We start from the raw sequence: 64,696 nt of genomic DNA on the forward strand, positions 1-64,696 counted from the left end.
TATTTGAGGTTCTGTTTTATGATAAGAATGCATTTGCTTTTTTCCATTAAAAGCTCTTTAGTACTTTATGATCCTTGTTTATATGATGATTAATTCATCTATGCACTCTTTTTATATGAACATATGGCTAAAGCTAGGTATTGGGACACATTACCAGTATATGGGTCTAGGACTCCTATAACTTGCCACTTATCCCATGTCCGGAGCATTGGAACCCATTGTCAGATTGGTCCTAATTAGAAAGCTTGGTCAAAATTTATCCTGTACAGAAGGTCATAGTGCTCTGATACTACTGCATTTAAATACATGGTGAGCGGTTATTCTTAAATTTCATAAGTACTAATGATAATGCCTAAATCAGATGATTAAAAGTCATTTGATTAAATTGATTTATGGTATAACCATAGTTTTAGTTGGAAGTTGGAACCCATTCATTGGTAAGTCCTCATTCTTGAAACAGGGGGCAGGTGGCAAGTTATCACGGCCCCAAGCCTACCCAAAACACTCTTTAAAAAAAATATAGTACATTTATTCGTAGTTCTTATACTTATTTTTTCTCAATTTTGTTCATCTTTCTTCTTGAGAGAGTGAGATCTGATGCGGCTTATGCTGCATGCATTAGAAGATCCTCGTGACTTGCCTTGCACCTATATCTTTTTAAAGAATTGGTCAGTATGTTGCCAGGTATATGGTAACTGGGAATGGGGGCTATTGCTTTATGCAAAAATTGATAGAATAAAGCATGATCCTGTACCTACACCAAGGTACTGACAGTGATCAAATATCAAACATCAACAAGGACAGTTTGAAATTGGGTTTCTTCCCCCCGCCCCAACAGATGCTCCCTTTGTGATCTATTTTGAAGCCTTCATGCATCTTACTGTTTTGTGTTATTGACAGCGGTTAATGCTTAGGATGCTGGAGGACATCTGCTTGAATCAGGAGAATGACTTGTGCTCCAGTAACATGATGGGCCTCTATCAAATTTGGAAGGTCTGTTATTAGTGTATTACAAAGATCATGACCGGTAGCAAAGCTCTCTCTCTCTCTCTAATTCATGACTGTTCTCTTGAGTTAACTTTTTAAATGAAATGGGTGATCCTGTTCATTATATATCTCTTTTTCCCATGGTTTCCCTATGCGACAAAGACCTTGGGAAACTTTTTCTTGCTATCTGAAACCCTTAGTTTTCACCTTTTTTTATTATAATTGAAGTATGATTTTATTACCGAAGGATGAAAACTGTTACAAGCATCCCAAGGAGAGGCACGGGGTGCGACCTCTCCTTACTAAGTAATGATTACATTAAGACACTAGAAAAAACACCTTACAAAGCAGTCCAGTACAGATTTTCCCTGTTAGCCCCTTGTTTGGCAAGACAATCAGCCAAGGCACTCACCGACCTGCCCACCCAATGTAAGGTAATATTCATGTTTCTTGTTAACCATTAGCTTTCTTTAAGAGATCCTTGTACCATCAAACCACTGAATCCGGGTCTGCCAGCCACCCCACAACAATTGTAGTGTCTCTTTCAATTATTAAATTCTCCACACCAAATTGATTCGCAATTTGAATACCTTGTAAAGCTGCTAATACCCTAACTACTTCCATCAAAATTCAACTTACACTTCAAGAAGAGGAACCCACTCTATAGTGACCCTATCCTTCCTAGAAGAGCTAACTACCACTGTTGACCAATTCCTCCGAAGATCTTCAAAGGAAAAGAATTGGAAGGAACCCGTAGTTCTCAACCAATGTATTGACCTTGTTAAGATGCAATCCTTGACATTTAAGGATTCTTTCTTTTTCTTGGAATATTCTTGCATTCCTTCCTTCCCAAATTGTCCAGGGGGCAGGTGCTCTAATACATTTCCACATATTTCTCCCTCTTTACAAAGAAAGACGGATCGAACAGCAGACTTACATTTGTAGGTAAGTTCCACCTGCACCCAAATAAAGCAGAAACCCAATTCCAATTAGCTGCAGCAAAAGAACAGGATAATAGTAAGTGTAAACAATCCTCACAATTAGTTTTGCAAAGAATACACCAGTTAGAAGACAAACCCAAAAATGGCTTTTTTTTCTGCAAAGCTAATGGTGAGGATTGGTTCCGCTTACTATTATCCTTTTTTTTTTTTTTTTCTAATGGTGAAAGTTTTCACCTTTTTCTACCTTTCAACCATCCAATCAAAGTGGAGTTGCAGTCTTAAATCTAGAAAATAAAACATAGTAAAACATGAAATGCTATAAATATTATTATGGTATTCATAGTTCAACCCAAAATTGATCAGTAAAATATTAGTGGTGCTTTGCACATCTCTAATCTATTTTAAACATTTTGTCACCCTTAATGGTGGTTGTTTGATTTGATCATTTATTGACTTGTGATCTAGGACTAACCATTATCAGGTTTCATTGTTGTCAAGTTGATGCCTAGGCAATAAGACATTTTCTTTGGAATCGTCTTGTACCTCATGTTGGTGTTTCCATTATAGAAGATGTAATAATTTCAACTGTAGTGGTGCTATACCATATCATATTGTTATAAAAGAATAATTTTCAACTTGAAGAGTCTCATTTTTTTTCCTTTTCTCTGCAATTAACACACCCATATATTCTCTTCTCTATATCTTTGTTTCATTCAAAATAATGACTCCATCACTTCATATGTCTGTCTTCTTCTGTTCTTTTAATTAGCATAGACAGTCTCTTTATGTGTCCCTCTTGCATTAATAGCACAGAGATCCTTTGCTTAGTTTTGCTTAGACCATATAATGTTTTTTAAAAATCCCCTTTCAGTGTTTCTTGTGTTAGTAGCTTTTAATGTTCTCTAGTTGCTTACACCAACCGGGGAACAAGATAATTCCTAAGAGACTTGAGAAAGAAACTAAAATCACCTATTTTTTCATATAAAAGATAATTGCCTAAACAACTACTAGGTCACAGGTGCTCAGTTGTTGTCCAGTCAATGACAACTATGACGGGTTAATTTAATTTCTTGTTAATAACAAATAGATTGATCAATAAGTACTTCCTGCGATCCATTTGACACCTTTGTTCTCAGTAGAACTTTTTTGAGAAAATTTCCTGCTAGGTGCTTCTTTTTGTCCTAAATATTACATTATCATCCTCAATGGTTGGTGTTTGATTTCATCCCCATAGTGAACAGGCCAGAACCAACCAGTTAGAGCATCAAGGGCTTCCTAGGTTCCTCACAGTTTTGCTTATTTAAATCTTGTAGCTGGATTGAAAGTATGGCCTTTGGTATCTTGACTATTGATTCCATCTATCTCAAGCACAACCAAGGGGAATTTCTTTGTTTTGGAACTACTAATTGATCATACCTGGGCTGGACATTTCTAACCCAAACTTGAGATCCTGCAGTGCAATTGTTACATGTTCGCATGTGGCAAGCCTTGTGTGAAACTCTGCCAGTGTGAAATTCCAATTGTGTGAGAGGTTGAGGAATGTTTGCACCTGCTGGAGAAATTAGAGGAGATGAAGTTATCTTCACAAACAAGGGATGAACTGTGGTGGAAGGAGCATTCAAATGGGAAGTTCTGTCAAATCCTTTTATATGTCAATTGTTAAGGATGACTCATATCAAACTCAGATAGATGGTGTTTGGGGAAATCCAATCCCTCCAAGGATTGAGGCTTTTGCATGGCTTTGGCTATGGACAGTATTTTGACAATAGATCACATGAAGTCCAGAGGCTTTTGCATGGCCAATATGTGCTTTCTCTGCCAAGAACAGGAGGAAACTGTTACACATCTTTTTCTTCATTGTAAGGTTGCTGGCTTCTTGTGGAGCTTCTTCACATTAATGTTTGAAATTCCAAATTTTCAGCCAGGAAATTCTGCAGAATCTTTTTCTACGTGACCAAAGATAAGAGGAAGTAAAAAAGCAAGGATTCTTTGGAGCTGCTTACCTTTCGCTATTTGCTGGAACACTTGGAAAGAGAGAAACAGAAGTCTTTGAAGACAAACACTGGAACATGGAAAAGATTGTGGCAGCTATCAATAACTCTGTCGCAGCTATCAATAACTTTGAGTGACAGATTAGGGGAGACTTTGGAACATCAAATTTGTAATTTGGATAGTTTTTAGGATGTATCTTTTTTTCTTTTTTTATCTTAAAAAAAAATCCAATTGTGTGAGCTTGTCTTACATTGATGGTCCCAAGCCTGGATAAAGGAGGGTTGTCTCAGGTTGGCAGCTGGTATTAAAACTTTTGCGAAATTTTTAGGTCATGGATCCTGATTTGTCTATTTTTAACAACAGATATGGCACTAAACCAAACAGAATGACAAAATGGGATCTATGTAGCCAACCCCATATAGTTGGGTCAGGGCTTAGATGATTTAGCAAGCCTTTGTACTGGGCATCAGGGAATTAGGGACCAGAGCCACAAGTTAGACTATCTAACCATCTTAATGCTCCCATTTAGGTTACAATCTCCTACCAGTGAGCCCTTGATCATATCCAAAATCATATATCACATTTGCACTCTTGTACAAGTTTTATTGACTCCCATAGTGAAGTGATGTACTCTTTCTCTGGTCAGAAATTCCCAAGTTCGTGGGGGCATCTATGCTGACTTTTACCATGCAGATGGTCTTCCCAATTCTTTTTGAGAAAAGTTAATGTGTTATAGGAAACTGAACAAAATATACAAGGCCCTGTTCAAAAAGAAATTGTACAGGGAAACCACTGAGAAGTTGATTACACTGCAGATCTAGATACAAAAAGATTCCTATTATCGAAAAAAGAGTTGAAAGGTATATATCCTTTAGCTGTCTGTGAACTGCTGCCCATTAGTAAATTCTGCCTCATAAGCCTTTTAATATTGTATCTACTGTATTGTGTTTATTCTAAAAAATTCTCCTATTTCACTCTGTCCATAAAGACCAAATCTTGCTTCCGGAATTACTTCCCACAAGACTTTCCCTTTATTGGACAAACCATTCAGCTGCCAGCACCACAGGAGAGATATCAAATCTTTTGGGAAACAGAAACTAACTTCAAACAGCCCCAAAGGTTTCGTCCAAACCATTCTTGCAAGCTTGCAGGTGGTCTCCCCAACTCATTTCTCTTGTTTATTTATTTATGATGGATTTCTAACTTTGAATCTCCTCAAGGAGATTGTTGTGCCAACACTAAATTTCCGGTTAACCATATATCATTTGTTTTACAATGCAAGAGGTTCCATATTAATTTATAATGTCAGAGCTTGCCTAACCCTGCTTACTTTTTGTCGGGGGTTTTTGTGAATTGGAATTGCTTGTTAACCATTCTTAGGAATCCTATTTTTTATGATTATGTATTTCTTATGCTTGTTTGTTAACATGTTGAATTTTTTGCTGGGTAACAGGTCTTGGCTGGCCCTTTTTTAAATAAATAAATAAAGGAACTTCACTCTATTGTGTTTTGGCAGGAGGAGCTTGACTGGGATGAAATGTTGATCAAGCGCTACATAGGGAGAGAGGTATATGACTACAATGTTGATAAAACTCCTATTGCATTTTCAGTATCAGCTCAAGTTTTTAGTAAAGCTGTTAAAATAAAGTGATTCTTCACGATCACCTGAGTGACATAGGCCCCTAAACTTGAAAAGAGGATTTAAAAACTATGTTCTTTTTTAGTTTAAATTAGTCTTATTTACTGTCATAATTTTTTTCATGTTTCCTAGTCAAATTTAATTACCTTTTAAGGGCTAACATACTGCAAACCACCACCATATCTGAGTTGTGTTTGGATTTCTTATGGATCCATTTTATTTTCTTGGGGCTTAACACTCTCAGGCTTTATGGGTTCATCGTCGGTTCCTCTCTCAATATTGGGTGAAGCATTTTGTTTCTAACATTCAGTACACACCCTGCCACTCAGAAGATGACCATGGCAAAAACCGTGACCTGTACATCTTTATGGATAATGAAGTGGAACTCCTTCATACTTGTTTGGCCATTCTGGATGATGATTTTGAGGATGGCCAAGCACAAGTAACGTTTGTGGCTGCTTATGTTTTCTGGATGTCAAAGGTAGTAGAATCTTTGATTTTCTTTTCTTCTTGCATGTTAACTTCTTTCTTATCAAATTAAGCATACATCATATGTTTTTGATCCTGGACCATGCTGTCCACAGGGGTTGGTCAAACTGTATTTGCATCTGGTTTTCAAGGCCACTGTATGCAAGCATGGTTTGATTAATCTGTATGACTACTAGCATTCAGTTACTGATCAAAAAAAGAAAAAAGCTGTATGGCTAGCATTCTTCATTATGTTGCCAAATATGATTCTTACCATCCATTAATATTTATCAGCAAATTCCACACTCTCAAAGAACTGAGCTCGAAGAGAAACTAAAGGGAATTGGAGACCTCAGGGATTTGCTAAATAAGGTAGACCCAGCAAAGGCTCAGCTTTGGAATGGTCTAATGAGTTGATGGAGAAAATTTTCAAGTTTTGGTGCAATCACTTGTTGTAACCATGGTTTAACTATGGGGTTCTAATATTATACTGTATTATATTAAGTCATGATTGATACAGTTATAAGTTACTGTTGGGACTTTATTAGATTAGACTAAATTATTTGAACTTTGGAACATGTTCTGAAAATCTTGCCCTTGGTTGATAAGACGTTAAAATGTTCTAGTATTAACTTGTATTATATCAAGCCTTGATTGATACAGTTATAACTGCTGGAAGCCTGGAACTATATTATATTAGACTAAATTATTGGAACTTTGTAACATGTTATGTTAAAGTCTTTTTCCCTTTCTTGGTTGATAAGACGTTAAAATGTTTTCCCTTTATTTACTTCTCAAAATGTTGATACTTTAGATTATAGATCAATTGGTTCCCATGCTATCTTGCAGCCATTGGCGATGAAGTTCCTAAGGTCCAAATTTCATCTAGTGTGTCCGTGTTGTTGCCAGAGCAGAACCCCTCCGTCCTCCCCCAAAAGCCAAAAATGGAAAAATTAGATCTGGATATTGTACATATGGCCATATAGTGATGGTGTAGTCATCTATATGTATAAATCAGAAAGACGAAAGAGGAGAGGAGAGGGGTTCTCTCATCACAGAACCCATATGTACCTCCTCTCCTTTCGCACACGTGTGCATATTTAAAAATATAGCAAGTCACAATTAAAACTCATGGTTCTTCATTCTCATAAATATTTGTTCTCTAATAAGACCATTCGTAAATCTGTGTGCGCGCGCACGTGTGGGTGGGTGTCCCCTCCCCTCTAAATAATCAAAGTTTATAACATTTACCCTCCCAATTAAATTCCTGTTTTCTCTTAAATCTCTCTTAATTCCTTTTGGCTCTCTCTAATAAAATAGGAGTGTAAATTAGATGGAGTGGGTTAAGTTAAAGGCTAACCTAAATATGAACCCTAGACCTAAACAAATGTAAAAACTCAAATTTGTCCACCTGGGGTGGACCAATCTTCTTACATGAAATTTTAGAGAAATCATTGCTCCTTTCCATGGGTTATCAGGTTTTTCTTTATTTTTATTAGTTTAACATGGATTTGTTTCATGGATTATCAGGTTCAATAATAAAATGCAGTAAAAATCGCTTAACATGAGCTTTTGGTTATCTCCATCAGTTGATTTTTTTTTTTTGTAATTATTTTTTTAAGTTAGGTTATGAATCTCATGCTAAGCACATATTTTTGTTTTACAGGGTTACACAACAGGCGTAGCCCATCTAAACCCTTAACCCCCAACCCTAGTGGTAGTGGGGATTTAATCCTAGGTCCCTGCTACAGCTAACCAGAGAGCTTATCAATTGAACCACCATCAATTGATTCTCATGCTAAGCTGTTGATTTATAAGCTATATAGAAAAGAATAATTTGAACTGAAATTTTATTTTTTACTATTTTTATGTAAAGAACTAAAAATTTATAAAACTTTGGTGAACCACTGCATTTTTCTCTTAAAAAATACATTTTTAAATAGCAGCCTACTTTTTAGAAAGGTAGCCCATTGGCCATTGCCCACCCTCCAAATGCGGTAGTTGTTGGCCATACTTATTGGGGCCTGTTTGGATGCACCAACACATGTTGAAGGTACCATCCCAGCAAAAAGATCAGAAGTACTTGAGAATCTTTTTTTCAGAATTGGTGTGTTCTGTTCAGACAAAAAGACCCTCCACGGCCATGCCCAATAAGTAGTTGTAACTTGTAACTATTTATCAAACTTCTTTAGAAACAAAAAATATCTTAGGAATAAAAAAACAAAATTAATATTGCATTATTGCCAAACAGCGAATTTTCACCCAAAATAGAAGTGGAATGAAAAACAAGGTCAAAGCATCAAATGCTGATAATAATGAGGCTGAAGGAAGCCCATTCATTGTGGCATGAATCGTGGACGAGGACCCATTATTAGATGGATACAAACTCTGCAGCCACATACGTGTAATCTACCAAATTGGGTTAACCCAATCATCTTGTCCATCACGTTCTTCATCAAAGAAAAAGGAAAAGGGGAAAACTGAAAAGCCCAACACCCACTTTCACAACTCAGAAAGGGCAATTTTGTTTCTGGATGATTTGATTGAACTGGTTCCGATTGTTGGGCTAGAATTCGGCAACCTGATCAGGCTAGCCCATCTTCAAGTTTGGTTCTGTTGAGAGAGTCCAAGGCCCAATATAAAATTGGGAGTCAGTTGACTCAGTTCCTAGTTGGGCTTGGCAATGTTGCAGATTAACTGAGCTACCCCGGATTCGTTAGACTTAGGCTATTATTACAACCAAGCGTACGAGGCTTGATTCTTGTTTAGTCGTTTTTAATCCAGCCAATCCAAGAAAAATGGGCTTTGTCAGTAGTGTGGGCCGTGCCCTGCTGATGGATGGGCTGGGTCTTAGTTATGGGCCGTATTTGGGATAGTTGTTTTTTGTTTTTTTAAACCAGTCAGACCAATTCATTTCATGTTATTTATGGGAAAATATATGATGCTGGAAAGGTGTAATATCAGAAAGGCTTTGACCAATCACAACCTCCATGAATTTGATGAAAACCCACCTGATTGATAACTATTTTTATGATATTGGTTGATTGGTTATAACCTTTTCCCGTATCATGTCTTTCTGGCATCATTGAGCCCTTATTTGTTACAGGGAACTCGCATGAGGCATTGCTGTAATTCGGAAGTAATCGCATGTTGGTAAAAATTTGAAAAGCAGAGTGACATTTATAGAAAAATAAAAATTGCAGCACTGAGTTCAGCCCCTCACAACACATCCCAACCGTGTATTAGAAACGCCTCTTCATGACAAATACGGGAGAAACCGATAAACGGGTTAACCAACCGGCAACTGCCATATTTCTTGAGCATTGGCTGAACAAAGCAAATGAAATGTGTCAGACTCTAACTCTTCAAATCTGCATTTATCATTAGATTTTCAACGGCCTTTGACCAGATCCTAGTCGTCCATCACCCAGACCGAGATCCATTCTTTTTCGCCCTTTTTTACTCTATTTTTCTCTCTTAATTCCTGGGACCCACCATGCATGAGAAGGCGGGCACAGATCATGTTGGAATTTGTTGAGACGATTTTTTGTTGGGAGGAGATTCCAACTGTTTGATCAATTCTTTTTTGTTGGTTTTCTGAATGTATTGTCCCAAACCCTCTTAACTTTGAGGTGTAGTAATCTATAAATTCCCCTTAATTTTATGTGACGACATTTGGGCTGCATTAATGCAGTAAAATGCCAATTTTCTTCGATTTTCTTTATTTATTGGGTCTACAAGGATTGCAGGAATGTTGTTGTTGTCTTCTCTGAAACAAAGACCTTCAAATGAATCACAATCGTTAATGGAGTAGTCGTTGCTGTTTTATGCTTGTTGTTTTGAGGTGAGTTTGTTTGAATGGGCAATGTTACTTCTGGCGTTGATTGAAAATTTGCACTTTTTTCCTCCAGATTCACGAACCTGTGAACTTCTTGACCCACCAACCTAAGAACGTGGATGTACATTTGTTTAAGACTAGTTGAGTGGTATGTGCAATTTTGCACATGTAAGAGTAGTGAGGATATAGAGGAGAGGAAAATTGACAGACTAATTAAGAAATGGTATTCTGTTTTCAGGGAGTGCTGAGTGGGAATTTCCTTTATTGCAACTTACATTGATGCTTGTGAGTGCTGAGTGGGAGCCTAAAGAAATTGAATAATGTATTACACCATCTACATGGAGTAACTATTATTCAAGAAAAATTATCAAGATCCAACCAAATGATGATTAAGAGCCACTTTATTGAGAAGCAAGAGCTGCTATCATATGCCCATAATTACTCCTAAAGCCTACAAACCTTGGCTTTTTTTATTGACAAACTTGGAATGCCTTTACATCTTGGTGGGAATATCATCTAACCTAAGAACTGTTAGATTTTAATTTCATTAGATATTAAATTTAATAAGGTTTAATTGATTAATTACATGAAAATACACCTGTACATATGTCTTGAAAATAGTTTTTAAATTTCACACTAAAACCAGTTTTCAACTTGTTTATCTTTTTTAAAGTCTTGTCCCGCATTGAAAAATTATTAAATGTGCTTTAAGTTTTTAAATAGGAACTTGTTTATGCTCCTTAAAATTATAGAGGAGAGTATGGAGGCTTGCTACAATACATGTGTGTGTGTATGTGTGCATGTATGTGGCACAATGAGCCACTTTAGAAGCACACTTTGTTTGCACCCGTGTAATTCGCATAAGGCGGTATTGAGTTTTGGTGTGAGACTAAATCATGACTGTTAACGTTTCAAGAAAATCTAATGGCCACAATTTGGTCAAGTGTAATCAAGGGGCATTATTCAAAAATTAACAATCATTAATTATTAACTAACTTTTAACAGTCCCAAAGTTTGAAATTGTGATTGTACAAAGAGTCTTTCTTGAACCAACACCTTCCTCTTCAAGATGATTCTCTAGAAATTATATAAGGAGCATGAATCAAGCAAATGAATACACAAGTTTTTTGGAAAATCACTGTTGTCTCTCTTAGTCCAGTTTGTTACTGTCTTACAAAAGATTTCTTCAGAGACTTCAACTTTGCTAATTGTAGATTTTCGCCCAAGGTTTTGTTGTATCTTAAGAACGAATTTGCCTATAACTCAACAACAAACTCAATAAAACTGAGTGATGACAAATAACGTTCTAAAGACAATGCTTTTAGACATACATCTAAGCTTCTCCTCCAAACTTTCATGACCCCAATTCCCAACAAGAACCATCTAAAGGTTGATTGTACAGTTTAGTTGTCTTCTTGATATTGCAAAGTTGTTAGATTGTTCCATGTTTTATTATGATGAGCTTTTTGTTTCCAACAGTTTTTTGTTTTGACTGACATAAAAGGAACTAAGGGCCCGTTTAATTCATGGGAATAGAGGTACAGAATCAAAATCTTATTCTCATTCTTAGTGGAATGGCATTACCCCATTTAAAGGATTTAAATTCCCATTCCACCTGATTCCAATTCCAATTTCAATTCTCATATAAAAAACAAACTATGAGAATAAACCATTCCAATTTTTTATTCCAAGGGATTTAAATTCTGATACCAAAATCCTATTCACTATAACCAAAATCCTATCACCAACTAATACCCTACCAGTAAAATGGTCACAATTTTCTTGAGTCACATGGGATTTGACAAGATCCTCGTCCCATTCCATAAATTGATTTACTTTTCAATATACATCATATCAACTTCTTTATTTTTTGGAATTTGAACGACCAACTTTTGAGTTTTGATCAATCAGTAATAGGCATAAAGAATAAAGAACTAAGAGATTCCAACTTCAGTTTCTCTAAAATCTAAAAATTTACCAATAATATTCTTATACATACTTTGACTCTTTAGACTAATAATAGACACTAAAATTACAAATTGACAATTGTAAATTAAAAGGCTACAAAAAAACTAAAATTAACAAAAACACAAGACCACAAAGATCCTGCCAAGCAAATCAATGCTTTATGAATCAGCTTGGATGACCTAGTTGAACTTGAAAACTGCGAGCCAAACACCACACTCGTTCAACAGTTTTGATTAGTTTTGGTGGTTATGCAATTAAATTGTCTGGTTAAAACATGAAAACCATAAATAGTACAACTTTCTAGTTTGATGCCTGGTTCAATTCTCAATTGTTTTGATCAATAATAAAACTTTCATTAATCAAACAGAAGAATTAATTATAAAGAGGGGAGAAATGTTAGATAGTGTATGCCCTTAGTTCCAATCAGAATGATGTACCTTATGACATTTAATGTAAATGAATAAAATGCATATTTGATTCATGTTATTATGGTGTGTTTCTGTGTAATCCCTTTAAACTGGACACATATGAGACTCGTGTTAGTTTAGAATCTTTACAGCCATTGGATAGATCTGGGGATATTTATCCTGCCAAGGCTGACACTAATGTGCCGTCAAGTTGTTTGGGGTGGTTTGTCTCAGTTGGCAGGGTGAGACCTGAGGTACATACAGTGTGGGTTTTCTTGAAACCCTGAACCAGACCAGAATTCCAGTATTGTCCTATACCTTGGAAATAGATGGGCAAAACTAGAATGTTACACCTGACCCCTATACTCGATTATAATACTATACTAGGTGTCGGATTGGGCTGTCTTTGATATGCCAATCAGTGAGATCCTTAGAGGGAGTCAAAACCTGGGTATGTTGGGACAGTCTGAGAATTCATCTGAGTGGGTGATCATAGTGACAGAATCAGCCCCTTTGTTGGACAAAGTGATGATCGGGGATGCACTCTCTCTGATGAAAACCAAAATTGCCGGTAGTCGATTTCACCTGTTGAAATTTGTTTTGAAAAATATATTTATATAGAGATATACATATATATATATATATATATATATATATATATATATATATATATATATATATATATATATATATATATATATATATATGTATATATATTTTGGTTTCAAAACATTTGCAAAAGGTTTTAATTCCCGATATCCATGTGAGTAGAGAGTGCAACACAATACCTTACAACCGAGGGAGATGTCCTCTCTTGTCGGACAATGTTTGATCATTATAGGCTGAGAGGTTAAGTATAAAACCATTGAGGATAATACCTGATGGGCTAATTTGCATCTGCCCACAGTCCTTGGGTTTTTATAAGGTGGCTTGACCCAATGACCATTTAGTGTAAATATTGGCCCCATTAAGAGCCCATGGTGAACTAAGGGGTTCACTGTCTCCTACAGTGAATTTAGTTAGGCCTTATAACAGAGGTTGCTGAATCCATGTGGTTGATGCGCAAATCAATGTTTGGGTCTCACACCATATAAGGATATCTAACTGGGTAGCAGTTTGGAGGATAAGTGAGCACATGGACTTAATGGGCCTAAAGCCCAATTCGAACTGGCTTAATTAGATTAATTAAAGAGGGGCAGTTCCGGGATTTAGATCAACAGATAGAATAAGGGATTGTCCCTATCCACTTAGAGAGTACATATCCAAATAAAGATTTGGATCGGGAAACTCCTAATTGGATTAGGAGGGCTGATCTTTATCTGCAGATAAGATAAGGGATTATCCTTATCTCTTAAAGAGAGTCCAGATCCAAATACAAGATTTGGATTAGGAAACTCTTAATGGGATTAGGAGAATCTCTCTTTAAGGCTATAAATAGAGGAGAAGGGCGAACCCTAGCTCATCCTTCAGTCTTACTGATACAAGAGAGAAGATAGAATATAGTTGGACTGACGCCATCTTCTACTCTTGCCTTTTCCTGCTATTGCCGCCATTACCAGTTCGATCTTCACCTGTAGGAGCGATCAAGAAAGGGTTCTTAATATCACCTTTTGGCAGAAAAGGTGATCTGAAGTCATGCTCACTCGCCCTCCATCAGATTTTTGGTGAAGAATGAGGTTCATGCTGAAGAGTCATCTTACTGATTCTGCTCTATCCTACGCTGTGTCATCTTCAGCGAGAGCAGTCTTTGGTAATCTCCTTGGGCATGAACACTTTCGTTGGGGGTTACTACTACTCCGTATCAGGTATATCCCTCTCCTACCTTTTAGTTTCAGATCTGGTCTGGTTTAGGTTCAAGATTGATCATTGAAAATGTTGTTTTCTAAAATAGGGAATGTGATTCCCACATGGGAGAGAGATTTTAAAATTTCGCCCAACCTACCTGCAGGGTTCGGCCATCTATATGATGAATCTCTCATCCCTACAAGATAAACTCTCTTTTAACTCCCGCAATAAAGGAAAGAGCCCCCAAAGAAAAAGACCAGAATTACAATTGAACCCAAAATATAGATTCCCTAATCACCCATTCCTTGACTAACCCATCAGCAAACGAATTAGTAGATCTCTTCACCCAACTGAATTTTATTTCCATATCTTTAACCAATCATCTGATTTCTTTTTTTTTTTCTTTTTTTTGTAGTTCCATAACCCAACATTGTCTTCTTTCAACCACCCTATCACTACCTCTGAATCCCCTTTAATTACAAGCCTTCTAATGTTCATTTCCTTTGCCCTTTGGGCACTATCTAAGACCGCAGAGATCTCAGCCCGAAGAGAATCACCTACTCCAACTGGGCCTGAGAACAAGGTTGAAACAATCCCATTCTCCAGGTCCAGGTTACTTCTTCCGTGTTTGAATCTATTATGTTTTTGGACAGTTCAACCTATTGCTTCTCTCATCAATTCGCAATTTTCCATTGGTTAATTATCCATAATAATCTATGAATCACATCCTAATAGACATTTTTTTAATAAAAATTACTATATGATCAAAATTTAAGGGTAATAGATGAAACACTTTTGTACACGAGTCACAAAAAAGCTGACTACATGCTTAGAATAGAAATTGAACCATGAACAGAACAGTGGTTATGTTATTTTGTGGTTCAGAAGAACACAACCACAACCATGTGAAAAACGCTTTACATGGTTTAAAAAGCTACAATTTGGTGTGGTTCTAGAACACAACCATCTCTATTTTATGAACCACGAAAAAAAATACTATCTTGTCATAGTTACTCATGAATGGTGCAAGGAGAGGCAATGGTAATAATCATAAGTGATAGTAATGTTTTCAAAACTGGACCGGACCAAAAAAACTGGGAACCAGTCACCTGAGCAATTCTATTTCAACCCAGAACCGCTTTTTGGTCAAAAACCATTGATTTAGTCAATAAACCAATGACCCAGCTGGTCGAATTATGAAATCATCAACCTGAACAATGGTTTTTGGCCATTTTTTATGTTTTTTTTATCAGGCCATCCATATGGTTTAAACAATCGGACCGTTCAACCCAGGAACCAGACCCCTGAACAGTTTCCTGTCCGGTTCAGTTTTAAAAACCTTGAGTGATATCCAGGATGCAAAATTTTCAGAACATGAACCTATTCGTGCTATACTGATATTACATCTCAAGCAGATCTGCTTGCCTGCCTGCTTACATAGATAACATGGTTTTGGTACTTCAAGGGATAAATAAATAGAAAGGTAAATAACAAATTGTATATTAAACAAAGTAAATATGAACCGTATCTATTCCCCTTCCCAACCCAATTGACGGGCCCGCCGCTCCCACAAGGAGGTTATCTTCTTCTCCTTGAGCAATAATGCCTCAGCTCGCTCTCTGGCCCCTTCACATATCTCCGTTGCAGCATTGCATTTCTCAGCCTCCCTCTGGTACTGAGATCCCAATCTTCTAGCTTCCACAAGGGTGATATTCATGTGATGTGTGTGTTCTTCTGCAACTGCTTCTTGAAGCTTCAACTCCTCTGTCAAAAGGTCAATGAACTGCTTCCCCATCTCCTTGTTGAGATCTGGGTCATCTTTCCCACAATCTGTGTGAAATACCATTACATATGTAGAAGTGTCAATATATCATTGCATTAGTGGTAATGAAACTCATAACTAGGCAAAAATATGATTTGGTAAGGCAAGTTACTAAGCACTATCAAAAGATACAGGCTCCAAGCATATGCCCCCACCAAAGTAACTAAGCACCAGCTAGGCATTATGCCTTGCAACATGCCTATGCAAAAACTAATCATACAATGTTGATCACTTCCATCTAAGGTCCTGGGAAGGGTAGACTGTATATAAACAACCTTCAGCGGTTTCTTGTGCAAAGTGACTTCCCTCAGACTCAAAATAAGAAGATTTTTTTTTAACCTCCCTAGTTCAAGGTAACACAGAAATTGAGCATCCTAATTTTTTAGCTCTAAATAACCAAGCAGTGACCCAAAATGGGCACACAATTGTATCATATATATGACAAGGAAAATAATTACTTAGTTGTAATGAATGCCACCTTGGTTGATCACCTAGACAACAGAGCCTAAGATGCATGGGCAATGCTTTAACTACATTGTTAATAAACATCATCATCATCTGATGCCTTATCCCAACTATATGGGGTCGGCTACATGAATCCTGTTTCGCTAATCCATTATATTTAAAGCCATATCTGCTGTTAAATTATTAGTGCTTAAATCATTTCTTACTACTTCCACCCATGTCCTTTTTGGTCTACCCCAAGCTCTTCTAGCCCCTTCAAAATATTACTTGTTAATAAACACACACCAAAATACCCCATAAAATAAGGTCAACAAAAATGAATTAAGTGATCTCCATGATATGGAGGTTCATTTCTTATTGATTTATATTAGACATGGAAAATAGAACCTTCTTTTTTCTTTTCTAGTATCAAGTTAACAGGTCTTAGCACAAGGCAGTGTAATTAAGGCAGATATGAAAAAACCTATGGATTTTGTCCTGGCAAGATGAGTTGATGCCTAGGTGAGAACCACTTATAACCTAAGGGGAAAATGAATAAATTTAAGAGTAATATATATAACCATATATATTATAAATATTATGGAATTTCATATTAATTATTTGCCTAACAGCTAAACTAAGAGATAAGGCAATAGAGAATAAAATTAAAGATAAAGAAAGAAAATAAGTAGCTCAACTTCATTCCTACAGATTGAAGATTAATAAAAGATGATGCAGTACAAAAACAGTATATAGATAGCCTCTAACCTGTGACAGAAAGATTGACGAGTCCTGCAAAGGGATAAAAGACAAAAAATGGAAAATGTTAGTTTCTGAGTTTAAATAACAATGACCAGGGTTTGCAATGAAATTGAACTGAATAAATTTACATCATAGGCAACAAAACAAAGGCATGAAGAAGCTCATAAAGTAAGTAGATAATATGCTCCATGGACATTTCAATGAACATAAGAGCAACTCATAGAAACAAGTTAGGATGGCAATGTGCCCATTAATGTTGAATAATTTCTGTGGACAAAAAATGAAGGCATAAAAAATATCATAGCTAAGTGCCATGACTTTTCCTATCAAGAATGAAATTAACATCAATTTGGAGAATATTATGAAGACCCTTGGTTTAATGTGATTTAGGCAACATTTGACTAAAGCTAAAACCCAGAGATTATGGCCAGTTATCCAGAGGAGGCGGTTAATTGGATATGGGGTCAGGATTAAAAAAGAAGTTGATAATCAATTGGATTTTTAAAAATCAAAGGGCTGCTCTTGTGATAATTAAAATGTTAACGAAATATAGGAGGTTATTTTAGGAATTGTAAATTTTTATGAGATGATTAAGGGAAGCATCTGCATTTTTGAATGAATCCTAAGGTTCCCTATTAAATGAATGTCCTTTTCCAGTTAACACCAAAATGTCTCTCCTTGATCTGAGAAAACCATCAAAAATTATTCAAAGGCCTAAGCTAATGCAATGCAGCCAAATGATTTTAGTAAGCTTTTTTCTCTTAATTCACTTGTTAGTCACTTAATTTCAGCTTCCTACACATACACACACAAACTTAATTTCAACTAAAAAGGCAAAAAAAAAATGCAGTTGTTAAGCAGTGCCAAATTCAGCCTTAAATGGGATAGTATGGCTATCATGTCAAGACTCATTCCAGCTTGTGATTCAGTTGCAGATAAATGTGCAGTCTGCATATGCATGGTGGTTTTCTATGTCATTCATGGGAACTAGCTAGTAGCAATTCCTAGGAGTCCATCAATTTTCTAATTGATGAAACCAAGCTGACTAACTATGAATTCATTGGTTTTTCCTATTCTTTAGGCAATTCCCTTTTTAGCAGTGTTTTAAATGACGTGGGAGGCGTACGCCTGGAGGCGCACCTCTAGGCGAGGCACTCCCAAAACACCGAGGCGTATGCTAGAGGCACTGACACCTTTGAGGCATACGCCTCAGGTGCAAGAGGCATACGCCTCATGCGTTTTTTTCATCAAGTGTGGTAGAGGCATACACCTCATGCACATCTTATATAAAAAGAAAGAAAAAAAAAAGAACAAAGAAAAATAGGGAAAGGAAAGGAAAAGAAAGGGAAGGGAAAGAAAAAGAAAGAGAAGAAAACAAGAGAAAAGGAAAGAAAAGGAAAGGGAAGAGAAGAGAAGAGAAGAGAAGAGAAGAGAAGAAAAGATAAGGGGAAAGAAAGTGGTTTGCCCCCTGCCCCTTCGCTTCAACAAGAATCCCCCTTTCAACTAATGTTATGCATCTTTATTCTTCTTAATATAAAAGATTTTTATTAAAATTAAAGAAAAAATGAGATCCCCCCTTCCTCTTCATCCTCCTCCCCTTCCTCCTCCTAACCCCCCCTCCCCCTCCCTCTTAAGGAGGCTTATGCCTCCTTGTGTTCGGGAGGCTTATACCTCTTACGTTCTGAAATACGTCTCACGCCTCTAGGTAGTAGAATGCCTCGCGTCATGCCTCCACGTTTTAAAACATTGCTTTTTAGAGATCTCCCATCTCATAATTGAAGGGATGAAATGGTGGTTACACACCTACAATTTGCAAATGATATTATCCTGTTTTGTGAAGGGAAAACAGAACTTGTGAACCTAAAAAGGATAGTCCATAAATTTGAAAGGATCTCCAACCTTAAGATAAATTGGGGCAAGAACTGTGTGGCAGGAGTAAATTTAGGGAGTGAAGAGATGATTCGGCTAGCTGGCCTGTTGGGGTGTGAAGTAGGGGATTGGCCATTACAATATTTGGGACTACCAATGGGAGGAAATTCTAATATAGATAATTTCTGGTATCCAGTGATTGAGAGATTTACAAAGAGACTTGCAATTTGGAAGAGAAACTACATTTGTTTGGGAGGTAGGATAACCCTAATAAAGTCAAAAAAAAAAAAATGACAACCTTGATAAATCAATATACTGGATATAGGGTTTCCATGATCCTGAAGTCAACACTTTCTCCACAATCTTTTTTTTCATCTGGCAAGAAATCACTGAAGCTGGGACTTGATTCCATACTTGGAACAGCTGTCATAGGTTGTAGGTGCCTCCATGTCTGGTGGGGTTACACTCTTCTTATCTTCAAAAAAGAAAAATTGTAATAAATTATAGGTTCCTTCATGTCTAGTGGACTTACTCTTCTTATCTTAACCAAAAATCATGATAAATTATTTATTATGTCTACCTCAAGTGCATCAGATGTTTGCTGGTATTCAAAAGCTTTCATTGGGCTAAACCACACAGACTGGTGTTAGTGGTCCTATAAAACATTCATCCAGCAACCTAAAACCATTTTGAGGTCCTATTATCAGTTTCGCCAATACATGATTATCTCCAACCTTGGAACGCAATAAATTTTAAAATGTTTAGATTATATTCTTCTCAAGGAAGTAATTTTGGTTTCACATTTAATCAAATGGTTTGCTAACATGTGTGTCAATTATAAACATCTGCCACATTAATGTCATACTAGCTTAGGGATGGTAACATGGTAACCACATTTACAAGGCATCATTCTGAGATGATATTGATGCTAACTGCTAAGACAACAATATATTCTATTACCACATCGCATGTGTGGTTGCTGATGAGATTAAGTTTTCAAACATCTCCCTCCCTTCTTCATGCCCATATTTTATTGTTTCTGGTCATCTTAGTGGCCTACTCAACTTATCAGTCATGGTCACCCAATATGAGATTTTCCCGTTCTTTAGTTGCATTCAACAAATCTCCTACTTTCCTACACTTTTTGTCAGTGTCATGAACTCATGATCAAAATAGCGAAGATGCAGAAAATCCAAGACTCAAGCTATTAAGTTCCTTAAGGCTCTGTTTGGTTTGTGGGAAGAATTGGGTGGGATTGGAAAAGATGGGATGGGATGGGAAAGTGTAAAAATTTACACTTCCATTGTCCGGTTTTATATATGGGAAAATAATGGTAAAAGCACTGTGACGAGCTACTTCTTCGCTAGATTCATGTAAGGTGAAGAAGAGAGCTCCATGACTGCATTGGCGATCAGAGAGAGAGAGAGAGAGAGAGAGGGAAAATGAGGGAATCAGAAACAATGGATGATCGGAGAAACTAGTCAAAACCAGTGAAACGGTAGGAATGATGGATTATAGCTGCTGTGGAGTGCTCTGTTTCACCAAGAGGAAGACGAACAGTAGTTCACCAGCGGAAAGCAAATAGGATGAACAATGCCGCTGGTCATCATTGGAAAGCAAACAGTGCCGCCGGAGACAGTAGTTCACTGGCAAAAAGCGAAGACGATGAACGGAGAGGTACTAGAGGGCAAATGGTCCTGGTCACCGCCACTGGTATTTCCTGTGTTCGTTGTTGAGAAGACGATGAACAGTGCTTTTTTTTTGTTGAAAAACAAAAGACGAAAGAAGAAGAAAGAGAAGAATAGAGGAGAGAGGGAGGAAGTGGCTGAGAAGGGGTGCCGCCGCCGCTGCTCTGCTTCTAGGTTCAAACGGGGAAGGGAAGGTAGCAGATTGCCGATGGTAACGGGGAAGGCACTGGTTCTCTCCCTCCTCTGTTCGTCGTCGATGGTAACAATGGTTTCTCAAATTTTTCCACCGGGGTCGCACGGTTTTGGTGCAACCCCAAATCCACGATTTTGGGACATCCCACATTTTTCTCATCCCATCCCTCTATTTCCCTCAAAACAAATGAGAGAAAAAGGAATATTTTTGGAATATTCCCTATTCCCTTTTTCTCATCCCCATCCCACAAACCAAACGGAGCCTAAGCAACATCACTTGCAATGAAGGAAAAAAGAGGGGTTTTACAAGGCCTTTTTTTTCTTTTTGTTGGAATGATAGAGAAAACAGGATGTCCTCAAAAAATAAAGACCCAAACCCAAGTACAAGAGTTATCTAAGGTCCATCCTAAACCTAACACCAATCAAGCTCCCATATAGAAAAAGAAATCAATCAAAATCCATGGCTATCCAATGGAAGAGTTGGATCTCAGTAAAATAAGATGTCCAATTCTTTAATAGGTCTACCAGCACAGGATTGAGATGATCTTGGAATCAAATTGAAAAAGATGTTTGTTTAGAGTGCCAAAAATAATAGCCTTGAGAATAATAAGATGTAGCATACTAGCATCCACTATCAGTTCTGACTTTCTCTTAACTAGCCAGCAATCACTTCAGAATCCCCTTCCACCTCAAAGCATGAAGCTTTTTCAAGAGATTGCAAGACCCTCAACTGATGAAGTAGACCATCCTCTTTCGCAAGAAATTTGTTACTTCCATTCATGCTTTAATAGCCTTCACAAACTCGGAGAACAACATGACCTCCTGTTACAACACTTTCATCTCATTTGATGTTATTTCTTTTTTCAACAATTTTTTTGAGTATTTCTTTTTTTCTTTTTATTTTTTTTTTCTTTTCTTTTTTCAACAATTTACATTACATTTTCTAATTCTTTGTGGAAATGGTTTCTTGAAGCACCCTATGTGTCTGCCTACTACTTGACTATATGGACATGACCATGCTTCATCAAGATGGAGAGGATGGACGCATGGAGAAAGAGAATAAAATGCAAATGTCATTACCCAATGATGATCCCAACTACCCAGGGTATTGAGAGGAGTTTCCAAGAATATGAAAGGAAGAAAAGGAAAAGAATGAGATAGCCAACTCTCTCATTTAGGGTTTCCAAAATTACTCTTCTGTAGATCCCCCATTTGGTTGATATGTTGTACCCCTCTCCCTTGGCACATTCATTAATCTGCTCTTTCACTAAAGTGAAGTTCATGTGAAAGTTAGAACCAAGATAGCATCTAATAACTTCTTTTCAAGACACAACACCCATTGAAGTCTCCCATTACTTCAACCATCAAAATCTCAATCTCATTGATGACTCCTAGATATGAGATGGCAAAAGATCTTAACTTCTGCACCATGTCAGAGCCATCACAATGTCAATACTCAGTTACAGTGGTGCAGCAAACAGTTTTATCAATGCAGTGAGGCAATGACCAGTTGTTTTGGCCTCTGAGTCAATGTGATAACTTGATAAATTCAAGATATCGATGCAATCTCATAAATAAATTAACATAAACTATAACCATGCAATAATCAGTTACCAGTCACTCAACCTAGTTGATGCTTAGTCATCTTAGGCAACCACATCATGAGAGTATCAACCAACTAGTTAGTGACACAACTGGTCTGGCCCTCAACTGACTAGTCAGTGACTAGTCAATACTTTGACAACATTGTCCACAAATGTTCAAAAGATGGCACCTACTATTATCTGAAAAATGTGATAGACTATTCCACTGTTCTTTTTCTGATTTCCTCAGTACAACCTAGTCCAGGCGAGCTCCACATCCTTGTTCACAAGGCATGCATAGTGATACAAGGATGATGAAGTGTATTTTCAGCTACCTCTAAAGGGTCCAGATTTTTTGTTTTTTCTTTTTTTAAAAAAGTTAAGTTGTTTTCAATAACCAAAACAGGGGGGAAGGATGTACATGAGAAGATGTACAAAAAAGGGCCATGGAAACACACACCACACACACACAAGCCCAAGCTAAAAGATAGGCATTGTATTTACACTATACAGATAGCCCCTCCCCAACCCAGATTTAGCTAAGCCATCAGCAACCTGATTTAGCTCCCTTGGAATCCATCTGAAACCACAGTTAATAAGAGATGAGATCTCTAGGAGAATGTGAGAGAGATTCCAAGGGCCTATACCCAGATTCTTGACCCAACTTATAGCAATCCTGAATGTCCTGCCACTACTAGAGATCTAAATTGAAGTTTAGCAATCCTAAGCCCCTCCAAGAGGGCACGCATCTCATCTTCAGCAGCATTTGAAACTGAAGTAGGACCACTGTAAACCCAAAGGTCCCCATCTAATCTGTGGATAATGCCCCCAAGCGGCTGCAGTAGGATCAACTTGACTTCTTCTAAAGCATCCATCAAATTGCAGAAGTCACTATCTGGTCTAGGGAAGAGGGGTGGACAGTGGACTGGAAAAAGGAATAACAGGAGAGGACACATGTGCACAAATTTATCCATTGGCAAAGATAGCACATTGTGAAAATCATATGTCCCTACTATTATTAACACCAATCAGCAACGATACAAGAGAACCTATATGAGGGCTTCTTTGGGATGTCATATAGTTCATGTGATTATCAACATTTTTTTTTCTAATTTGTATTACTAACCTAAGATGCTAAAATGCTTGGAAGTGGCAATGAAGATATGGATGCAAGAATTGGGATTCCCCCTACATTTCTCTCAAGGAAATGGATAAGGACTAATGGCATCCATTTAATATGCTCATTCCATGCTTTTATTTTTAAATTTTCAAGTTCAGTTATCACTTCTTAATAATTATATCATGCCAAATAGAATATTAGAAAAATTATCTGTATCATGTTTTGTTAAGATATATTTCTATATATTTTAGAAGTGCTCATGCTATGGTCAAAAAGCATCATGTCATCTGATCAAGCAGGTGAAGTAAGCATGTGGAGACATTTGGTTATCATACTTACCAACAATACCTCATTCACTATCACACTTTAGTTCTACATTTTGAGGTCCCAAAAGCCTAGAAGAAGGAACACGTTGCATTAGGTTGGCAGGCTGCTGAAAATTTTAGCCAAACCCTTCTTTATCAATCCTGGTTCTGTTTTGAACGCATGCTAAGGCTTTTTTTTTTTTTGAGCAAAGGCATTATTACCTTGAGAATTCTTGACCTTGGGCAATGTGGAATTGCAGAATACAATTAGTGTTTCCAACCCAAATAGCTTGGTTAAGGATTTGACAATGATGATGGTCATGATGGCATGCATCACTAACAATGTCCATTGTTATTGACCATGAGAAAACAAATAGACAGAAAACATACTGGTCTATAACAGCCAATAAGTGGGCCTAATCTCATCTGAGTGGCATTTAAGGACATAATTGACTAGATCCTGTACTGTAAAGTTTCGGTAGAGAATATTTTAGACTGCCCTTTCTTTGGGTTTCCCATGGAGTGGAAGGCCCTTGTCTAAAGCAATTACATTCACTTACCTCGCTGTACCAACTATAGGAACTAGCATCCATTAAACCTCTGACATGTAGCAGAACAAAACCTTCTAAGAATTACTCTGGTAAAGGTCCATTCAGTCCTACTCATTAAAACCTAAAAGATTCGTTACTATTACAACTTCCCATATCTTTAAAGCCTAACTTGAAGATCGGATCATTTAAGTGGCAACATGTTCGTACAGAAAAATAAAGCAAAACAAACAGAAATCAAAAAAAAAAAAAAAAGAATTCGAATATCCTCCAAATCTTACTCTGCCGCTAATATAGCCATTTCTAAACTGGATTTCTTTCATGAAAAATACAGCAAAACCAGAGATCCAATACCAAAATCAACAAAACTAGAAAACAAAAGCTGAATTGGGCGCCCCTTCGATTTCAACCAATCATCACATAACCTCACAAAATGAATGATAAACAAAGACCCAGAACCAAAAAATAATAATAATAAAAAAAAAAAAACAACAGAGCCAACAAACCAAATCTAAAGCAAAAAGAAAGCTTACCAGGAGCTATTTTGATGAGAGAAAGCGGAGGAGGACAATCACAGGTGCAAGGACTGCAAGAAGGTCCATTTTTGCCCAAATGAAGACCCTTCTTAAACTTCCAATACAAAGCCGGCCCAGATACAAAAAGAGCCGAAGCTACTGCAAACACCACCAAACAGAACCTCAAACATGGCCCCGACCGACGAGGACCGCCCGACATCTCTCTCTCAGTCACAGTCCCTCCCTTCTTCAGATCTGATAACTGATGTAAACCACCTTTTATGAGCTCTAACACACTTTCCCACTCTGGTTAAAAGTAGAACTTTTACAAATTTTACTTGCTTGTAAATGTAAACCGCGGTAATTCTCTGCAGAGCCTATCAGCCCATGTCGGCATGTCTATGTGAGCGACAAAACAAGCAGCTGTGTTGATTGTTGAAATCAATGTTGTTTATTTCTGAGGTCAAGATCTGCAACATGGATACGGTAGATGATATGGATTAAATTTTCTAAAGAACACAAAAATATATCTGGTTTTTTTATTTAAGGTTCTAGTTTGGAATCCCAATTGAGGACTCAAACCCCACTTGATACAAATTCAAGATCTAATTGGCTTTTTTCTGGTTAAATTACAAACACCCCCTGTGCTATTGGGTAGGTGACAATTATCCCCATACAAAGGCAATAAAACTCCTGAACTTTCACTTTTGCGACAAATATTTTCCTCCGTCACATAACTTCTTTTCATCAAAATTAACGAAGCTACGATTATTGACAAAATCAGAGACGTTTTTAAAAAATTGCAAAAACAGTGAACCGTACAAATATCTTATTAATTTTCTCTATATTGCCCCTTATTAAAATCCCACCCATCAGAATTGGGTGGCACATCTCACCATGTATTTAGAATATTTTCCGTGAATAAACATAACTATAGGAGATGTTCCTAATGCATGGTGGGATATGCCTGTGAGGCTCTCTATGTGAGGAGCAGATTTCTTTCATTCTTTCATTATTACGTGTCTATCTCTCTTTCCTTATATTTCCCTCTTCTCAATTTGTTAGGGCATTTTTTTATTTCTCTCATTTTTTTTTTGTTTTTTTCTTGTATATTGAAATAAAGTTGGAGGCTTCCATCTTTGCAAAAAACATGGATCGAGCTCTTTACAATGGGGGAGAAAGGATTTGTGTAGTTGACCACAAATATCTAGAAATGTGGTTGGCTTGAGTCTAAAGTTGGTTTATTTCAAAGAAAAAATGAGCTTGATTTCTATTAGATTTGTCAATTATTTAAGTAAAATCTCTCACAAAGTTCCCTCTACACTTGCTAGAGAGTAAAAAACCTAAGAGTTCATGGCTATCTCACAACTTTGTGTGTTGTTGTAGCCATGGAGATTGCTAAAATGGTGAAAGATGTTTTGCCTCATAAGTTGGTGAAGATGTTGGGGAAGATGATTGCAACTATAATTGATGACTCAAAATTGCAAATATTATTTTATCACCTATGTAATAGACTATCCAGTATAGTGGAGACTAGATCATCCAAGGTTTTGAGAATCACACAAAACCTTATGGTATATTGGGTTCTAAGTGCATTTGATGGTATAATTACAACTAGATCATCTAAGGGATAAATGTTTGCAACTATAAATGATGTTCCAAAATTGCAAGCAATTATCCAGTCTTTTTAATATCATATGGTTTTCAAGTCTGTAGTACACTATCTGGAATTCCCCATACCGGATGGTCTACATGTGCACCTATGAGAATCATATACAACCATGTGGCATGTTTGGTTTTAAAGAAATTTGAATGTGTTAAGTCACTTGTGTAATTGATGATTATAACTACAATTGATGGCTCAAAATTGTAAGCAACCATCTGGCCTGTTTAATGTCGGATGGTTTCTATAAGTCTGTAAAATGCCATTCGGCCTCCACTATACTGGATGGTCTTTACACTTGTAAGAATCATATAAAACCTTGTGATCTATTGGGTTTAAGATGAATTTGAGAATGTAAATACTATTTTGTCACCTGATAGATAGATATTTGCAATCACAATTGATTATTCAAAACTGCAAGCAACCATCCAGTCTTTATAATACTGGATGGTTTCTAAGCTTGTAAAACACCATCTGGTCTATTTGTTGTCGGATGATGCCTAAATCTATTAAACACCATCTGATCTATTATATACCAGATTGTCTAGGCACTTATGAGAATCATATAAAACTTTGTGGTCTATTGGGTTTTAGATGCATTCGAGGATGTAAATACTATGAGATCACCTGGTTGGTCAATGTTTGCTATTATCTAATAATTGAACATTTTAAAAGAGTGATCTAGGCTTCCCTATCGACTTCCTTGTCTCTAGGTTTCCTCGTCTTAGATGCAATGACTTGATACGTTCTGTTTATTTAATTATTTGTTAATTTATTAGTAAAAACAAATCCATTAGTATGATAAAAATCTTTTATCATTCAATTTAATACTACTACAAGTATCTATAGGACTTTTCTTTGAGAAAAATTTAGGCTTACAAATGTATAGTCTTGGCTAAAATTGGACTAATTTTGGACAAAAGAATGGATTCTTTATTTTTCTTTTGATTTTGAGGAATAGTAGTGAAGGCGTTTGGCAAGCCTGATTCAGCCTACACTCTCTAAATCATTCCCTACCCCGACGTCCCTCTCGAAATTTACTTCAATGGCGGAGGTTTCATCCTCTTTAACACTACAACCCTATCGTCCATCACTGATGTGCTCGCGTGACCTCTAGTTCGATGGCTTGGGGAAAGTGTAGTAGTGGAATTGGTTGCTAGCTTGGTGAAATGGAGCCATGGAGTTGGGTGATTTAATAGTATTTATAGCCTTAAATTTATCTAAAAACCAATATATAAACCGGTTATACATGATTCTCAATTATGTATTGATCATTCGATATTTAATAGATATTGATGGTTCTTAATAGACTGTCACACCATCCAAGCATTTTTATTAACAATCTATTATACAAGCATTAGAATTGCAAATATCATTAATATAGAAAATAAAGAAAAGATCTAAATACATTTCTCATTAGTATTACAAATTGTCGAGGGGTCAGACTTCTAACCCATTCGCTGATACATTAGAGTTTGCATATTCTTAACAACTTGCACTAACACTACAAATTCTAATTTAATAGAAAATTCAACTTGAACATATTGTATGAAAGGCAACATTTCCTGTTAAGCATCCATTGAGCTACATTTCTTGCTCAGCATCCACATCTACTTTAAAAATTCAATTCGGGGTCAATTGGCTTTGGTTGCTTTTCTTTCTTAACCGGATGAGAAATAGTAGGATTAGCAACACGACTATGAACGTTTCTCTTCTTATGTATTAAATGTACTCGAATGTCTGATGGAGGCTTTGTTTATTATGGACGCACTTGCTAATGAAGCATTAATAATTAGTGCTTTATGAACATCTTGCCTACACTCATATTGTAAATTAACAACATGGAGTAGTGTATAAGAAGAACGCACTTCAATGTCTCTTCTTGAAACAAAATACAACAAATCTTAACTAATCCATATTACTATATAAGATATTAAATTAAACTAACTGTTTTTTTTCTATTACCATGTCATGCAATTAAGCTCCTAAAGATACCATGTATGTCTCATCCATTAAATCCAAGTAAGCCTCAATAGATAAAGTGGCAAGTAAGAATATGAAGTTTCACATGAAATGGAGTTATATGAATAGTGTAGTGGTTTGGTTATAAAGCTAACCAAAACTTCCATGGTTGAGCTCCAGCTCAGAATCCAAAATGAGATCATAACCATGGAAAGTAATTATAAGGACTGTATCTATACATGTATATAAATCAGTAAACATCAATTTGATGATCTTTTTTTTCTTTTCTTTTCTTTTTTCCCACAAGAGGATCCTCCCCAAAACTAGAAATGGTTGCAACCTACTGTAGCAGCCCAATACGGGAGTTCTTCAGGCTCAGTTTCTTTCGAGGAAAAACAGAAATGATTGCAAGAATTTCTTAAATCTGAAGGAAATGCTTTCAACTTCTCTTAAAACCGATTTTGAGGTGATGTTATCGGGTCTTAGATACTGATTTCCCTAAGGCCCTTGCCTCTCTACCTCTATTCTCAGCCAATAAGAAATTGCAAACAATGGTTCTCCAACATTCTAGAACCTTAAACAACCCAGAAAGACTAAAGAAGACTTACCTTTCATATGTACCTTAACGGGAGTTTTCTAGCAGGTAGGGATTAAACAATACAAAGTTTAGTGGATTCTTGAGCTAGGGAGTGTTTCTAGTTGCAACAACCTCCACTTGAAGGTGGAGGAGACGAGTTTAGAATTTGATGTTCAGAGCACCTCTGAATTTTGGGTGAACAAGAGGCAGTATATGGTCCGGGAGAAAACTATCTTCTCTCTCTCTTTCTTTCTAAGAGCCTCTTTTGGGTTTCCTTCCGCTCCCTTTCTCTCTCTCTCTCTTTTTTTTTTTATTGAGCTCAAATTAGATCAATATTTATAGAGAATGGAAAGGGGTCAAGTCTGAATTCGCTCAGCTAGAATGCCTGAGATTCCATAGAGATTTTTCCCACAAATAGGCAAAGATTCTTTAAAGAAATAGGTATCTAGTTAAGCTTTCCTATTTGGTGAAACAATTTCCTCAATTTGGGGGTGGTTTTCATAGGTTTTGTGCGTCCAATGGGAGATTGGGGTGTGCCAGACGTTGCAGTCTCGTATTTGAGGTTGTCACTGTCAATGGCAGAAAATGTAAATTTGAAGAACTTTTAAATGTGATTTTGTCTTTTCTTAGCTTTAAGTGGGGATCTGTTTGGCATTTTGAGTTTTTTATGCCCCTTAGGCATTGTTTCATTAGTCCAGATGTTTAATGAGTCAAGAATGGGTTTGACATCAGCCATCATCACCCTTTTAAGGCTTCGAATTGGGCCAAATGACATGGCAATTTAATTTGGTGCGTCAAAATAGCTTCTTTCTAGTTTAATGGTCAAACTAATGAGTTTGGTCATGAAATTTGGTGTCCTGGGGTTTCTTTTGGTCTTTGAACACAGTGGTGAGGTTTGACTGGACAAATAGGTTAGGGATGATTGAGATCTATGGTTGACAAGTTTGGGTCAATGAGAGTTGCCAAAATAGAATATTTGTTTGATGAAGGGTTAAATGGGGAAATTTTTGGATGAATTTTGGTGGGTTGGCACTTTTTAATGTCCTGAATCTAATGAAAGTGATGAATCTTTTTATAAGAGGTGTAGATTCATTGTTTTAGTTCAAATCATGGTCTTAGCTTATGGTTTTCCAATCAACGAGAGGGCCCAGAATGGAATCTTATTTTTTCAACAATCAAACGGAGGTGTTTGGTCATGAAATTTGAGGTGCTAGGGTTTTTTTGGGTCTTTGAACACAGTGGTAAGGTCTGATTTGTCATATGAAGTTGGGATGATGGATGGTAAGCTCTAATTAAAGAGATTTGTTGAAATAGGATATTGGCTTGATGGGAGCTCAAACGGGTGAATTTTGAACTACAATTTGGTGGGTAGGTATGGATTGAGGGGAAAAGTCAAGTGGATGGTTTTGATCTGAGAAAGATATGGTCAATATTAGTAATCATTCAGAGCCATCGAAATGGGATCTTAATGTTTTTGCGGTTGATCATCGTAGATTTGTGGTGGGGTTCACGAGTTGATTGTTTCCCAATGATCTCGAGGTGTTGGATATGTTGGATTTGATTTTGGGTAATTGGAGTTTGAATATCGCATGAATCTAGGTCGTTAGAAAGGAAGTTGGCGTGATGAACGGTGAATCTTTGTAATTTAGTCATAAAAATTGATGTATAACTAAGTTGTAATTTCTCAAGTCTGAGGGTGATGTTGAATCAAGGTTCTTGTTTGTCCTGTGGATTGTGCTAAAAGAGGGTATTTCGAGTTCTAGAAAGTCTCAAATTGATCTGGTTGTATTTCTAAGTTTTTTTTGTCTAAAAGAGAGTACAAAGAGGTAGGATGAAGGGACTGAACAAAAATTGAGTGCTAACACCCACATAATAAAAAGAACCCCGCACTACCTCTCGTCGGCTTACTTATTCACCTAACTTCCCCCTGCCCCCAAATGCTTCTTATTATTCCCGCATTCGCCCTTTCTAGCTTAGATTCTTAAAAAATCACCACCTCTTAATTCCATCTTTTCAACAAGTCACTTATCACCAATCTCCTTCTCCCGGATCCAACCCCCTCAGATTCCATGACAAGATTTTTAGTTCCATAAATACAAACACATAAACCCCCCCTTTCCATCTTCCCCCTTTTTCCTTTAACCTTTTCCCCCTCCCCTTGTTGTTCCCTCTCACTATCTCCCTGTTTTTCTTAAAAGGGCCTCCCTTTTTTTTATTTTGCAATTGATTTTCCTTTCTAAAGAAAGAATCTTTTCCCTATTTTTTCCAAGTACTTAATAGTTTAATTCCCATTATTGAAACCCCCAAAAATATTTTCCCAACCCCAATAATTTTGAGTTCACCCACGAAGAAGTCGAGCCTGTCTCCTTTTCATTCCTTTCCCCTCTCACCCTTCTCTCCTCTCCCACCACCGCCTCCTTCCCCAACTTCTTTTGTCCTTCCAGATTCATATTGAAATTACATACTTGAGAATCAAAATTTGCAACCGAAAGCTATGACGGGAATGCGTTAGTCTCTCTATCTTCAACAATCGCCAACGAGGTTATCTCCATTGGTTCAGACATTTCTAGATTCAAATCTTTTTTATCCACCATCGACCCAATCTAGTTGCCTTCCTATTGCGGGATTTCCAGAGAAGGGATTGCACCGCCGGCTGGCCGTTGATTTGGGCTTCTCTATGAACTTCCCTTCAGCCTTGCTTCCACCACTTCTAAACTCTAGGTCAAAACTCTCCCCTCTGTGTTTGAAAACTGGATCAGTGTGATTATCTAGTTCGGGCCTTGCAATGCTGAGGTTTTCCTTCCATGAGTTCCTAGAAGAAGCTAGGTTTGCATCAAGTCAACCGTCTTGACTTGGTCTGCTATCCCCACTAGACAGAGCCCCAAATTTTTCTCGACTTTCCTCCCTAATCCTAGGCCCCATGTTTAATAGTGGATCCCCCTCATTTTGACCAAAGTTGATTGGCCCCCACTTTAGTTCTTTTAAGCATTCCAAAATTGTTTCTTTCAAAGGGCTGCCTAAGGAGTTTGAAATTTGAATCTCATTTTCGAACTTCCCATTAGTCGTTTGATCACAAGTACGAACGGTTGAAGATTGGTGCCCCTTTAGGTTTGCCTGCCTCCTAATCCTCGGTACGGCTGAGCCCTTCTTTGATACGGGTTTCTGAATTTCAACTTCCCCTCTCACCATCTTCCTTCTCTCCGGCGATTTCCCCGTCAACTCAACTTCATCATTTCTGCCTCCTCCCTCGGCCTCCTTGGTACCTGAATTTACTTACCTCTCTTTCTCCGAAACCCTATTTCTTCTCTCCAGATTCTCCACCTCCATAAGAGGTCATCTTTCTTGCCAGATCGAGAAGAGAGAGTCACCCGCTTTTATCTTTACCTTCTCTAGAATCTCACTACCCGTTTTCACCTTGATTCGAACCCATTCACAGGTTTTCAGTTCCTCCACCAAGTCATCCATCCCAAATATCCTCCACAGATATTCCCTATCCCCTCAATAACGCTCGGACACCATAACTACAGCAGCAAACCTGCCTTGATCCACATAAACTTTTGTTGATGAAGTTCTCCATATTTCTCCACTCTTTCACAGTTCGCCACTTACGACCACCAGTCAATCACTAGTCGAGATTGGCCAAATCTCCAGGGGCCATTACGCACTACCCAATTTGCCTCAACTGCAGACGTGAAGATAAACAGGTACCAGTCAGTCCCCTATTAGACTTTTAATCCTCACCCCTGTGAAATCCCCCTAGTTCGTAAGCGCCCAAAGTTCTATGATCTATGATAAACTATTCATGCATAGTGTCAATAAAAAAACAAAAAAAAAAGAATCCTATGCAAGGTGACAATATGTCCGTCTTAGTTAATATCTCTAAGACTAAACTTAATAAGAATGAGATTAAGGAGTCATTTGATAATGTTGCAGTTCTTTGATAAGACTGATTAGAATATTGAAGTCCTCCTAGATGCTTTAATAGATCTTTGCAAATTTTTGGTTGGCTTTTCTTGATTTATTGGAGAAGGGAGTGGATAAATTTTGAAACATTCATGTTAATGAAATAAAAGAAGAATTTAAAGAAATTTGTTTCCTGTCTATAAAATGATTCTTATTATTTTAGCTAGTTTTATTTAGAGAAATTTGAGGTATTTTTGAGTCAGTTAGGGTTTAAGAGAAAATGATGAGGAAAAGAAAAGAAAGCCCAGGTAGGTATTTTAGTAATTTAACTCATTCTGTCACCTAACTTAATGGCCAATGGGTATTTGTCTCAAATTGAAAATTTAGTGGGATCTTTCTCACAATGAAAATTGAGGGGGTATTTGCCATTGACTCCATAGTACAAGAAATTCTTTGTAATTTACCCATTTAGACAACTAATTGAATCATAAATTTTTAAAATACCCCTAAAGTTTGGTAATTGCAATCACCTCCCCTAAATTTTTTGACATCGGTTGCAAGTAAACCCCCTTTGAGGCACAAAAATGTCCAAAGCATGCATGCAGTTACTTTTGATTTATTTTCTCTGTTAGAATCCTTCCAATCTCTTCCCAACTTGATTTATTTTCTAAATTTGTCTTCCACATCAACCACTCAAAAGTAAAACTACAACTTTAAACTCTCAATTTTTTGTTGTTCATAAAATTTTTATTGTTTTTACCATAGAAACCAACCTTAATACTAATTACAAAGGAGGTGATTGTAATTACTAAACTTTAAAAATGGTTCACCCTCAAGCTATTTTCACTATCTGGGGGTTTTGACAAGGAGACCCTATGTCTCCTAGCTTGTTTATTATAATTGAAGAAGTGCTCAACGAGGTTTGAAATTTACATATGATAATAGTCATGTGCCTTACTTCTCCATGCCCAGAAGCTGTGTTCCTATTTCTCATAGCCTATCTGCTGAGATATAGTGATTGATGCTTATCCCTATTTATGAAAAGGCTTCAGGCCAGATTATTAACAAGAAGAAATCTTCTTTTATAGTTACAGTAACATGACTACTTCAGGGTAAGTATGATCAAACAAGTTAAGCGTTTCACCCAAAAACAGCTTTTTTTTCACTTACTTGGGAGTCCGCATTGGTAAAAGGTGTATGTGGATTAAAGACTGAGACTTTGGTTTAAAAAGATTCAAAATAAAATTAAAGGTTGGAAAGCTAAAAAGGCTATTAAATGGGGAAAGATCGTTCTTGTAAAACATGTACTTCAACTGAATTCATGTATCTTTGCTGCTATCTGAGCCCCCATCCGATTTGCAATTTTTGCATATGGCACATATCTGTCAGGCTGCTGCTACCTTGTATAAGTAAGGCTGCAAACAGGTCAGATGAAATCGGAGTGGGATCAGGGATCTGCTCACAACAAAACTAGTACCAACATGATCTTTATACACACATCTCCCCAGCCCCGATGGAATCTAGCCAATTTAGTCCCATCTGAATGCCAAATTTAGGGGTTTCACGGTTTCAGTCTCAGATCAGATTTAATTCCCATCAGATTTTCAGATTTAGTCCAAGTCAACTATACCATCATTTAAGACCTAGAAAAATATGAATAAATTAAGCCTAATCTGAGTTATTCATATAGAGTAATTTTTTCAATAGCTGTATAGAGTAAATTTGTACAAATGTCTGTATGCATGCACCTTTAAATTGAATTTCGTGGCCCGTGTTAATAATAAATTAATAAATTCCATGTCATTGTCACAAATGCTATTATTAACTTATTGTCCTCATATCCCACTACACTAGTTTAAGCCTCCAATTTTTGTCATTTAGGCTTAGTTTGGAAATAGTACAATATATATATATATATATACACACAAATGCATGCAAAATAATACAAAATTCAATGTTTTGCACTCTACATATTTGTATTTGTACTCCTTCCAAACTGAGCCTTAGTAGTAAGAGTTGGGATTGGAGTACATCCCATTTCCTCTTTTAAAGAAGTGGCACTCCCAGTCCCAGCAAACAGAACTGAAGTAAGGAGATAAAGAGTTGGCACATCCCATTTCCTAGCACCAGACAGGCTTATACCATAACTCTAATATTTTTTATATATCCCCATGACATGGATTATGCAAAATAATCCACAGATCAGCTAGCATTTGGAAGATTATGAATTCAACGAACCAGATCAACCAGGGTTTTCCTTCTTGGGAACCTCTGTGGCAATCTCAAACACATGGCATCCTCAATCTCAATAGGTAAATGTGTAGCTACGAAGACAATCCCACCCCTTTTCCGATGCTCTGCAATTATGTACTCCAACAGTCTCACCCCTTCAACGTCCAATGCAACTGATGGCTCATCCAGCAACCAAATCGGCCTGTCTATAGCCAGTAACCTCGCAAGTTGAAGCCTTTTTCGCTGCCCCATGGAGAGCATCCTTGCCTTCTCGTTAGCCAATCGGCCCAACCCCATTAGCTCTAAAGCACCCATAGCTTTCCCGCACTTGCCTTCCAAGACTTCAAACCACTGAACGTTGTCCAGCACTGTAAGCCTGTCTTTGATGGCATCTTTGAGGGATAGCCAGTTAAGCTGGAGCTTGTACTGGTGGAAGACACCTGATTGGGTAACATCATGGCCATTCCAAAGGATCTCTCCTGCTGACGGTCGAGAGAACCCTGCTAACATGCGCAGGAAGGTTGACTTGCCTGATCCATTGGTGCCTGTGAGAACAAGTGCACCTCCATCGTGGATGGAGACATTGATGTTGCGGAGGATGGTTTGGGCATTTCGCATGCAGGAGACATTGTTAAGAAGGATTCGTGGGAGTGGAGGCCTGCGAAGAGACATTCCTCCTTTTCCCTCAAAAGTGAACTTTAGAGATCCTTCAGGTTATTGAGAAAATAGTCCTGCGAAAATACAGAAATATGTAAATCAATATTAAAAACAATATTTCATTTTTTGACAAATGAGTTTAAATTTTATTAAATCTGAAGAAGCTGGCAATTTGGAGAGAAATCTACAAATATTGTTGATATATTACAAATTTTATGAGTAATCACCCCAATACCTTTGCCACATCATACAACAAATGAGTAAGCTGAATGGCACATTTTTAAGTTTGAAATTAGTTCAGCAATACTCCTTCAACTCCTAAACTAAACTTGCTGCATTGAATTTCTAACTGCTTAGCTAATTTTAACTTCATCAAAACCAAAATAAACTAAAGTTGTAAGTTTGTAATAAACGAAATAAATATTTCTAGGGACCAACTTAATAAATATTTCTAGGAACCATCAAAACATTAAACCTAAGTTACATGCAAATTCGTCCTCATCATCATCATCCAAGCCTTATCCCAACTATATGGAATCAGCTACATGAATTTACAAAACAGGATCCATGATCATGAGAGTTTGGCAAAAATTTTAGTGCTGACTACCAACCCGACGCAACCCTCCTTTATTTGGGCTTAGGATTGGCAGAGTAAAACAAACCCTCCTTTATTTGGGCTTAGGATTGGCAGAGTAAAACAAGCTCACACTGGCAGAGCTTACTTGCAAATTCTTGCTAAGCCAAAAACAAAATTGCTAATCAAAAAATCAAACTCATAATGATGGATGCCGTAATGGAAATCTTGGCCACTCTGGAATTAGTGGAATATTTAGAAACAACACTGCAAGGTACAGATAATAGATTCAGAACCTATAAGAGATGATGATGACATTACGGTAGAGATGTCCTCGCTTCAGGGAAAAAAATCAGTCTTACTCTTATCTATTTTCATTAGGAAATTGAAGGAGAGACCTAGGTGGTGGTTGGATAGCAAAGTTGTATTGCTACATGAACATGAAGTTAGGGAGCCCAGATCCTTAACCCAAACGATGATTACCTGGTTCAGATGGATTAGATGATCTGTCAATGATTTAGCAGATTCACTTGCATAAGCAGAGGCAAATCAAGATGCATTGTACCAAGGCTCTACCTTTGCTGCATAGTTTGTATAAGTGAAAAACTGAGAATAGATGGGCCCATTGGCTCAGTCTTTACTCCTGAAAAAGGAGCATCTTGTACAACTGCCACTACCGACCCTAAGAGAGTGGGTTATGTATTGGAGGGTGTGAAGATAATATCTTGATGTACATTATTAGTATAGCCCTTGTTGTACAGTATAGTATTCTTATTATTTTATTTGTTCTTTTTATCTTTCAGCCCTATAAGGGCATTCTTGTAACTGTACATATCTTTCATATATTTTAATATAAAAGAGGCTCTTTGGGGTGGAGGTACTATTCTTGACACCCCTAAATCTGTTTCTCTTGTTCTTAGTTCGGTTCACATGGTATCAAAGCAGGTTGCTCCTTGATTCATTTCTCTTTGATCCATTTCTTTTTTCTTGATCTGTTGAGAACTTTTATCGCTGCCAACTGGTTCTGGACTTATTGATCTTTCCATGAACCATTTTTCTGTATTCTGTGCATCTAGCAAGAGAGATTTCATTGGATCTCTCTCATTTGACATCCTTTTGCAGTAAGATTTGAAAGGAATTGTCGCCTAGCCCTCCTCAGCATATTCTGAAATTTTTATTGAGATCCATTGAGAACTTTTATCTCTTCTGGGCGGCTGCGTCCAGACTTTCCTTTTCTGGACTGTGTATCCAGTTTTCTTCTTTTGCTGGATCTTGGACAATCTCTGGTGACAGTAAGGGGTTTCTTTTCTTAGTTTTTTGACTCTCTTGGATTCGATTACTGCTTATCTGGCTTGCTTTGATCAGTTTTTTTATTTCAGTCTAGTTCTTTCAAACTATTGTCGAACCCTATTTTTGCTGTTTTTTTGTTGTAATGGCTTCAGACAGAGGGGATATTATTCCTATGAAGATGAATGGACAGAATTATGAGATGTGGAAGTTCCATTTTGATTTTTATGTTGAAGAGAAAGGTTTGGAAGGACACCTGAATGGGATCCTAGGATTTGCCCGCCCTAAGTAGGACATAGGCCAAGAAGAGATGGAACACTCAAGACACTCCGCAATAACCTCAATCTCCCCATCCTCCAAGTTTATACCCACTATGCAACTCTTTTCCAAATTTACTTTCAGATTAGAAATCCTTTCAAATCCTTAGATTAGCTCCTTTAGGTTTGCTACCTTCTCACTAAAACTCCTTCACAAAAGATCATTAGGTCATCTGCAAACTGAAGGTGGTTGACTGGGATTTGGGGTCTCCCTATTCTCCAACCCCTAACGATATATTCTCTATCGGCCTTAGTAATGATCCTACTAATCACATCGGCTACTAAGGTAAAAAGGAAGGGTGAGAGTGGATCCCCTTGCTTGACATGCCTGCAAGATAGAAAAAAGTCCTTCACCACATCATTTACCAAAATATAGTGACAGGAAATGATATACCCAAATATCCAGCTACACCACTTGTCCCCAAATCCATAGTTTCTCATCACCTCTAACAAAAACACTCAGTCCACCAAGTCATAGGCCTTTTCAAGATCCAATTTACAAATAAAACCTTTTTGCATAGACCTTTTCATTTCCTCCACACACTCATTCGCAATTAGGAACCAATCTGTTATTTGCTGCCCTTGAATGAAAGCCCCCTAAGTTTCACTAATGATAGAAGGGAGAATTTACAAATAAAACCTTTTTGCCTAAACCTTTTCATTTCCTCCACACACTCATTTGCAATTAGGATCCAATCTGTTATTTGCTGCCCTTGAATGAAGGCCCCCTAAGTTTCACTAACGATAGAAGGGAGAACTGTTTTGATCCTCAAAGATAGCACTTTAGCAAGAATTTTATAGATGCTTGTCACAAGACTAATAGGCCTATAATCTTTTGGATGGTTGGCATCAATCTTCTTAGGCATCAATCTTCTTAGGTATCAATGTATAGCTATCATGTGCTAAGAGAGAGCCTAAGTGCAGCCCAAATAGCAGCCCTTAGGAGGCTTTCAAGAGAGCTCTAGAAAGTTCAAGAAAGGGGTGTAATACACCCCATTTTAGAGGCTTCAAGAAGGGGCAAGAGCCCCCTTGAAAAACTATATAAGGAGGCCTCTAGGAGGGGGGAGAGGTGTTCAATTGCTTGAGAGGAAGGCTCTCCCACTCTTAGAGGTTCGGCCACCTTGAGAGAAGAGAAGAGAAGAAAGCTAGGCGCAAGGAAGAAGAAGAAGAAGGGATGAAGGAAGTTCAAGACAAGCAAGCTAGAAGAGAAGGTGAGTTCGAATTGAGGGTTTGTGATTCAAAAATCTTTTGTAATAAATCAATTGTAGTTTCATTCTCTTTTGATTCGAATTCAGTTTCTTTGTTAAATTTTCTTTCTTCTTTCTCCTTTTTTTCCATTCTTCCTTGATGTATTTCAGCTTGTAAAATTTCAGTTCAGCAATCTAATTCTTTTTTATTCATTCAAATGGTCATGAATTGTACTTGAAGTTTCTTGAATAAGGGTGTTATTGTAGATTAATTTGGTCAACTAACATTCAAAACTCATATCTGAATTCTCAAATCTGAGATTGCAAGATCTGAATTGCTTGAAAGAGAATTCAGATCTGCAATTTTCAGATTGGCCGAATTAATCTACAGCTTGGAATTCCTAGAGTGCTTGAGAGAGACTCTAGGAATTCAGATCTACTATTCAAGAACTGAATTGAGTGCAAGGTTAGAGATAACTTGCACAATTCAGTTGATGATCAATTCAGATTTGAATTGATGCCTTAGAAGTGTTTGAAAAAATGCATGCATGGGGATTAGATTCTTGCTAGAGATAGAAGAACCGTCACTCGTGCATAAGATGAACATGCGCTTGAGAGAGGCTGTTCATGACCTTGGGGTTTCACCAAACCAAGGCTCAATCATGATTTATTCGAATGATCCAAATTGATAAATTGCTGAATTCTGAGATTGACATTTACTGCTTACTCTTCTAACCTGATTTGAAGGCAATTGGGCCAATGATTTAGATAGATTTTAATTTAGGATTTTTTAGCTTTCATTAAAGTTTTGATTTATTTGTTGATCAGATAAGAAGTACTCAATTTAGTATTGGTAATTGTTTCCTAAATCCTCGTGGGAACGATACTTCACTCATTACTTTATTACTTGAACGGCTAGTGCACTTGCTAGTGTCACAATGAGCCACACATCAATCCTAGTTGGTAATCACCTCCTCTTCTATCTCTAGCTTGGTCACAAAATTCATTCTTCATCTCCCATTGGCCAAGTCATGGAAAAATCTAGTGTTCCCATCACCTTAATCGACTTGTGTCTAGATTTTTGTCTCCAACTGATTTCTTCCTTTAGTAACACCTCTTCGAAATCCTTTTTCAATTGTCTCCTTAACATTCTGTCATCCTCAGCCAAACCATTTTGGGATTCCTTTACATCCAAGCTTTCTATCCGAGAGATTAGGCTCATTTTTTGCTCCTCAATTCTGCCAAATTGATCTCTATTCCACTCTTTTATTTTGGCTCTCAACCTCTTTCACTTCTAATGAAACTTGGCCCCCTTCCATCTTACCCCCCTCACCTCCTCACCCCACCATTCCTTCACTTTTTTCACAAAATCTAGATGGGTAAGCCACATATTTTCAAATCTAAAAGGTTTGGGTCCAATAGGAAAAGACTCTGCATCTATCTGGATAGGATAGTGATCAGAGGTGGCCCTAGGTAATGCTCTAGCAACCAAGTTTTCCCAACTATTCTCCCAGGCTAAGTTAAATAAAAATTTGTCCGACTTCGAACACAAAGGGGTTTCCTGAAGGTTGGACCAATAATAATTGGTTTGCAACAGAGTTATTTCCTTCAACTCACAATCTTCAACAAAACAATTAAATTTCCTCATGCTTGTTGTGATTACCTATTGGGGATTACTGGTTTCTTCAGAGAATCTAATGATATTAAAATCCCCCCCAGGTACCAAGGGTCATCCCATAACCCCTTGATTGCATATAATTCCTCCCACATCTCATTTCTCTCTCTATAGGAGTTAGGGCCATAAACATTGGTTAGAACCCATACACACCCATCCTCTACATTCTTAAGTTTAATGGAAACGAAGAGTTTGCCTATCAATTCTTCCACTACTTCCACCACATCCTCCCTCCATAGTGTTACAATCCCCCCCACGGCTCCCCAAAAAGGAGACGAAGTCCAACCTACACCTCTAGACCTCTAGAAACTCTCAACCCATCTCCCATCTAATTCCATCAATTTGGATTCTTGTAACAGCACGATGTCGGATTTTCCCTTCGAAGTAGATCTTTGATCACCCTTCTCTTTCTTGCACTCCCTAGACCTTCACATTCCAGCTAATAATTTTCATCGAGACAAAAATAGCAAAACACCCATGAAGAAGCCTTTGTTTCCTTATTTTAGGCCCTTCCTCTTATCCCCTCTACCACTAAATTCTAAATCTCCCTCAATGTCTAAGATTAGCCTTTCCACTTCAGATCTTTTTTTCTTCTTTATTCCTTTCCCCCGGTCCCCCCCCCCTTCCTGATACAATAAGCATCCTCTTCCTTCTCTCCATCCTTTCCAGCCAATGTCTAAAATAGATCTTTACCATGCCCGCACTCATTTTGGCTACAACAGCTCTCTATGACTCCTCCCTTTTTTTAGTTCCTCCAGCCCTGTACAAATCAAATTCCAAATTCTATCTGCCTCCCCCTTACTACTTCCTTCCACCACTCTCTCTCCTCCTTCCACTATCACCCTCTCTCTTCCATCAAATCCTCATGGATGGAAAGTTGGAATTTCTGTTACAGGCATAGCACACAAGTCAGTGCCAAAAAAAGAAACGACACCCATACCTGGTAGGACAGGGGTAGGACTAGGATCACTAGATTTGAGTTGCTGACAGGCGAAGTAGAAATAGTGATAGTATCACTTTCGGAAGACCTACCCACTTGGAATTCCTTTCTTTGTGTTTCCGACACAGAATTATCCACACCCACCCTCACAGCAGATTGATGTCCCTCTCCACCAACATCCTGCAATTCATTAGACTCGGGGTCAGCTCCCTCGACAGAGGGGAGAGGAGCTTGCGCAACTTTAGGACCAATTTCTTCACCATTTCTAGTCTTCCCGCAACCTACATCTTCAAACTCTTCCTCTATAAACAACACTCTGTGTGCAAACTTTCAAGTATATTATTGTTGCTTTTCAGAGACACTTCCCAAACTTACAATTTCATCACTATCAAAATCGTCATTGCATCTTGTTCACTCGACCAGTCTTCGAACTCTATTCTGTTAATATCGCTATGTTTCAAACATCTTGGGTTGCACCTATCAAGTGAGAGACGGTTCGCCGTTGTGAGCATCGGAAAACGGCTCACTAGGATTGGAGTCACCACCCATCAAATTAGAAAATGGAGGTGATGGGACCTCTAGGAATCACACCAAAATTCATTTCGGTTTGATAGTGCCTCTAGAGCCCGAGGCACCAACTAAACCAGTCTGGGTAAGACTCAATGGGAGAAGGAAAGGGGTTAGGCACCTCTCTCCCGGGTCCAATAGGTGGGTCCCACGTGGTATTATAAACAAATAAACAAACATAACAACTATAGAGAAAGAAAATGATAAGTCAACACAAAGAAAAAGCTCCCTATTTTTTTATTTATGTATATTTTTTATTTATTATTTTTATCATTTTTTATCTTTTTAATTCTCTCCCTTTTTATTATTGTTTATTATCCCCTACCATCTAGATATGGTCAGGTGCTCGGGTCTATCAAACAAGCCATCCCATTTCATCTTTGCCCGATCTGCTTACTATTTTATTTATTTTATTGAATGTTCTTTTGTTTTATTTTATTTTATTTATTCATTATTTTTTATGATTGGCTTAACTTGACCTTCTTAGGACAAACCCCCTGTACATCGATGGCTTACTTTGACATATTTCATATTCTCTTTACTTCAATTCTCTTTTTTTTGTTATTTTTTATTTTCCCTGATTTTGGGCTATCACAACCAACTCCACACTGAGGGTTTCCACCAAGAGACTGAATAACCAATAGGTCCAGGATTCCCCATCAAAATCAAAATTTAGCGGGGTTAGACCAGCAGGTTCCTTCAATTTAGATGCACTTACTCAAAATCATAAAAAACCAATCTACGCACCAGCACAATAAAAATTTGCATTAAGATCTACTTTAAACATAGCAAGTATTGCAAATTATTAAAAGGAAACAATTAGGCAAAAATAAATGTAATGGGATCTAAAACTCAAAGACTTCCTCAATTTAACTAGACTTAATATTCAAAGGATTTAACATTTAAAAATAAAAATAAAAACAAAACAAGATGAGATCAACAACCAAAAAAGTATGGAAGTGATTGGCTTCCTTTCTAAATCACTACTGACATCAGCATTCTAGGTCTATATGCAGAGACCCCACCACTGACTTTATCATAAATCACAGGGATCTCGTTATCAACCTCGTTGTCGGTCAAGATTTACAGAGGACAGCTCGACTGAGCTTCCGAATAGCTAATAATCAGATGGAAAAGATTTTAAAAAGAGAGAAAGAGAGAGAGAGAGAGGAAGAAGAAATTGTAGGTGAGAGAAGGACATACTTGAGTCATATATTGGCCTGAGAATGGTTGATGTTGCAAATGATAATTCGGCCGATGACCACGACAAACAAAAATACAGGGGATACAGATGGTGTTCTAACAAAAGTGAGAATCCGGAGATTGAAGGGATAGTAACGGAAATGAAGGAGATGTAAGATGAGAGGGTTCAATTGTCGTTGGTTACATTCAAACACAGTGCTACAACGATTTGTAGCAACGGGAGCTATGCCCAGGGCGACCAGGGCTACATAGAGGGAATGACAGAGAAATAAAGAGAGAAGAGAAGAGGAAAAAGGACTGAATAGCATAGACTAGAAGGAGAGGTCAAAGGAGAAGGAGGTCGAAGAAGGGGTTGTCGCTGTTGGTTCGTCGTCTCTACCGAGAGCTCCAAGATGATCAATAGTGTTTTTTCTCCCCTCTTTCGAAAAAGGAAAGGATAGTTTACATTAGTGCGCGGTGGTAATTCTATAAATTTTTTAAAGTTTGGGGCATCTTTGTAATTTCACAGAAACCAGGTATTTTGGTTCAACCAGGTGTAAGGGGGTCAAACCGGGTTTCACAGGTAAAATGGCTAAGATTTTAGCGCCAAACTCTGAGGAGTTGAGATGGGCACTAAGAAGGGTTTTGCATGTATGGCCAATGAGATTAGCCAAAATGGAATTTTCTCGATAAGTGGGTAAATTGGGGAATTTTTGGCTGAAATTTGACAAGGTGAGGTTTTTGAACATTCTGAGTTGATTTGTAGGATTAGATTCGTCCAAATGGGCCCAGATTGGGCCAATCTAGAAAGAGACTAATTCAGCTATTTTGGAGCCTCAAAATTAGGCGAATTTGGAATTCGATCAATCCAAAGCCTTGGAACAAAGGCAATTTTGGGTGAGATTTCATATGTTAGGGTTTTTGGGTAGTTTGAGGTGATTCATAAGGTTAGATTGGGCCAACCGAGCCCAAATCGGGCGGATTTGGAATTCAGTCAATCTAGAGCCTTAAAACAAAATCTTTGTGTGATGGAAGGGAAAACGAGGGTGTTTTGGGCTGAAATTTTACAGGTGGGTATTTGGAGGTGTCCGAGATCTGATGGTGATGTCAATTAGTCTTGGGGATCAAGATTGTAGGAATTTGGGTCAATAGGATGTTTCAAACAGAATCTTGGTTTGATGGAAGGGCGAATGGGGGAATCTGGAGTTGAAAATTTATGGGCAAGTGTTTTGATGTATCCAAAGTTTGGTGTAATTTGATCGTCTCAGATGTGTAAAGATCAAGGGAATCTGGGTCTTGAGGTGTTGATAGGGATTGACAGGGCTTGGGGCTAAAAGTTGTGATTTTTGGTTGTTTTGGAAGAATCAGAAGGGTCTGATTAAGCATTTGGGGTGAGTTGGAGGTTCAAGCAATGGACTGAGCAAAAATCGGGTGTTGTCAGTCGTGTTGGAGGGGACCCACTATAAAGAACTTCGAGACTGAGAACCTTGAGACCTTGCATCTGATGCGTTCGATTGATAGGAGGGATTCGATGTAGAAGAAGATAGACACTTATTATCGTCCATCAACTCATCCCTCCCCCCAATCACATGAGTACTTAAAGGGTCCCTTGGCCCATTTATCCTAGATTGAGCCTTGGGCTCGAACCTTTTAAATTGAGCACACAAATTAGTAGACTTTGCTTGGGCTGCCTTTTCTAGCCCACCAAGAATGGGATCCACTCAAATAGGCCCACCTCCTAAATCTTTTCCTCCCATGTGACTTTTTAAGAGGTCATGCCCCCTGTTTTAAAAGTCAAACCAGCTACCCTCCCTTTTGAACTAGTCTGAGGTTGTTGGTTCAACCCCTCCCCCCCCCCACCCCTTTTACCCACCTGAAAATTTGTCTTTTCCCTTGAAGCCACCTATGCATATGATCTGCCAATTGTCAAAGGGTTTCCTTTCCCCCTATGTGTTTGACCTTCCATCTGCCCTAAATCTTTTTGGCTTCCCAGAATCTATTGGCCCTTTTTAGTGAAAATTCCTTCCCATTTGAACTAACCAATCTCATAAATCCACGTAGAGCTTCTTCTTCCTCCTTTTCACCTCCTTCCATGTGAGCCTCCTTCCACAGCCCTGCTTCAATGGAGGATGCTAGCCACACAGATAAGAAACTCCCCCTATTCGTACCTCTACCTTTTGTGGAACATCTTCTGGCTTTACACCACTTAGCAAAGTTGTTGCTGAATAAAGATCACCCCAGAATGCTCCTTCTAAGCGTCCTCCACACAATAATGCTATAGATTCTGCTACTTGTTTCCACAGATGAAATGGCAAGCCATTTACATGCACCACCACACCATCTTCGACAAAGAAGTCCTTGGAGTTAGATGTTGGACTCCATTTGAAGACTATGAATGATCCAAACTCAACCTGAACATTGAGAGTTGATATTTCCACTTCATTCTCTAATGGATCTAAGAGGGCTTTACAATTATCGAAGGGGGTTACTATGAAGACTCTTTTCAGCTTTAGACTAGTTGTTAGTAAATCAGCTACCCTCCTCCAATCATTAACTTGTTCCTTGGTTTGTATCATAAATTTACTGGCCCAATCTTTTCTCCCTAGACCACCCACCATTTTGCATTGGCTTTTTGTGTTTGCCTATGCCTTCTCCCTTGTGAAAGCTTCTTTTTCATTTGATACTCTTTGAGCAACCTGTTAACTTCCCCATCCTTGGCTCTATTTTCCTACTGGTAGATACACCAATTGCCTTCGTCCCTTGCCAAAATATTCAGCCAAAGCTATGAAGGAGCCTTTTCTATTCCTCTTACATTCAACTACATATCTTCTCCCTTCTAATGTACCAAGTTCCCGCTAGTTTATCTGCTTGCCTCTTGAGCAGGCTCCAGCTATGAAATCTCTTAGTACTCGTTAACTTCTAATCCTTCCAGCAATATTTTACCCTTTTTTACTTCCCTTACCTTCAAACTTACCTTCCCCTTGATTTTCATCTCTCTGATCATAATATTTTTTGCCTCTACCTTCAAGGATCTCCTCTACAGATCTGCTTGCACGAACTCCATTTCTACACCCAACCAACCATTCCTCCAGTCACTTAGTTTCCTTCTAAACATAGGGCACCAAACTACTGAATCTCCTAAAAAGAGACCTTTGTATATCTTCCCCTAACTGTTGTGTTTTTGTGCAAGTCTAATGGGGAGAACTATTACCACTTACTATTCTCCTGCCCCTTTGCTGCAGATATCTGGGAAAGGTTTTTCTTCTTTGTTTGGGCGCAGGTGGGGAATTTGCAAACCGAGGTGGAAAATTCTGCTACTTACTTGATTCTTCCCCTTTGCTTAGGCCAAGTGAAAGTAGAAGGGCTGATTACATCCAATTTCTTTGCTAAGATATAAGAACTTGTTCAAACCACCTGAGTTTCAATCCGAATATTCTTTAAAAAGGTACTAAGGATGTGTTTGGTTCGAGGAAATAGAAGCCTGGAATCAGAATTGGAATGGCCCATTCCGATTCTTGCCATTTGGTTAAGCAGAATGGGAATCCCATTCCTGTCCATTTATTTTATTTTATTTTTTGACATAAAAACCCTTGTTCAGTTCCAACCCTTTGTTCTAAAATTTGAAGACTCTATAATCAATTCCTTCGACTTCCATATTAGTTATCGCCATCACCGACCCCATCCCCGACAAAGCCGCTACCGACCAACTCCATCTACGGTGAGGTAAGACCGCCGCCGACCAAACTGCGTCCTCTCCTCCTTCCAAACCAGCAATCACCGTTCTTTGGGTTAACAAAGCAATCTAGAGCTAGTGCTACTCTTCTTCTTCTACTACTTGTAACTATAATAGCATCTATCCCAGACGCCGAAAGCTTGTTGTGAGATTTTGTCGCGCAAGACGTTCACAATCTCGACGAAGAGTTCGGGTCTCAAGCTAATCAACTAGTTTGGGTCAACCACCTTGAACATTGATTTCAATAGGTGTGGGCGTAGGCTTGAGATTGGTAGCTCCCACATTGCAAGACACGAGTCAAGCGATCTACGAATCCGCCCTCTCTATTCATGAGACTCTTGAGGCCAGACTACGAGATTTGAAGATGGTAAAGGAAGCTAAGTGCTTCATCATTGGCTGTTGTGAACTCGAGTCCATCCTCCACCAATGTAGAGATGTCACTCTTAACTATTGTGAGCATCAGGGCTCACTTACCACTTGGGCTAGAAATAGAGTCGCCACCCATCATTTATGAAATTGGAGGTGATGGGTCCTCCGAGAGTGATTTTCAAAATGCTTTGTTTTAATAGTGACTCCAAAACCCAAGGCACCAGTCCAACCAGTCCGGGTAAGACTCATATGGGAGAGGGAAGGGGTTAGGCACCCCTCTCCCGGGTCCTATAAGTGGGGCCCACATGTAGTTCCAAATAGGGATTGTACCTTATCAACATTTTTTATTGTTTTTATTTTTTACATTTTTTTATTTTCATTTTTTAATAGTTTTTTATTTCTTTACAAAACCGTATTTATTTATTTGTTTATTGTATGGATTTATTATATATTTTTTATCTTAGATTTTTATTTTCATTTTTTGCCTTTTTTTATATTTTTTTTGTAGTTGATTCTTCTTCTTCTTTTCCTATCTCTTGAGCTAGCCACCTAGCTTTTAGGGTCCAAACTCATTATTAGGGATTCTTATTTTCTCCTCCTTTTTTTGTGTAATCATATTTTTTATCCTTTTTTTATTCTTTTGTTTCAACCTCTACAAACGGCACTCTACTCACGGTTTAACATCATAGACGAGGGATTACATCGATCCCTTCACATCTTACTAATTTTTCTCTGTTTTGTTCATTTGAATTTCCTGCACAAATGTATATCCTGTTTATTGAAATGAATTAGAGTTAATGGAAATCTCACACCTACCGTCATTTCACTTTCTGATTGACATACCACACAACCCAGCCATTGTAATCCTAGAGATTGAACTATAACACATTTCCAATTTGGACCATTATTTTAGCTAAGTGAAGACAATAAAAAGAACACGCCAAACTAAAGATTAGCAAGAAAGCATGGCAAAATTCTCATAGCAGATTTGGTAAACGGTATTGGACAAACAGTTAAGAGAAATAGTACGCCCCAAATTAATCAAACAACTAAACAGAAAAAGCAGGTCCTCGGTTGATCTCAAACAGGGTACATGCGATAGAAATGAACAATAAGAGAATGGAAACAACGCTTTAACCAAGCAAAACAAACGATGTTAACAAATGGGGCGAAAATACGCAAAAACTCTTCTCATCACCGTCGGCAAGGATTTCACATAGATCGGCTCAGTGAAACTTCATTGCCGTCTCTAATGGCGGATAATCGAATGCTGTTCAGCAGGAAGTGAGAAGAATTCAATAAAATAAGATAACAAATAGGAAAGGTGAAATCACAGAGGGTGCGGAGACATACCTGAATCGAGATTTCGGCCTGAGAAACGATGCTGTAAGGGACTTTTGATCTGCTTCGATACTGGATTGTTAACACTTGAATGGTGAGGATTTACTTGGATTACGATCGGGATAGCAACTGGTGTGAAGACGACCTTCAATCCCAAAGTTCAGCAACCAATTTACATCAGATTTTCAGATCGGCGCGACGGTATCTTACACAGTTCGAACAACGGAGTTTACAGATGGAAGGAGTTCGACGGATGATTAGGACCGGAAGAGGTTGGGTTTCTGCTAGAATCGAGTGGGGAATGAAAGGGGAGTTGCGTCGCTGCTGCTTACTGGATAGAAGACAATGAACAGTGAGGATTTCGGGAGTATTGGAAGAAGAAGAAGAAGAAGAAGAAGAAGACGAAAGGAGAGAGAGAGTGGTCGAAAGTGGGAGATCGGCTCGGGGTTCGCCGCCGCTGTCGAGAGGAGAGGGGAGGTGAATAGTGTCTCCTTGGAGTTCTTCTCACCGGTCAAGACGAATGAAGAGTTTAGCTTGAATTTATAGGGGATGTAGGGTCATTTTCGTAATTTCGAGTAATTCGGGAACATTTTGGTAATTTTTTACAAATGAGTCAAACCGGGTCCAGGGGTTGAACTGGGTTCTGGTCCAATGGTGAGTGGTTTCGGGTCAAAAGGCAAAAGGTTGAATGGGTCTAAATGCAAAGAGGGGTCTCGTATCTATGGACTAGTGAGATTGGTGGAAATGGAATCTTTTTGGATGAAAGGGTAAATGAGGGTTTTTTGGCTGAAATTTTACATGGTGGGATTTTCGAACATTCTAAATTGATTAGCAGGGTTGGATTGGCCCAATTGGGCCCGGATTGGGAAGATCGGGAAATGACTCAATTCAATTAATCTGAAGTCTCAAAACGAAATCTGGGTACGATGGAGGGGTAAACAATGGTGATTTGGGCTAAAATTTTATAGGTGGATGTTTGGGGGTGCCCGGGATCTAATGATGAGGTCTGATCAGTGTTAGAGGGTCAAGATCGTAGAAATTTAGGTCAACAGGATATTTTGGAATGGAATCTTGGTTTGATGGAATGGCAAATGGGGGAATCTGGGGTTAAGACTTTATGGGCATGTGTTTTAATGGGTCCTAGGTCTGATAGTTGTGTCTGATCTAATGGTCGAGATATAAGTGGGGTCAATCGGGGCCATCGGTTAGGTATCGGGTAGGTTTAACGATGGATCTGAGGTTTTTCAAGGTGAAAATCGGGTTTTTTGGGTTTTTAGATGTTTCGGATGGATCATAATGATCTAATCGGACATTTAGGGTAAATTGGAGATTCAAGCATGAACTGAACAAAAATCGGGTGCTAACAGCTCTTGACACCAAGAATTGAACTACCCTTACAACTTCCATGCATCTCTTGTTTATATTGCTTTCGGACACCATCGACTTAAGCTTCTAAAGACATCTCATTTGCAACTGTGGCAAAAGCATCGAGTATCTTGGCAATCTTGGCCTTATCAACGAGTGGCTTCGATGTCATAACCATTCAATCCCTTGGAAAGACGTTGAGGGTGCACCATGCTTGGATCAATCGTAAGAGGGTGTGATTTGGAGTTAAGTCACATCTGACAAGACCTGTTCAAAATGTTCCTATCAACAGCAGAGACCCATACTGGGAAGCCATTAGAAAGCAAGCAACAGTTATCAAACGCTAGGAACCCATTTTGGCAAGTTTTTGTTGGTGATTGCAGCACTCAACCATGTTTAAAAATCAGACCGATGTTCAATATGGATGCCACGTGTTAACAGAACATTTCGGAGTCATTAACAACGAAATTGTTGAATGTTGTCATGTTTGGCGTTCACTCAAACCAGCTTAAATCTTTCCCTAAAACTATCAAGAATTACGGGTGGATTATTTCTTCTTCTTCCTCTAGTTTGGGATTGGTCACTTCTTTACTATTACCATTGAGGTTATTTTAAGTTGATCTCCGGTTCCGACTTATAATTGAACCAAATAGCAACAATCTCCTAACTAAACCAAACAGACACTGTGAATAGGTGATTCCGATTCCGATTCTGGTTCCAGTCCTGTCTGCAAACCAAACAGACCCTAAGTCTTCTTCTTCAGGTATGCTCCGATTTAAACTTGGACTTTCTTCGGGCTTGCCCACCACAAAATAGTTGAAGAGGGGAGTGGTCTGAAATTGGCCTTGGCAAAGCCAGTTGTTTCAAGTTTTGAAATATGCCTTCCCGCCTCGAGGGAAACCAAAAATCTATCAAGCTTTATTAGGACAGGATTATCTTGGTTGTTTGTCCACGTAAATTAAGCCCCCGGTAAAGGATGGTCTTTCGATTCATATTGATTTACAGAGTTTTCAAATCACCTCTTGTCTCTAACTCCATTTCTGTCTTCTAAAAATCTAGCAGCATTGAAGCCTCCCCCTACAATCCAAGGAATTGTAGAAGACCCCATTGCTTATAATAAGTCCTCCCAAAGCATTTCCCTTTCTTCGTTTAAAATTGGACCATAAACATTAGTAAATAAACCCTTCACTGTCCCCTCCCACTCTAATTCAAATGAAATAAAGAAATCGCCAACATGGGAGTCAATTAACTTGCATTTCGATCTATCCCACATGGTAATTAGGCCTCCTACGCTTCGTCTAGACAGCTTGCTGATCCATTTAACTTCCCCTTTCCCCCTAAATACTTATGATTGTTTCAACTTGCATCACTTCCAATTTGGACTCTTGAAATAAAACTACATCCAACCTCCATCTCTTCAACAAGTCATACACCATCATCATTCTTCTTCCCAACCCTAAACCCCTCACATTCCAAGACAAAATTTTTAATTCCATAAAGAAAGACAAGACCCCCCCCCTTTGCCCTAGCCTTCCACTTTTCTCTCCCCCTTTTTCCCCATCCCCTCGCCTGATTGGCTAACCCTCCCCTCCCCCACCTTCTCATTCCAAGTTTCCAACCCCAAAAAGTCTCAGCATTTCCTTGTTTTTCTTTATAAAACTCCCCCCTTTTTTTAACGTTTAATTTTTCTTTTTCCACCGACAACCTCTTCTCTATCCCCTCTAAGTAGCTAATTGTCTCCTCCTACAAGCCCTATATCGATACCCCCAAAAACTTCCCCAACCCCAATAATTTTGAAGTCACCCAAGCCGAAGTAGAGCCGACCTTCTTCATTCCCCCATTTTTCTCACCCCTCCCCCCCACAGAAAAAAAAAAAAAAAAAAAAAAAAAAACTCCTTTCCCCTTTATTGTCCACCCTCCCAAACCAAAAAGGAATGACATACCTGAAAATTGGAGGTTTCAACCGATGACTAGAGCTATTTTGTTTTCAAAACATCTCATCACAGCATTATTGATTGCTTGCAAGTTATAAGAGCAAACAACTTTCCAATTTTCCTTTTCTCCATTCCTTTTTTTTTTTTGGTAACATTTATGTTTGGTTAGATTTACAACTTGGTCAATAGGGGGTTATTCAACAGTTTTGCACCTAAGAAGGGCAATCTTTCTAAACCCTACATCTAGTAGCAACTTCTAATCCTAAGTGAACCCACAACCTACTTTTGAAGTTGGAATTTCATTGAGGGTCCATGATATCACTATGTTTGAGTCCCCCTTCTATCTCCAAGTTCTTAAGGTCTGCTTGCTCGACAAGTTTTAACCCCTGTAGCAGAGCTAATAGGCACCCCTAGCAAGGAAACTCAATGCCTCGTTCACATGGATTAGGAGAACTGCAAAAGGGAAGGCTGATGTAGTTTTGTAACACTTCGTTGTGTAATGTATGCTTTCCACTTGTTGTAATTCTGTAACTGATTCTCTTAATTGAATAAAATTCTCTTTTTTTATTGATAAAAAAATAAAACTCATTAAGGGAAGCCAAACCCTAACCATGAAAATTTTCAAACATCCTAGCTTTTAATTCTTCTTAATTCATGCATGCACAAGAAGGAAGTAAATAAGATAGATCAAAAGGTCATGATTCACTTCAATAATCAAAGCACTTAGAATGGGGAGAAATATGGCTAAGTAACTTAACACATGTCATCTTCATTTGCAGTCACCTCAACTTGGCAAATCCAAAATCAAGATAGTATGAATGAAAACTAAGCTAGAAATTGAACCCAAAATCTGTCATCTCAATTTAATGCTTAGCTAAATTACAATCATATTTGGAAATTGAGTGAAGCATACAATTAGAAAGATGAATTCAAATCAAATATAACTGGATGCAGCCATCCCTAGTCCATGTTCACACACTAGTGGCTGTCATTCAAGAGCATAAGTTTTAGGCCATGACTAGAGACTAAATCTTCCAAACAGACATTAAAGAGAGTGAGCTAACCTCAAGGTTGAACTCTAAGATCAGAATTTAAATTTTGATTATTTTGAAAACTGCCCTGCAACTCATTCCAAAGCCTAACACTTTTGACCTTAGCTTCAAGACTAGGAATCCGAATTTAAAACAAAATTTTGAGTAGGGCATTCAAATTTAGAGAGAAATCTAAGACTTGTTCTACACCATCAAAATTTTACATTGGCTGAAAATTTTGCAACTCTTCAAGGACTCCTCTTACATTGTGTTATAGGTACTTCCTCCTCCACTTCTCATATAGTGCAAGAGAGCTGGTCCCCTTCTCTACAATAAGGTTCAAAGTATTGAAAACGCTAAGTGTATTGAAAAGACAAATTTAAGAGATGTATCGGGATAAACCTTGGATACGCATAGATACGGACGAAAATTCTCCCAATGTGATGTACTCCATTTAGTTGAGGGGCAACCTATTATTCTTCCTTATGTTGGGGTGTAGGTTGGGTTAGTCTGTTTGGGCCAACTTGGCTCTATCCGACTTGTCTCCACATGGCGCTAAGATGTCAGTAAACGGTTTGGATTGGACATGTGTACTGTCATAATTGGTTAGACAAATCACCATTCATCATATATCATTCAGACTTGGGTCCAAACACCATATAGCCTCAAAACAAAACGGTTTAGGTCCATGACACCCTTAAGAAACTATTTGAAACAATAGGGGGAATGTGGTTTGATGATTAAAAGGGAAAATTAATCAAATTACCCTAAAAAAATTCACATCTCCAAGACACATTACTACTAACTCAATCCAAGCACTCTCTTGCATTACTATTTTTCCATGTGAATTGATTATCATTCATCTCCATTTCAATAAGGTTATAGTAGTCTTTTAAATCATTAAAAGCACAAGTTTGACAAAAAAATACAATTCTCCAAACAAATTTGTTAGAGATGTTTCCAAGGGCACTAAAATCTCCCACTAGACACCAAGCCCCATTGGTGTTGTTAACAATATTTTTAATCTAATTCCACATGACCTGTTGTTTAGATTTATTTGGTGGGGCGTAAACAAATGTGTTAAACCAAATTTTTTTTGTCTCATGATTGATGAAAATATAATGAATTAGTCTTTGATTAGAAAAAATCACATTGATAGAACATTGACTAGAATCCTAAAGTATCCATAAACCACCAAAAAAATCCCACATAATCAATAACATGGTAGCAATAAAAAGAAAAATATCGAACAATTTTCTTAGATCTAAGCAAGTTTACCCTTGTTTCCATTAAAAAGAAACTTGGTTTGTGGATTCTCACAATCTCATTCACATGGCATCGAAGTCAAATCCTTCCCACACCCCTAACATTCAAACTTATCACTTTCATTGCTCATCATTTGTTAACTAGACCCATATTGTCCATGGCTTTGATCCTTCCATCTATCTTGCATTAATATTAATTGATACATTGCCATTCATGAAATTACTATTATGGTCATCCCAATCTTCTTTTCCTTCCTATCCATCATAATCTTCCTTCATAGCTTCATCACCCTCACCTTCTTCTTCTCCATAATCTTCATCACCATCTCAATGATCCTCACCATTTATCTTAATATTATATTATTATTATCTTTCTCAATAGATATGTGATTTTCACCCTTGGTCTTAGTTGGATCAGAACCCCCATTATTCTTATCATTCTTGGATCCATTCTCATAGACAATGGATTTATACTCTTTACAAACCCAATGTTGAGTATTGTTGGCAGGACATTGAAGCAATATTGTGACATGGGCTTGGATTAAGAAATAGGGTCAAACTAGTTTAATGCACACAAAATTGTCTCTGAGACCCCACTTGAGGGCAATTAGTGGACTTAGACCAATTATTTATTATATTGGAATTGCCTCCAAAAGTTTTTTAGCCATTAGGATGGAACTACTTGCCAAGTTTCTTCTTTCCATTGACCTTGACCCATCCTCCATTCCCCTTCCCTTTGATGTTTAGTGAACAATAGAAGTACTTATGCCCTTTCTATCCACAAGAAGTGCATATATCATGAACATTCTAATAGAATACCTTAATGGTATCTCATTGATTGTCAAATGCAAGAGGAATCTCTAGAATGAAAGACTTTGATCAGTTGACTTCTACACAAACTCATGGGAACAAGGTGCAAGACATCCTTTTGGGTGTCATTGTCAAGTTTCACAACCAACCCCATGTATCTAAGAATGACTTCAGTATCCTTGCAAGACTAAAATTCTAGGGCTAGGCCAAACAGTCCGACCCAAATATCTACCTCTTCAAGCTTGGCGTTCAAGGGATTGAATCCATCTTTTCATTGGACAAACACCAGATACTTGCCTTAGACAATCCAAGGCCCTTTCATAAGTACATTTTTGTAGTATGTCTGAAAGGTGAATGGTATTAATAAGAAGCCCCTACCAATTGTTTGTATGTTTATTTTACTCTCAAAATTCCATTCGTAAACCTTATCAATAACCACCTTCAGGGATCCATCTTCCTTGAGAAATTTAGCAAACAAGAATAGAAACTATTCATTCTCTAAAGATTTTTGCCTTTCATGTTGTTGATATTGATAGCCCAAGCAACTTTAGTTCCAAGATCCCCCCAACAATTGCCAACTCGCTAATATTAGTTTGATCAATATCCCTCTAAAACTCTAAAGAGAGAGCGTTTGGCTCTAATATCTTTCACCATGCCCTGGCCTTCACACAAATTGCTATTCAAAATATTATGCCACCCGTTGCACTTTGATGGATCCAAGGTCTCAATACCTTTCATCCAATTCTCTTTTATGTTTATCTCCGCCACTGCCACTTGTGTGGCTTTATAACTATCAACACACAATTTTTGCTTGAACCTTCACCCTACCTCTTCGTACCCTTTTTTTAGACCCCAAAACTTGAAATTACAACTAAATCAAATACAGAGTTTACAAAGCAAAAAATTCCCTCTTTTGACACAATCCATAGGACAAATGAAAACATCAAGGTTAACATCGACATTCAATCAAATATGGCCTATAGACTTAGAAAACTATAAATTAGTCACGCATCCACGATTCATCATGCCAACTTCCTTTCTAATAGCCCTAATCCAACACATCCATTGCCTCAAGATCATTATGATATAATCAACTAAAGAATTCCACCGCAAATCTACAATGATCAACCTCAAAAGCACAAAAATTCCATTCTAATGGCCCTACACAACTAAAACCTAGATTAACCATTTCTCTTTTAGATCAGAACCAGCCACTTGACTCTTTACCTTAATCTGTGCATACCCACCAAATTCCATCACAAAATTCCCCCGTTTGGCCTGCCATTAAGCCTAGATCCTATTTCAGTAAATCTCATTGATTAGAACTTATCATCCATCATCCCAGTTTCATTTGACCAATCAAACCTCATCACTGTGATAAAAAAACCCAAAAAAACTCTAGCACGTCAAATTTCACTACCAAACTCCATTTGACCATTAAAAAATTGAGATTCCATTCTAAATCATCTCGTTTATTGATAAATCATTTACTCAAACCAAATATGCCAATCTACACCTTTTATTAAATATCAATCACCTCCATTAGATTCAAGACATTTAAAAGTGCCTACCCGTCAAATTTTATCCCAAAATTCCCTCATTTGATACACCATCAAGCCTATATTTTATTTTAACCCAAAATTCCCCAATTTGTTAGTCATAGATGTCCAGCATCCCAACCTTATTAGACCAATCAGACCTCACCATTGTGTTCAGAGACAAAAAAAAATCCATCATGCCAAATTTCACATCTCAATTCACTTGTCTGACCATTAAACTAAGAAGATGTCATTTCAACGCACAAGATTAAATCGCCACATCACTTGTCCTAACCTGAAACCTTAAAAGAGTGATGGCTAGTCTCAAACTCATTCTTGAGCTGTTTAAACACCTAGACCAATGAAATTGAATTTAGTAAAGCCAAAAATCCTAAAACCCAAATATACTCCCACTTAAAAACTAAGAAAATACAAAACTACTTTTAAAAATTCATCAAATTTACATTTCTACCACTAGCATACTCAAATACAAGACTGCCATGACAAGCACGCCCCAAACTCCCACTAAACACACAAAACTCGTAAAAACCACCCCTAAATCGAAGAAATTCTTTAATCAAAGAAAAAAAGTTTGACTGAACACTGCTTTTTTTGAAAAATCCTTGCCTATTCTTTTGTAAAAGCTTTCTTGAAGCCCAAGTCCTCTAGTTGGACGAATTTTAGAACTCTCTCCCTCCATTTCTCTATAAATATTGATCAAACTTAGGCTCAAGGAGGGAGAAATCTAGAAAGAAAGGGAGAATAAGAGAAAAAAATAAAAGAAAGAGCATTTTCCCAACCTCAGTGATGCCTCAATTCTACCTGAAATCCTGAAGTCTTTGAAGATCAATCCTTAAATCTACTTCCCCTATTCTCTAGACTTAATATTTAAAACCTAAAACACTCACCTCAACTCAACAACTCATTCAAGATTCATTTTAACTTTTTCTAGTTGCTAAAAAACTCTTCCCAATGTTGCACACAAGAGATAAGTCTCTCATTCCACCGTTTTTCTAAGTTTGAATTCATAGTATTTGCTTTTAGCTTTGTCTTGGGTTTTTTGAAATTCCAAAATCATGGGAAACTTGCATTCTCAATTTCCTCCAAGTTGAGAAAAAGAGGTAGATAGGCGAGGGTCATAGGGAATCGGTACCTAAGACCCGATAACATCACCTCAAATCAATTATAGGTGAAGATGTGAGCATTTTTGCTTGATTTTAGAAGCTCTGAGCAACCCCTTTCATTGTTGTTTTCTGTTAGAAAACTGAGCCTGAACAATTCCTGTATTGAGTTGCTATAGCGGTTTGGAGAGAGGGGTGCCTAATATCTTCCCTCTCCCTATCCTTTTGGATTTAGAATCTCTTGGTTGCGTGCCTTTTCCTGTGGAGAAAGAAGTCACTGTCAAAGACATAAATCAAATTTTCAAGTATGAAAAACGGTGGCCCATTTCCTCTGAAAATGAGTGGCAATTCAATTTCTTTGAGCCAGCCATGAGCTTCTCAGAGCTCACAATAATGACTACATCATTGATCTTATTTAAAAGACACACCTTGTAGATTCTCTCTTTAATAAGGGAAACAAGAAAATTATTGAGTCTATAAGCATCCTCATTAATGTGGTTCTGGAGGAATGGTTCACGTGACTAGTGATGGCAAGGTCATTAATGCCATTCTCACCAATGGCCTTTGGTCTCCCATAAAAGAAATTTTTGAATCATTCACAATTAACTTAGCTATGGAAGATTTGGATGATAGTTAATCTAGATCAATATCAACATTTAGAGTTTATAACATGAAGTTATCCACACACATTAGGCCTTTCTTTTCATCCACATGCTCACTCAAATAAGAAAAACCAATAGGTTGGAATTGTTATGAGGTGATAAGTTCTAATAGATCATGATTTTTGAATATCTCATATAAGAGACAAGACTAGCAAATGTTTTGGGTTTCATATCCCTTTCCTCTTGAGGACGACACAAATTGTGACAAAAAATGAGTTGTTGATAACATTTGAGCATTGATAACTAGGCCTTGGAGGCCAATATAGAGCCTATCATGAATCTAGTAGTCCGTTGGAAATCAGTATCAATGGTCTCAAGCATTACTCTAATGTGATGGTTGTTGGCAATGGTGAAGCAATTCTTCCCTACCAATTGAGAGGCCATATGGGACCTTTGACATCTGTTGGGTTTATCAAAAGACAAGGTATTGCAATTTTCTTTCTCAACAAGTTTGCTAGCCATTGGAGAATACTTGGTGGACCTACTAGTGTTGGTATTGAGAGTTTGTCAAATATGGATGAACATTCGCTAGTTTGCTCTAAACCCCAGGTTGTTTCCATATAGAAGAGTTTATAATTTCATGTTGTTAGGAATGGAAATTTTCCCTATAAAACCACCACCCTAAATGGTGTGTGTCTTCCCCAATCTTAAATAGGGACGGGGCAGTGACTAGGAATGGCAACAAAACGGGGTGGTATAGGGGTTTTCAAGCCCCATCCCAACCTTGAACTCAAATCATATAAAACTTGGTCTATGATGCATATTTTACTACTTTTTGAGGCACAAGACTGACTTTCACTTACCCAATTCCCTTATACTTTACCTATTCATGAGCCAGGTTTGGGCCAAGCTTTGTCTCTTTACTAACATTATACATTCAAGCTTAAGCTCGAACCTAAATCTTGGCCTATAAATTGGGTGTTTTTTTTTATTCAATAAAAATTTATTTACTTATACTAAATGACCTTAGAAACCATAAAGCTAAAAGATCTAATTATGGCTCAATAAAATATAAGAAAAAGACATGAAAATATATTATATATATTTTATTGTATAAAGTATTATTGGGCTTGGGTTTGAGCTCAGGTTGAGCTTTTTTGAGAAAGCCTGAGCCCAGCCTAAATAAATCAAGACAGAGCTTGCAAGCCTCAAATAATGTCCAAGCCTAACAAAGAATAAGCCAGACTGAGCTAGCTAGCAAGGCTACCCGACCCATGAAAAGGTCTACCAACACCTAATTGTAGGACTGTGAATGTTAAAGCCACCTCATTGGACTTTTTTTTTCTCTTTTTCTTTAAAATGCAGGAGATATGGTTTCAATATCCACATGAAAAAGTGATTATACCTACAACTAGATAAAGCCAAATATTTCACGGTCATATGGCTTGCGTGGCATTTTGTTGTATCTTCTTGTTCATATATCATAGTTTGAAAATGCAATGCTAACTTAAGAGGCCATTACTAGAGCTGAATGTTTAATGTATAAAATGCTCCACTTATCAATAACTTATTAAATATATGGGTATCAACAAAAGATAAAATTTTTGGGGATAAAATAATCAACTCAAAATTCATGCATCATTTGTTCAACAAATACATAGGTTGCAAGTTATTGAAATGAGGAATATGATACATTGAGAATCTTTTTCACATTTCACTTTTAATGCCTACTAAAATTGGATATATGTAGAGTGCAAATCAAGATATACACAGGATTAGAGACCAATAAATAATTCAATATGGCATCTTCCTGTACCTTGGTTCAACAATTAATAACAAGGAGAGTGGGGTAGAGAGGATGTTGATTAGAGTAATAATAGAGAAAAATGGGCTAAACGAAAGAGTTAAGAGGAAACGAACAACCATTTTTCTCTTAAAGTGAAAAGATTCCTCTTAAGAGATAAGAGTTAAGAGGAAATGAACATGCCCTATGAACAAACAATATGTCCAAAAAAGTGAGTGCATAAAAAATGTATATGCTTATAGATGAGTAGTACAACTAGAAATGATAGGGTCAAGAATAGTCCTGTTCATGGGTCGGGTAGCCCAATGGCTCGACTTTCTCCCAGTCAGGCTTGGACATATTCTAAAGCCCATGGGCTTAACTTTGGGCCCAAAACACCAAGCCCGTTTGTTTTTTGAGAAAGCTTGTGATTTGTCAAAAAAGTCAGGTCTAACTATTTTATATAATATTATATATACATAAATATAATTTTTTCATGACCATTCAAAATTAAAATTAGTGTTTGTTGTGATCTCCTAGATTCTTACTCGGTTGGGTTCTTAGACTTTTACTTTCAGTTCTCAACAGTCAGCTCTCAGGCTAGCAACAACAACCCTTATCTTTAGCATTGTCTCCTCCTCTAACCCTTCTCCTTGTTCAACCTCAATGTGCCCCTTTTCTCTGTTTAGTGGCAGCGACAACAACACCATCACCACTTCGCACTCACCAATCACTAGTTAGGCAGTTATTGCCTAGACAAAGTAGAGAACAAAGCACCACCTCTCCAAGCCTAACCAAGCCTTCTCTCAATGTGTGTATTTTGTAAGACAATAAGTCAATAATTGTGTTTTCCCTCTTTTCCCACAGTTACCATCACTGCATAAGTCTATGATTGTAGTATGATTAGTGGTTTTTCAATAGAGTTTGACTAAAAGGAGGGTGTTATAAACTCATATCTCCACACCCCTAATTGTGTTTTGATTTCTAGTCAAAGCTTAGGGTTTAGAGATTTTGTTTTTGGAGATGGACTATCTATTTTTTACTTGATTTTATCTATATGTTTATGATTATTATTTTTTCTTTATTGATTGGATATGTGGGTCATTTGCAAGTTTGTTTCTTAAAGCCTTAAAACCTAGCCCAATTGGTATTCAATGCATATTTTTTTAGTCATCTTTAACTTGTTTTCAATGATATTTATTTGGATTCCAGGCCAGACTTAATGCTCGAGTCCGGGCTTCGGGCTTCTATGAGGGTTGGGCTCAGGCCCAAGTTGTAGGCTCGATGGTTGGGCTGGGCTTGGACTCGAGCTTGAAGAAATCCTATTAATGAAGAGTGAAAGCCTGACCCTTTAATAGGTTTAGTCATGAATGAAGTTATGAATACAATATGTGATAAAATGAAAACACATAATATTATATGAATTGATTTACTTGTATGCATACATGAGTTGGGAGAAATAATATGTTACAACTTATAAGTTAAGGGGGCTTAAAGAACTAAGGGTTTGTTTAGTTCATACATGAATGGGAGTAGGAATTGGAATCAACTGGAATGGGGTTTTATTCTGGCGGGAATTGTCATTCCCTCGAATGGAAGAATGCCATTATATCAGGAGTGGAAATTAAATTCCATCTTGCAAACCAAACGAGGCTTAAGAGAAGTTAAAAAGGGACTTGGGTGGAAGTTGAAAGAAATAATTTAAATACCTATAATTTGATGATGGATGTGGCAATGAACAACATGGAATGGTGAATTAGGATTCATATAACCGACCCTACCTAAGATAAGTCATAGATGATGATAATTTAGAAACAAAACACATCTATATATCTTATATATATCTATATTAAAGGGATAGGGGTGGCCTCCCCTTTCGCCAAATGGCAGCCCTTTAAAATATACTAAAAATTCTCAATGAAGAATTTAATATATATATATATATTGCCATCGGTTTTGGGTATGGTTCAACCGTCCGGTTTGAATGAATGGCCCGTTCTGACAACAGAAAACAAAAATTACAAGCAAAAAATTACGAAACCGTTATGGCCACAGACTTTCGAGTCGACGGTTCGACTGTCTGTTTCGAACGGACGACCTGTTCTAACAATAAAAATACAGGGAAAATTGAATGTGTGAGGTCCATTAAGCAGTATCATACGTGTTATGTCATTTGAGTGTGTGACTCATATGATTCGAAAATGGAACCGTTCTAGCTATCATTTTTTGGGTTGACGATTCGATTGTCCAGTTCGAACGGGCAGATGACTCATTAAAAAAAAAGACCAAAAACCATTGAACGGGTCAAATTGATTGACGGTTTGATCTTTCAGGTCAATGGGTCATTGATCGATTCAATGGTTTTTGGCCAGGGATCGGGATTGGGGTAAAACAGAACTGATTGCCTATACGGTTTGTAATTAAAAAAATAAAAAAAGCGGTAGTTCGACTGGCCAGTTTGATGGATGACCCATTTTGACAACAAAAGCTACAGACAAAAAATTGAGTGTGTAAGGTCCATTAAGCAGTATCATACGTGTTATGTCATTTGAGTCTGTGACTCATACGACATGAAAATGGAACTATTTTGGCCACAAATTTTTGGATTGATGATTTGACCATTTGATTCGATTGGATGACCCATTTTGACAACAAAAATAAAAAAAATAAAATAAAAGCGGCCAGAAACTATTGAATGGGTCAACGGGTCGACCGCCTTAGTCAATGGGTCATTGACCGAATCAACAGTTTTTGGCTAAGGATCAGGATTGGGATAAAACGGAACTGGTTGCTTGGATGGTTCCCAATTAAAAAAATAAAAAAAGGTAAAAAAACATTGAACGGGTCAATAGGTTGACATTTCGACCACCCGGGTCAATGGGTCGTTGATCGATTCAACAATTTTTGGCCAAGGACTGAGATTAGGGTAAAACGGAACCGATTGCCTATACAATTTGAAAACCTTGGCTTTTTGTGCTTTTGGATTTTCACTATTTAAATATTTCTTCTACTGTTGACTTTATTTGAGTGTGTGCAGTATGTTCTTTTTTTTTCAATTTTTTTGCTTTTTTTTGTGTTTGGTCATCTTCTTCAAGATCCTTCAAAATGGTGTAGGGTTTACCACCATTTTATTTCTTATTCTTTGTTTTTTTTTTCTTTGGTTTTTCTTATGCAATGTTTTTTTTTTTAATTTTATTTTCTTACACGACAATATGCTTTGTCTCTTTCTTTGATTTCATGTATGTTTAACTCCATTTCAAAGCAGAATTTTGAACTCAATTTTCTGATATTTTTTCATTGGGTTTTCCAGTTTGGTGGATTTACAGTTTTTATTTTTTGTTTTGTTTTGTTTTGTTTTGTTTAAGGTCACTTTGGATTTATCTTTCAAGGTTTTGGAATCCTTTGCAATGTCCACCCTTCCCATGGCTATTACTACAAAGTTATTTCGTCTAATTATTGGCATATAGAAAAAATGACTTCGAAATGGAACCGTTTTGGCCACTGGTTTCTAGGTTAATGATTCGACCATCCAGTTCGAACGGATGGTCAGTTCTGACAACAAAAATTAAAAAATTAAAAAATAATTAAAAAAAATAAAAATGGCAAAAAATGTTGAACGGGTTGACTGATCGGGTCAACGGGTTGTTGAATGATTCAATGATTTTTGTCCAGGGATTGGGTTTGGGGTAAAACGGAACTGGTTGCCTTGACGGTTCTCGAGTCGAATGGTCCTACTGTCTGGGGCAAATGGGAATTATTGATGTAAAACAAAGGACAACTATGAAGTATAACTTAGAACTATCATTGTATGATCATATTAATTATTTTATATGACATGCTTTATTAAAACAATATTTAAAAAATGAACACATGATGATCTCTTTTTATTTTTTATATAAATTAAAAAAATTGAATACTTATAATTGCAAGTTTCTTATTAAAAAATCATTATCTTTTTTAATATAGCAAATAACAATGTTATAATTCCTGCTAGTATATACAAGTAATAACTTCTTTTCTACATTTTTATTTTAAAAATCAAATTATTTTCAAATTAAATTGTTTTGATTTATTTTTGAAGTTGAAGCTCACAAAAAGAAAAAATAATTCAGAGTTGCTCGGAAGAACATCCCCCGAGTTGGCGGGAATCGTAAGCTTCCAGCATGAAAGAGTTCACGTGACATTGTGGGCAGTACCTCAAAGACGGC

The 64,696-nt window shown here is 37.5% G+C and overlaps 3 protein-coding genes across 9 annotated transcripts in view; 1 reads left to right on the forward strand and 2 right to left on the reverse strand.

Annotated features, from left to right (window-relative positions):
• Nucleotides 1-6,750, forward strand: part of LOC148862010 (Protein prenylyltransferase superfamily protein) — an 18,402-nt gene extending 11,652 nt beyond the window's left edge. For 3 of the 5 annotated variants that reach the window (XM_088986683.1, XM_088986684.1, XM_088986682.1), the window contains exons 8-11: nt 901-993; nt 5,437-5,487; nt 5,804-6,040; nt 6,322-6,750. In XM_088986683.1, the coding sequence (XP_088842809.1) occupies nt 901-993; nt 5,437-5,487; nt 5,804-6,040; nt 6,322-6,444 (504 nt within the window). In that variant the 3' untranslated portion in view covers nt 6,445-6,750. The remainder of the gene's footprint in view (nt 1-900; nt 994-5,436; nt 5,488-5,803; nt 6,041-6,321) is intronic. The other 2 variants (XM_088986685.1, XM_088986686.1) reach the window with 1 other exon arrangement.
• An 8,639-nt stretch (nt 6,751-15,389) lies between these two features.
• On the reverse strand, nt 15,390-25,586 carry NKS1 (ubiquitin-associated protein (DUF1068)). The gene is made up of 3 exons (XM_088983445.1): nt 24,892-25,586; nt 17,060-17,083; nt 15,390-15,855 (listed from the first exon to the last, which is right to left on the reverse strand). The coding sequence occupies exons 1-3, from the start codon at nt 25,091-25,093 to the stop codon at nt 15,554-15,556; spliced, it is 528 nt and encodes a 175-aa protein (XP_088839571.1). The 5' UTR covers nt 25,094-25,586; the 3' UTR covers nt 15,390-15,553.
• A 9,141-nt stretch (nt 25,587-34,727) lies between these two features.
• ABCI1 (non-intrinsic ABC protein 10) lies at nt 34,728-49,552 on the reverse strand. 3 transcript variants are annotated; one of them, XM_088941172.1, is made up of 3 exons: nt 49,052-49,552; nt 48,897-48,968; nt 34,728-35,941 (listed from the first exon to the last, which is right to left on the reverse strand). In XM_088941172.1, exon 3 carries the CDS (start codon nt 35,880-35,882, stop codon nt 35,208-35,210), a length of 675 nt encoding a protein of 224 aa, XP_088797298.1. In that variant the 5' UTR covers nt 35,883-35,941; nt 48,897-48,968; nt 49,052-49,552; the 3' UTR covers nt 34,728-35,207. The 3 variants fall into 3 exon arrangements, with proteins under 3 accessions (XP_088797298.1, XP_088797300.1, XP_088797299.1); XM_088941174.1 differs by having other exon boundaries at nt 48,877-48,968; XM_088941173.1 differs by lacking the exon at nt 48,897-48,968.
• Between the last annotated feature and the right edge of the window lie 15,144 nt (nt 49,553-64,696).

This window comes from Nelumbo lutea, chromosome 4 (assembly GCF_056320005.1).
Source record: "Nelumbo lutea isolate HS-2025 chromosome 4, American lotus-T2T, whole genome shotgun sequence".
NCBI classification, from domain to species: domain Eukaryota; kingdom Viridiplantae; phylum Streptophyta; class Magnoliopsida; order Proteales; family Nelumbonaceae; genus Nelumbo; species Nelumbo lutea.

What these genes read in the sequence shown, in the direction of transcription:
- NKS1 (XM_088983445.1), bottom strand. Translation starts at nt 25,093, where the DNA reads ATGTCGGGCGGTCCTCGTCGGTCGGGGCCATGTTTGAGGTTCTGTTTG. An exon ending in TCTCATCAAAATAGCTCCTG is followed by an intron (nt 17,084 to 24,891) that starts GTAAGCTTTCTT and finishes ATCCCTTTGCAG; the next exon opens with GACTCGTCAATCTTTCTGTC. An exon ending in CGTCAATCTTTCTGTCACAG is followed by an intron (nt 15,856 to 17,059) that starts GTTAGAGGCTAT and finishes TATTTCACACAG; the next exon opens with ATTGTGGGAAAGATGACCCA.
- ABCI1 (XM_088941173.1), bottom strand. Translation starts at nt 35,882, where the DNA reads ATGTCTCTTCGCAGGCCTCCACTCCCACGAATCCTTCTTAACAATGTC.